The following is a 72,089-nucleotide window of genomic DNA, read 5'->3' on the forward strand; positions in this document are numbered from 1 at the left end:
TGATTTCAGCCATGGTGTCGTTGTCTGAATTTATGGCAGTTACAAAGTCCTCAACTACCTCAAAGTTAAAGCTGTCCATGGTGACGTTTTGTCTAAAACGTTGTCGTTCAATGTCCTTTTTTGATGACAGCATATACTTGGTCTTGCCCTCATTGACCACTTAACCCATCTTCTCCGCTTTAATAGCAATGCTCCATCGTCATTCTGCACAAACGGATAAGTTTGACAGGGATGCCAAAACTAGACATTGCTCTATAGAGCTCTTCCCTATAAATGCTGTCATATGCGGCTTTAAAATCGATAAAGAGAAGTACCTGAGCTTTTGTGTATATTTGGTCAATGGTGGACTTTCCTGGTCTGAAGCCACTCTCATAAGGACCTATCAGGTTGTTGACGAAAAGCTTTAGACGTTCACATAATACGGCGGAAAGGATTTTATTGCATGATCAGGAGTATGATGCTCCTGTAGTTGGCGCAAGTAAGAGGAGGATGTTCAAGTGGTATACATGCGACACAATCATATACAAGAGGACACAATCGTCGACAAGTTTTTCTAAAAACTTACTTCTGTCTATCAGCTTCTATCGTCTGATATCGAGTCCCTAATACCTTAACTGGAGATTGTTTTCTAACCACAGTGGAAAGTTGGTGGGCAGCACTAAGCCACCTTTCCTTATCCGGATGGCAGTGTATGGAATCAACGGTGCCGTCTACAGTTCGAGAAAGGTTAAACTACTTAGTATAAACACCTTTTAGGGCTTCTACGACATGTTCGGAGCCAAGGCCTATTAAGAGCGGTTTGCCGGCTCCCCGTCCTATTAGTTATACTAAGAATTTGGCCCTTCAAGTTGGGGACTGTGCCGTCGGGGTGACTTCTTGACTACGTAAAAATATCCTGGTTGCGAGGCACCAACAAGCTTTGGAAACTATTTAACGTGCACAAAATATTGACATACTGGCACGAATGGGAAGCCTTTTCATACATTATTTTAAAAGAGAAAATCTTTGATATTGGTAGAATTTTGCCAAAAATTACTTTTATAAAATTTATTACAAAAGGAACTTTTTAGTACTTTTACGAAAAAGACCTCTTGCTATATTATTCCCATACAACACGCGATTAATTCGGGTAACTTCGATGGCACGTTGACCCTCAGAAATTAATTAATTTAGTTACAAAAATATACAACACGCATGTTTTTTTTTCTGTAAAAATTTTGACAAAATTTTTGCGAGAAATGTTCTCATCAAATCTGTCAATTAAGATTTTTGATTGTCAAAAAACTCTCTTCATGCCCCCTCAGCATACCACACACAAAGCTTATAGCATTAGTATACTCTTATTTACAAGTCGAGTATAGTATTAAAAATTATTACTTTCCACTTCCTTTTATTATTCAGATTTGCATGTGGGCCCGGTCCATATAATAATACGCTTGTTAATTATGTATTTCCGATTCGTTCTTCAATTCCATCCACTTAAAGATTCCGTAGAACTTCTTATATGGGATCATCATTTTTGTATATATCACAGAAAAAACTACTTCATGATACATTGCAATGAAGGAATCAAGAATTTTCTACATTTTATACATGATATATATCTTGATGTCGTCCGTCGTCGTTGTCGTTGTCATCGTCGTCGTCGGTAGTCTCGGAACAACTATGACCACCATCCACACCGCATCAAACTGAGTCTCCAGCTTCAGCTACTGCTTCAGCCTGAGCCCCTTTTTCATATAATTAATTCTTTGACATTGTTGGCATTTGACAGCAAAATGAAAGTGTACATCATCCTATACATTCCTATAACTACTACCAACATATATGACCCTAGAATACGTTAACCCCGGAGCACGCATCCCTCCCCCATCAATGGATGTCGCTGATATAACTGCAATTGTTGTTTTTGTTCCCGCACATACACAAGAACCTTCGTTGATTGATTTCAATTTGAATTTAATTCGGTTAAGAGCTCACTCGGACTTCTACTCTTATGAACTGTACACGATATGTAGGTACATTTATGGGCTTTGAAGACTTTTTTTCTTTTTTTTTGTAGTTCGTTTGGAATTCGAAAACGTTCATAGCATACAAATATACACTTTGGACATATTATATTTTCAAGTTATTGCTCAACAATGCATTAATATAATTAAATTATAAAGTGGACATAACTGAACGAATTAAGTTATAAACACTTCGAAAGTACTTCTACGAAAGATTTCGAATACAATTTATTTCTTGTATTTGAAGTTGTGAATAGTTATGTTTGTATGTATACATAATGTGATTCTTTTAACTCTGTTCTTTCAATACTTACATAAGTAAGTTGCTAGAAAAGCGAATAATACAAGATTTAATTTGAATTGATGGAGCAGTTTTTGAGAATCCAATTTAAAATTTCACACTTAAAGAAGTAAGGCGTGGTGACTGCCATTATTAATTAAATTATACTTTTCCTAAGGTTTATATTGCCTTAGTTCGCATCCGTTTTCGAAATAAATCTATCACGTCAGGTTGAGAGCACCAATCTCATAATTTTGTTAGCCTTTTTGAAGCTATATAAATTCGTGGAATAGTTTGTTTTTCAATAAAATTCATAATAAATTTATGAATCTAGAGGCCATAGAAATTGCTTGTCCACTTATACACATAAGAGGAAAGAGGAAACCACAATGGTTGCGCCTCAGAGCTTGACTCGCTCAGGAAAGAATGCAGGAAACTTTTCAACCGGGCCAAAGCCGAAAGACTAGCCTCTCACTGGGACTCTTACAAAGAATCCCTTAGAATCTACAAGAAGGCACTAAGGAAATCCAAGCGATCTTCTTGGCGATCCTTCTATGGCACGATAGAAGAAACTTCTGAAGCCTCTTGGTTACGGTCTTTCAACTAATCCAGCTATGCCAAGCTGCTTGAAAAATACAGACGGCTCCTGGACAAATTCAAGTCATGAATCGCTGATCTTGTTATATACGTTCAAGTTCAAATACAACATATCCACAAGGTCTGATCACAAAGGATAAGCTACCATTAACTCTCAACAGCTTCAAACCATTTAAATTGCAACAATCCTTGAGGCAATTTTTACCAGCTGTCTTTACCTGGTCCATGTTCCTCGGCATGGAGAGAAGTTAAAGTTGTTTTTATACCCAAAGCAGGTAAATGCTCCCAAGTCAATCCTAAAGATCTACGACCTATAAATCTATCATCATTCCTTCTTAAGATCTTGGAAAGATTGATTGATATCCATTTAAGGGCACGTATCGATACAAGACTTCTGTCTTCGTCTCAACATGCTTACTGTAAAGGTTAATCGCTGGAAACAGCGTTACACACTTTAGTACGCACCATCGAATATTTCCTCCATAATAAAGAGTTCACTATGGTTGCTTTCCTTGACATCGAAGGTGCTTTAAACAACGTGGACACATCTGCAATCACATCTGCACTAACATCTCTAAATGTTAGTTAGGAATTCGCTTCGGGAGTTAATTCATTTAATGCTTACTAGCAGAAGAATAATTAACTGAAAACTGGGCAACTCTTCTAGTAGACGATTCGTTATTAGAGGGACACCGCAAGGTGGTGTTCTATCCCCTTTACTCTGGAACCTAGTGGTGAAAGAAATCTTAACTAGTCTGGATGAGGAAGGTTTCAGAGTGAAAGCCTATGCGGACGACCTTGCTATAGCAGTTGCAGGAAAGCATCTTAATATCCTAAAAGAACTCTTATGAAATGCCTTGGATAGACTAATACTTTGGGCTGATCGGTGTGGACTGTTTGTTAACCCACACAAAACCGATCTGGTCTTATTTTCGAGGAGATACAAAATTCCATTTGTCAATCCTCCCTTTATCAAAGGAATCCAATTAAAATTCTTAGACGAGACTAAATACTTGGGTCTTGTCTTAGACAAAAATCTAAATTGGAAACGCAACGTACAGGAAAGAGTCAAAAAAGTTATTGTAGCTCTCTTTGCTTGCAAAAAAGCTATTGGTAATAAATGGGGTTTACAACCCAGAATCAAGCAATGGCTATACACATCGTAAATCAGACCGATTTTAACGTACGGTGTGGCAGTATGGTGGACTGCTTTAGAGAAAGGTATAAACAGGGATAAGTTAAATAAAGTCCAACGTTTAGCCTGCCTATGTATAAGCGCATCGCTTCGCACGACCCCGTCTGCGGCACTGGACACCTTGCTTCACCTTACACCTCTTGACATATTTAGCAAACAAATAGCAAATTTCTGGACTCTGTCTCTACAAACTCTTTAACAGTCCATAACTGTCGATCATCTCTAATGGAGATGGCGCAACAGTTTAATATTCACCTTTGCTGGGTGCCGGGCCATAGAGGCATTCCAGGTAACTGTAAGGCAGATGATCTCGCCACGAACTGTACAGTACAGTCCATGCTACCACGTTTGGCAAGTACTGGAATACCAATCGCTACTTGTAACTGCTGCTAATGCAAGACGCTGTGAGGAGGGCAGGCACCAGGTGGAACAACATCACCACGTGTCAAGTCACAAAAAACATCTGGCCAATACTGGATATAAAACGTTCAAGGTGCTTGCTCTCTCTAAGCAGATCGCATATAAGCTCGATAATAGGTGTCATAACCGGACACTGTGTAATATAGAAGCACCCCACGAGACTAGGCATATTCTCAAATGACTTTTGCAGAAGCTATATGGACGAGGAAGAGGAAGAAACGGTTCTTCATCTTCTCTGCACATGCCCTGCTCTAGTTCGAAAACGCAAGAATTGCCTTGAAGAATTCTTCTTTAACGATCTAATTGATTTTAATCATATCGGTACAATCAGCCTCTCACGTTTCGTAAGGGACTCAAACTGGTTCCATTGACCTTAGGAGGAAGCCTCAAGATTCATGTGGTATCACAAAGGGCTATTAAACTGGCCTAAGTATTTCCGTTTCCACTATAACCTAACTTAACCTAACCTTGAGGCCCTATCTTCAATATTTTCATTAAATAATATCGATACCTTAGTAATCTATTGTTGAAAAATTTCTTATTAGTTTTAAGTCTTCACTTACCTTGGAGCTCTAGGGAGCACTTAAGAAAAAAGTTTTTGTAATGCTTTTTTGATGTTCAAATGGTAGACATGTGCATTCAAGAGGACAATAGCGTCCACAGGTTTTCTCAAAAACCATCTCTTTCTATCAACTCCTTTTCTCACCTCACATCGGTAAACATTGGGTGGGTAGTACTTTAACTAGAGATTGGGTTCGAAGCCAAGAGGAAAATTGTTAGGGTTAGTAAACGAAAGAGTAGATAGGTGTTTCCACTAAAGCACCTCTCCTTATCCAGATGGCAGCGGAGAAATTCCTGAGATGGAATCAAAGGTGGCGTCTACAATTCCAGTGAGGTTGATATACTTAGTGAACAGCTTATAGGGCTTCTACGACATTTTTGGAGCGCAGGCCTGGAAGGAGCGGTTATACGGGCTCTTGATCTTGGAGCTTAATCTAGGACCTAGTCCTTCAGCTTTAAGGTAGTGCATCAGGGTGATTTACTGACTGCATAGGGAAACCTTAGTTGCGTAGCACCAACTAGCTTCGGATACCGACTTATTTACTGTTGATAACACAGGCAAACAAATTAAGGACAACGAACTTCGCACATGAAGGTCGAATGTAAGGTCCTTTAATAGTCCATGTGCAGCCAAAGATTTAGCGGTGGCTCTAAAATGCTATAAATCAGACATCAACGCTATACTAAAAAAATACGATGAGATAGGCCGGAAAAACAGAGGAAAAACTGTGATATTTGCCATGGTTACTGCTACCGAGAAAACCAACAACGCTTATTTGGATGCGGATTTGTTATTAGTGCCAGACTGAGGTAACAAGTCTTAACCTACAGATGCATTAACGAACCCCTTATGACCATCCTCATTAAGGCTAACTTTAGCAAAATTAGCCTAAAATGCGTGCACGTCCCCACAGAAGAGAAAGATGACAACGCCAATTAAATGTTCTTAGAGCTCTCGGACAAAATATATGAGCAGTATTCCAGCTGCGATATTAAAATTGTCCTGGGCGAATTTAATGCCAAGCTAGGAAGGGAAGACATTTTTGGTGGAATAATCGGGAAAAATAGATTGCACGACAGCACTTCCGACAACCGATTCAGGCTCATAGATTTTACTGATTGGTGAAACGTCATGGTCGCCAATACGCGTTTTCCAAACCTCATCATAGACAAAGGATCTTGAAGTTCTTCTGATCAATCTACCGTCAACCAGATTGATTATATTGGCATCAACGCTGGAAACTAGTCCAACATCAAAGCAAACCTTTTTGGCCAAGGTATCACTTTGAGTTTTCAGACCAGTAGCAACATTGCCAACTTCTCAGGAGTAAAAAAAGAGAGCATAAGAAGCGCGCAGTCGAAGATATTGAGAGGTTAAAAAAAAAATGATGTTCGAAATTAACTGGTGCATCAACGTCGATTCGAAGACTGCAAGGACGAAAGTGGAAACATTATAGTGGAACCGCAGTCAATGCTGAGACGATATGGAAGGAGCACATCTGCAAACTGTATAACGACGACGACGAACCGAATTCCGCTGTCAGTCAGGATGACCTATTTAACATAGACCACGTAAGCCAACAATCCCAAAACTAATAAGGACCTATCAGGTTGATGACGATGGGCTTTAGACGTTCACATATTACGGCAGAGAAGATTTTATAGGCGATGTTAAGTAGACTTATTCCTCTATAGTTGGTGCCGTTAAGAGGGTCTCCTCTTTTCAGGATCGGGCAAACAATACTGAGGTTCCATTCATCGGGCATGCTTTCTTCCGACCATATCTTACAGATAAGTTTGTGCATGCTCCTAACCAACTTATCTCCAGCTGCTTTAAAGAGCTCGGCATTCAAGCCATCTGCTCCAGCGGCTTTATTAGACTTCAGCTTAGATATGGCAATCTTTACTTCGTCTAAGTCGGGAGGACGGGATTGTTGGCTTTCTTCGTCTATGTTGAATGGATCATCCTACCTGACAGCGGAATTCAGTTCGTCGTCGCCGTTATACAGTCTGCAGAAGTGGTCCTTCCATATCCCAAGCATTGACTACGGTTCCACTATGATCTTTTCATTTCGTCCTTGCAGCCTTCGGTTCTTGGTTTATGTACCTGTGAAATTCGTTTTACCTGTTCATAAAACTTTTGAACTTCAATCCTGCTTTTAAACCTCTCAACATCTTCGACCACTCTCATACTCTCTCTTTTTCCTTCTGAGAAGTCGGTGTTCCTCTCGCCTCTTCTGCTCATAGAGCTCATGAGCAGTTCTCGTCCTTTTATGCAGTGGCACTTTGCAAGCCTGTTGTTTGGCTGCATTTGCCTGCCGACATTCCTCATCAAACCAGGGGTTCATTGTTGGTGGCTGTTTGAAACCCAGCACATCAGAGACGACTTCTCTGATTTCATCTTAGCAATGTTGCCACTGGTTTTCGATGCATTGTGTTGGCGGCAGAGAACTTCGAGAGAGGTTACTTGTAACTCGGTCGGAAAAGGATTTGGCGATCTCTTGCGATTGTAGCCGTTCGACGTTGTATCTTCTCCCAGCACCTCCCTGTTTTGCCTTGGGTCTGGAAATCCGAAGTGCTACCTTAGCTACAACGAGGTAGTGGTCCGAGTCGATATTAGCTCCTCGGAAAGTTCGTACATCCATAATGCTGGAAGCGTGTCTGGCGTCGATCGCAATATGGTCAATCTGGTTGACGTTAGATTGATCTGGAGAAGTCCAAGTTCCTTTGTGGATGTTGAGGTGTGGAAAACGCGTGCTGGCTACCATGACGTTTCGCCCCGCAGCAAAATCTAAGAGCCTGAATCCATTGTCGGAAGTGTTGTCGTGCAGGCTGTTCTTCCCGATTATTCCTAGCTTGGCATTAAAATCGCCCAGGACTATTATATATCGTTGCTAGGGCACTGCTCATATGTTTTGTCTAAGAGCTCGAAGAACATATCTTTGGTGTTGTCGTCTTTCTCTTCTGTGGGGCGTACGCGCATATCATCAGGTCATGCGGCGCTCATTGATGCACCTATAGCTCAAGACTTCTTGCCTAAGTCTGGCTCCGATGACGAAGCCGCATCCAAATAAGCGCTGTTGGGTTTCGTGGTAGCAGTCACCATACTAAATATGGCAGTTTTTCATCCTCTTTTTGCCCGGCCTATCCCATCGTATTTCCTGGATGGCGGTGATATCTGCTTTATAGAGGTCTAGGGCCTCCGCTGATTCTTCGGCCGCACGTGGTCTGTTAAGGGACCTAACATTCCACGTGCATATCTTAAGTTCGTTGTCCTTAATTCGTTTGCGATGGTTATCAACAGTAAATCCGTCGGTATCCGAGGCTTGTTGGTGCTTCGCAACTATGAAAGCTTTTACGTGGCCAGGAAGTCACCCCTACGCACAACCTCCAACCTGGAGGGCCAGATCCTAAGTATAACTCCAAGGATTGGGAGCTGGATAAAACCACTCCTTATAGGCCTGGGCTCTGAATAAGTCGAAGAAGCCCTATAAGATGTTCACTAAGTATTTTAACCTTATTGGAACTGTAGATGCCACCGTTGATTCCATCTCTGGAATTCCTCTGCTGGCGTCTGGATAAGGAGAGGTGCCTTAGTGGAAACACCTCTCCCCACCTCTCTCGTTTGCTGTCCGCAACAACTTTTCACTGGGGTTGGAACCCAATCTCCAGTTAGGGTACTAGGCACCCGATGTTCACCACGGGGAGGTGAGAGTAGGAGTGGATTGAGATCTTATTATATTGTAATAATAATAGACATGTAGTCTTTTAAACGACTGGTCTTAGTTATTCATCGAAAAGCTTCATTCTTTATTTTAAACATTTTGTTCTGCTGTAAAGCCTGCAATATAGTTTTAACCTTCAACCTTTCATTGAGAAAATATTTGGTCAAAAATGACCTATTCAAGATCTCAAGAGTCACTTAAGTTTTAAAATAAAATACAAACAAATTTAATGAATAGTGAAATGAAATGTTGATGTACGTAGATTCTAAAACTGCTATTATCCTTGATGCTTTAATGCTAACTTCTCTTATTTTATTCTATGGTTACATTCCTTTTTAATGCCATCTTATCCACAAACATTAAATAAAATGTTATAAGGAGCAATGCCAAAAAGATGCTTCTCTTTATACAAGAAACAAGATCAAAACCATCATTTAGCAAAGGCAATTTGGCACACAAGTCTTATGAAATAGATATGACATTCAAATATTCAAATTCAAAATTATTATTCCTTTATTCGTTCCTTTGTTCCTTTCGCTCAAGCAGGTCCTTGTGTGTTGATTTTACCTTGAACTTTTAACCAAGCATGATAACACCGTGAAATGAAGTATTCAAGACATGATTGCTATATTATAAGACATAAGTTTTATTTAATCATTTTAGTCCTTTATCTTGCCAAAAAAGACGAAATATTCTACGTATGTAGATAAAGCCAAGAAGTATCTAACAGAACAAACACGAATACGAACATTAACACGAACACGTACCGTACAATGCTGCTCTATACTCGTATATCCTTTTGTCTATGAAGTGTCAACGTCTCGCCTGTGATTCATTTTGTGACGACTTTTAAGAATTAAGTCATTGAGATTATAAAGCTCCAGATGGAACATAATGATATGCATAGCATATGCTAAGGATGAATGTGGGTATATCGTCGTCGTTGTTTTTCACTGATGGAGAATGGTGGCGCGGTTTGAAAAGTTTCACATGGAATTTTAAGTCCTTTTTGCTTTGCATATGAATATCTATAAATTGGGTGTGGATGGGGATGTGGAAGTGGTTGTGTGACGGCTGGCGGGTGTTTGGAGGGAGTAGGGAGTGTTTTTTTTTGGTTCCCATAAAGAAAAAGGATACTTTAAAATTTCTCGCACACTTAACACGCCTGATAAAAGTACATCACAGCAACAGCAGCAGCCAGTAGCAGCCAGCGCACCAACTCCTCCAATACCAGCCCTTTCAAAAATGACTTTATAATGACATTAAAGCACACAAAATGGGACATTTTCATATTTTGTTGATGTTGGGACTTGACTTTGGCTTGGGATGGCAATGGCGCATATGGTTTGACAGATTGAAATGCATGACTTTTGGCTAAAAAAGTTTTGAATAAATGTTGTTTTTTGAGAGTGTAGGCAGGAAATAATGGTTTTTCAAAAACTTTTGACTGGATACGAAAAAAGAGATGTTTTTACGAAAAGTATGTACATAGGTTAGATATGTGTGTTGTGTTAGGTAATATGATATTGACATATGGTTTCGTGACCTTTTGTTCCATCCACCGAGTATGTGATCATTTGATTACTAATAAATACTGCTGTCAGTATTAATCTGTGGAAAACAAAATTTGTTTATTTTATTCCTCCGCTAAACAGGTTGGTGTATTGTATAGGATTTTTAAAGTCTAATAATTATTCAAGCTTTTTCATCATACAAATTTCGCTTATACTTACCCTCATGTACATAAGTTTTTATGTTTTTGGAAGAGAGAAAATAATATTTTTGATAAAATGCAAAAGTCAAGATTAAAAGTTTGTTCTTGTATCGCACAAGTTTTTCCCTTAATAGTTTACAAGTTAAGTTTTTCGTAAGAGTTTTTCGGTGTTATTATGTGTGCAGTGTGCACTTTGCAGTGCCTGTACACACTAAAGGGATTCAAACTTACCTAAGATATTTTCAACACTCTTTGGAATTGGGGTGCGCGAAAAAATAATTTAGAAAAATCGATAGAGGTGCCTTAATTTTGGAACGTGTTTTAAATTTGACAATAGTGTAGTTGGGTGAGGTTACTTTTCACTTGTGAGCGGCAACTGATGCGCGGTAGTCCTCTACTGCGCTGTTAGTCGTTGGTCCTCTAGCCTTCTGGATAAGTCTACGCATAGCTCGTCGTTAAATCTTCTCCTCAACCCCACCCCTATGCATATACGGGACGTAGATCACGCGAAGAACTTTTCTCTCGAAACAACCTATCCGATTTTAACATAGTCCATGCTACTGCTCCATATAGTAGGACGGGGATAATGAGGGTCTTATATAGCGACGCTGTGGTCCCTCAAGAGGAGGCTTTGCTACTCAATTGCTTTCTTAGCCTAAAGAAACAGCGGTTAGCAAGTGTTATTATTCGATTGATCTCAGCGCTGTTATTGTTTTCTGCATTCATAGCGGAGCCTATAGTTAGACGAATTCCTTAACTACCTCAAAGTTACGTCTGCCGACGGTGACGTTTCGACCGAAGCGTCTATGGAGCAGGGCGATTTCTGAATTGTCATCCTGCACAAACTCACGAGTTTGGCAGAGATGTCAAAACTATGCGTGCCTCTTAACAGCTCATTCTTGTAGATGCTATCAAATGCGGCTTTGAAATCGATGAAAAGATGGTGGGTGTCGATTTTGTTCTTGGGTTTTTTCGATGAATCTGCCGTAAAGTGAATATTTGATCAACTGTGGATGGTCAAAAACCACGCTGATAAGGAGCTAGCAGGTTGTTAACGATGGGCTTTATATGTTCACATATTCCGGCAGATAAGATTTTGTATGTGATGTTAAGTAAACTGATGCCTCTATGGTTGGTTCAATTAAGAGGGTCCTGTTTTTTTTCAGAACATATAAAAGTTATGTCTTGATTAAGTGAGATGACAATAATTTATAACAAATATCAGTAATTAAAAAACGACATTTAAAGTTAATAAATTTTAGTTTTAGCAATTGTTAGCTTGACAGCAATTCTTATTTTGACAATCTTATTGCACATGTTATCAGCTTAATATTTTGAAGTGTGATCCATCATCTTGACGTTTAGCAGACTCACAGGGTGATTAATTAAATTAAAGAAAGTCCATTTTCTTTACATCCCCCCTTCCGGAGGACAAATTATCTGCCAGATTTAAATTTTTTTTACATCCTTTCTATTCATTGAAGAAGCTGGAATCAACTTTGACATATGGAAAAGATTGGATACTGATTTCCTATGGCCAGTGCTTATTCTGTGAATGGAGTTTGACATCTTTTCGATAATTTTACATGGTCCGATTTTTAATTCTTTAAGCTTTTTTCTATTCAATTTGTTACCATTTTCAAAAAATACCATGTCACTTATATTGAAGTCAAAGAGTATTCGGTTTTTATCATTAATCCGTTTGTTGTAATTGTGAGACTTTATAGTATTCTCTAGGGCTAACTTTTTGTCTCGTTTCCAATCCTGCTCGGAGTTTGTTTTCCTTAGTTCATTTGGCAATATTGTAAAATCTGAACCATCCATCAGGTACGAAGGTGCAAATCCATTCACAGAATGTTCAGTTTCATTGTATTTTTGTGTGCACATCTGTACTGCTGTTGTCCAAGTTAACTTTTTCGTATCTTTTTCGTTGATTTTGCTTTAACCTTTCATTCAATCCATTAGAGAAAGGACCATGTACAGCTGTGACAAAAATGTGTATATTGTGACCGTGCAAAAAACTTTTTGAATTTCTTAGAATTTATCCCTCGATATTGATCTGTCAAGACTAGACCGATTGCGTTTTTTTTGTTGTATGTTTCCAACGAGCTTAATGAAATCGTTTGTTCTTTGCGTTTTCGATGTCAGAATGTAAGCTTTTCTCGTAAAATTGTCGGTTAACAGGTGAAGGTATTTTTTTGTTATTCTAGATCCTTCAAAGTCCCCTATTGTGTCTATGGGCACAATTAAGATTCTAGATTGTTTTTTTTTTTGTTTTGTATGTGTTCATTATTTTCTTCGTCTTTTAATATGTCTTCCAATTTGATTAGATTTACTACTTTTACTTGTTCATTTTCGTTTTCATCGGGTTCTAAAATTGGATTTCTTCTTAAAGAGTCAGCTTCCATATTTATGGTAAAAATTTATTTTTAATAGGAACTGTCTAAGATTTTTCTGAGGGAATTTAATTTTGTGGATTATTCTGGCAGGCCCATTGCAATCAGGTTCATCATTGTTTACTTCTAGTAATAGTCTTTCTTTTTTTTGTTGCATACTTAAGCATTAAACCAACTTGAAATTTAAATGCAAAGGCATATTTGACTTGACACCACCCTTTATTCCAATATGTTTCACAAAGAGCTTTTTTTCCAAAGATGCCAAGTTGAGCTAACAGTGCCATACCAGTGCAGACATTGCTTTTCAAGTTAGTGTTTTAAAGGTTCCATCTTCTTCTCATCTTGTAAAATCTCAAACCTTTCACGTTTCTTCTAGAATTCCTCAATCCACGGGTCAGCACTAGAAGTTTTATTAGAGAACTTTTCCATCAAGGATTTTTCAGCTAGTTTTAGGGTTAACCAACAAACTCGTTTTTTTAGAGTCCTGCTACATTATTATGTCAAGCGGACTGATTAAAATAACTTAAATGTGAATTTTTATCCGGATCCCCATCCTTGGAGTTATACTTAGGATCTGGCCCTCCAGGTTGTAGGTTTTGCGTCGGGGTGACTTCCTGGCCTGACAACCAACGCAAACGAATAAAGGACAACGAACTTGGGATATGCACGTAGAATGTTAGGTCCCTTAACAGACCACGTGCGGCCGAAGAATTAGCGGAGGCCCTAGAACGATATAAAGCAGATATCACCGCCAGCCAGGAAATACGATGGGATGGGCCGGGCAAAAAGAGGATGAAAAACTGCGATATTTACTATGGTGACTGCCACCACGAAAACCAACAGCGCTTATTTGGATGCGGATTCGTCATCGGAACCAGACTTAGGCAAAAAGTCTTGAGCTATAGGTGCATCAATGAGCGCCTCATGACCATACGCATCAAGGCTAAATTCGGCAACATTAGCCTGATACGCTCGCACGCCCCCACAGAAGAGAAAGACGACAACACCAAAGATATGTTCTTCAAGCTCTTAGACAAAACATATGAGCAGTGCCCTAGCTACGATATTAAAATAGTCCTGGGCGATTTTAATGCCAAGCTAGGAAGGGAAGACATCTTTGGTGGAATAATCGGGAAGAACAGCCTGCTTGACAAAACTTCCGACAATGGATTCGGGCTCATAGATTTTGCTGCGGGGCGAAACGTCATGGTAGCCAGCACGCGTTTTCCACACCTCAACATCCACAAAGGAACTTGGACTTCTCCAGATCAATCTACCTTTAACCAGATTGACCATATTGCGATCGACGCCAGACACGCTTCCAGCATCATGGATGTCCGAACTTCCCGAGGGGCTAACATCGAATCGGACCACTACCTCGTTGTAGCCCTGATAGCACTTCGGATTTCCAGACCCAAGGCAAAAAAAGAAGGTGCTGGGAGAAGAAACAATTTCGAACGGCTACAATCGCCAGAGATCACCAAATCGTTTTCCGACCAAGTTACAAGTAACCTCTCTCGAATTTCTCTGCCGCCAACACAATGTATCGAAAACCAGTGGCAACATGGCCAAGATGCAATCAGAGAAACCGCCTCTGATGTGCTGGGTTTCAAAGAACCACCAACAAGGAACCCCTGGTTTGATGTGGAATGTCGGCAGGCAAATGCAGCCAAACAACAGGCACGCAAAGCGGCGCTGCATAAAGTACGAGAGCTGCTCCTGAGCTCTATGAGCAGAAGAGGCGAGAGGAACGCCGACTTCTCAGAAGGAAAAGAGAGGGCATGAGAAGCGTGCGGTCGAGGATGTTGAGAGGTATAAAAGCAGGAATGAGGTTCGAAAGTTTTATTAACAGGTGAAACGAAATACACAGGTACATAAACCTAGAACCGAAGGCTGCAAAGACGAAAGTGGAAACATCATAGTGGAACCGAAGACAATGCTGAGGATATGAAAGGACCACTTCTGCAGACTGTTTAACGGCGTCGACGAACTAAATTCCGCTGTCAGGCAGGATGATCTATTCAACATAGACGACTAAAGCCAACAATCCCGTCCTCCCGACTTAGACGAAGTAAAGATTGCCATATCTAAGCTGAAGTCTAATAAAGCCGCTGGAGCAGATGGCTTGAATGATGAGCTGTTTTAAGCAGCTGAAGATAAGTTGGTTAGAAGGATGCACCAACTTATCTGCAAGATATGGTCGGAAGAAAGCATTCCCGATGGATGGATTGTATTGTTTGCCCGATCCTGAAAAAGGAAGACCCTCTAAACTGCACCAACTATAGAGGAATCAGTCTACATAACATCGCCTACAAAATCTTCTTTGCCGTAATGTGTGAACGTAAAGCCCATCGTCAACAGCCTGATAGGTTATTATTAGTGTCGTTATAGACCTGGAAAGTCCTCAGTCGATCAAATATTCACATTACGGCAAATCCTGTACAAAACCCAAGACTACCTAATTGACACACACCATATTTTCATTGATTTCAAGGCCGCATATGACAGCATCTACAGGGACGAGCTGAATAGAGCAATTTCTAGTTTTGGCATCCCTGCCAAACTCGTCCGTTTGTGCTGGATGGCCATGGAGATATCACTCTGCTCCATAAATGTTGAAAATAACTTAACAGAACCCTTCGATGTCAAAAAAGGTTTTAGACAAGGTGATGCGCTGTCATGTGATTTTTTTAACATCGTGCTTGAGAGAATAGTGCAGAGCTCACACGTCAACACTAGAGGCATTATCTTTCAAAAGTCTGTCCAATTACTGGCATATGCTGATGACATTGATAAAATCGGAAGAAATCAGCGTGATGTCAATGGGGCTTTTGTGAGTATTGAGGCAGAGGCGGCAAAAATGGGTTTAACGGTTAGTGAGGGCAAAACAAAGTACATGCTGTCTTCAAGAAAGGACATACAACACCGGCGTCTTGGTCAAAACTTTACCATTGACAGACGTAATTTTGAGGTAGTCAAGGACTTTGTCTACCTAGGCTCCGCTGTAAACGCAGAAAACAACACCAGCGCTGAGATCAAACGCAGAATAACTCTTGCTAAACTCTGTTTCTTTGGACTAAGAAAGCAATTGAGTGGTAAAGTCCTCTCTCGAGGGACCAAAGTGTTACTTGTTAAGACCCTTATCATCCCCGTCCTGCTATATGGTGCAGAAGCATGGACCATGACAAAAGCGGATGAAAGCACTTTGAGTCGCTTCGAGAGAAAAGTTCTTCGTGTGATCTACGGTCCCGTATGCATCGAAGGGGAGTGGAGGAGAAGATGGAACGACGAACTGTACGGGCTGTACAGCGACGTAGACTTGGCCAGAAGAGTAAAAGTCGAACGACTAAGATGGCTGGGTCACGTAGAGCGCATGGAAACCAATGCTCCGGCCCGGAAAGTCTTCGAATCCACACCCACAGGACAGCGTAGTAGAAGAAGACCGCGGATCAGGTGGCGGGCACAAGTTGAAGGTGACCTCACCCAACTTGGATCGCGAAACTGGAGACATCTAGGTAGGGACCGAGCTAGATGGAGAAGTTTGTTGGGTGAGGCCCTAGTTCACACAGGACTGTAGCGCCACCTTAAGTAAGAAAGTAAGTAAATGTGAATTTTATATTTATAACAATATTTTGTGTGAGATATATAATTTGAAGTCAATATCTCTCTTTGTTCTTTTAATCCTAGAGTCGAAAAATATTTCTTTGCCAGTTTATACCTTTTATTTAGATTATATTGACCTTCAAACGTCGAGAATGTCAAAATTTACATTGCGATAAATCGAACCCATTACCATAACTTCCTATGAGAATTATATAAAAACAAACTATTTTCAAAATAAGTTTGCACAAATTAAAAGCTTTGCTAAGGGACAGCCTAATCATTTTTAAATTTCAAACCAAATTAATCATTTGACAGCTAGTGTTGCAAACTTAAAGTTATATACCTTCTAGAAACCCCTTTTTGCTTTGAGTTATTTTTTGTTCTATTACATTCTCAATAAATTTGAATTATTGTCTTCATAACACCGATTATTTAGTTTGCAAACTCTATCCGAAGATAAAATCAAATTTGATCGAAATGAGTTAAAAAAAATAGAACCGTTGTGACCCACACTTTCCTTTAAGGAACTTCAACAAGTAAGTTGTCAAGAATTAATTTATTTACCAGATAAAATGTGTTGTTTTATTTTTGTTAATACTATTGAATTTTTTTGAATTGATTTTCTTTTTTCCAACCATATTTTGCTGTTTTTAAATGAAATACGTTTTTTTTTTAGTTAAGTATGTTTTAAAGTTCTTATTTTAAATGTTAAAAAAAACGTTTGGTTTCTTTCTGTATATTTTAAAGTTACTATCTAAAAGCAATCACTTTGAAATCTATATCCCAAACGTAAAAACATATTAACAAAATCAATCAAAGACCTCTCTAAAATCTAGACTCTGTGGAAATCGAAGTTGAAGAGAATTGTCAACATTTTCAAACCGACACATCGGACCAATTAATATAAGTTTATATTAGATTATAGAAACGGAACATCTCAAGTAAATATCGTCCAATTACCTATGTAAAATATGACCTTTTCCTTTCAAAAACAATTTACACACTTCTATAGTTATATTTTATTTCTAATCAATTATTATCAGATAACCATCATCACACTCATAGAAACGGTACAATAATCAAATCATAGCATCGCCTACCAAATTGTGCGGGACCACAGAAAGTCAAAGTGACAAACCCACCAAGAAAAAAGAAAAAATGTCCAAATCAATAATTCTTCATTTACAAAACGCGATCGTAAGGGTCATTCATAAAAATTATATTATCATTCATGTCGCCCATAAGTAGCCATCATAATAAGAACAATAAATAAGACTCATTGCCTTCCCTGATTGTCGTGTCGCATCATTCACTTCACTTCAAATCCCGCAATGACGTACGATCCGGTCAGCTGTGTGTCCCTTGTTGACTGCCTGCCTTTAAAGATAAGGGTCTATATTTTGCACTGCAAGATCAAACCTCATTCCGAACAATGTCAAAAAGGTCGTTACTCTAGCGTAGATTTATATTTCAAAAATTACATTATTGTTCATTGTAAGTTGTTGCATTTGTAGATATAGAAAAATTAAATAAAATGAGATTTTTTAAATCCCGTGCGATGACCACCATCTATTTATTTATTTAACGAGAAAGAAAGAAACAATAAAGTGACAAGATGTCCACAACGACACTGATAACGGTGCATGTACGACAACACACTGCATGGTACACAATTAAGAAGCTGAGTGTGTTTTGCAAAGCCATATAGCCGTATAGCCGTAGCCGCAGCAGCCGCAAGCCGACCCGAAAGAGAGAGGGCACCGTTTTTATAGCGGTTCATTATAGTGTAATTTTTTCGAAAGTTGTTAATTAAGAAACAGATCTACAGGCTACAGGCTACACCCAAACGATCAGAGGTATATAACACACACTCACACACACAGAAGTGCTCCAGTGGGTTGTTCATTCAAATTTCTGGAGAGGGGATGATATCGTCATTCAGCGAGGTTCACACACGAGATTGATGTGATTGTATTCGTACTTAATGCCCAGAAGTCAGCAGCAAACAGTAAAAATGGGGGATGTACGGTACGGTACAAGTATGTAGTGTATCAATTTTAAGAAAATAAAATGACATGGAAGTGAGGATCCGTTCTAACGGTCAGTTCTAGAAGTAATGTCGTTCAGTTAACTCTAAGCAGTCATCAAGTTACGAGTAGTGTATCATCTCCAAAATAGACTAAAAACTGAAAAGAAAAATCCACACAAATTTCCTTGGAAAAACTGCACTTGTTATAAAAGTTCAAGTTTTTACATCATCATTATGTAAAACGATATCGAATCCAAAAATATATTGAATTAAAATCAATTTTTAAAAAATTATTCACGCAAGTAAATTCACAATCAATCGCATTCGAAAATAGCCCGACACAAAAATATACAACATGGGTTAAGACCTATAAGTGCGATAATGTTATCAATTTTTTCATATATTTCATTTTTTTTTTCGTAATAGTGTGTTGACGCCAGTTTCTTCAAAACCAAGTCTGACAAGAAAATAAAATCTCAGCTTATCAAACGATACATTATTTATGTGGAGAAATGCTGCTGATATAAAACGTGGTTGTTCTAAGTGTGACTGAAGTTTTTGAATGTCGAATAAACATGATCTTTTTTTTATTTTTTAAATATCGGTGAATGAAAAGTGAGAGACACAAGGTTGTTAGAAAATGTTGTTATCAAATTGCAAAATAAAAAACTTTTTACTAAATTTGGTTCAAAAAATTAAGTGTCGAAATGTTGGTGATAGTGACAAGGGACAAGGATAAAAGTCTAAGTGGTAAGTTAAGTTTCAAATGATTTGATGAATTAACAATTATCTTAAATTCAGTAACGTGATACAAATAGTCATTATTAGCGTTATTTTATGACTCAATTTTGTTATAAGTCTTTCCCTGTTCCTACAGAATTTGACTGAATTGCATTTGATTAAAGATACGCATAAGCAACATTAATCTAACAGACTAATAAATGTTAGCATGAAAAACCCATAAGTGTAAATTTTTCTATGTCTGATTTAGTGTACAACTTTTAAACTATAAATAACCTATGATTCTAATCAATTTGACATTTGATCTGAAAAATGAAAAAGAGGTAATTTTTGCTCTTTTTTAATGTGCTGGACCAAAAAAAACAGTGACCACATTTTCCCAAGAAATTAAGTGTCAATAATACAGGCTGGACAAAATAAGACTTGCTTATTTCTCGAAGCAGGCCCATATAGTTTGCCTTACAGTGTCTATAGTCATTTGAATTTGTTGGGCCCGCAAATTTTGATTTTGCTTTCTATAATGGCAACAAAAAGTTGTCGATCATTGTTCTGTAAGATATTCCGGTAATCTTTTCCGATAATAATTCTAGAAGAAAACGGCCCGTTAATATTTTCGGCCACTTCACTATACTAAAAAGTATATAAGGATTTTCAATACGGGCGGGTAGATGTTATGCGTAGATGTCGTGATGTTTGTTGTGTGGCGAAGCCGACGGCTGTGCTGCTGGAACCACATGTCGTATAGGTCCATATGGTTCAATTTGGACCATAAGAAATTAGTTACCATCGTTATGTAGCGCTCGTTGTTTACGGTGAGAGCTTCAATAACGTCGTTTTCAAAAAAGTACGGGCCAATTACGCCGCCGCGCCGCTGGCCCGAACTCCACACCAAAAGGTAACTTTTACAGACTACGGCTGTAAGCCCAAGTCAAAGATCCCGACGCAAAATCTGCGAAAGGCCGAGTTCTTCTGCACGATGCAGCGAGGAATAGACTGCCTCGGGTTCTGCTGTACTCTTCCACGGCGATATTCTCGGCCGATCTCGGCCTCATAATATTTGTTATCGAAAAGCTGGAATCACATAAGATTTTCAAACTGTAAGGGCAAAACTTGTGTATAGAGCGTAGAATTGTCATGCTAAATGGAACCTCTAGTTGATTTCACAGGTTCCGCCTGTTGTGGGGAATTTACAAAATTATCAAGAGAAATTCTTGTCATGATTAGTTCCCGAATTTGCTGTTTGGAATCGGAATAAGAACTGTAGGTCAGTTCAATCGCACTAGGCTCTAGTTCTCTACGGGCTGTTGCGCCACCTAGTTTGTTTTTTATATATTTTTTTAAATATTTTAATTCATTTACTTACTTACTTACTTACTTAAGGTGGCGCTACAGTCCTGTGTGAACTAGGGCCTCACCCAACAAACTTCTCCATCTACCTCGGTCCCTAGCTATATGTCTCTAGTTTCGCACTCCAAGTTGTGTGAGGTCACCTTCTACTTGTGCGTGCCGCCTGATCCGCGGTATTCCTCTACTGCGCTGTCCTGTGGGTGTGGATTCGAAGACTTCCGGGCCGGGGCATTGGTTTGCATTCGCTCTACGTTACCCAGCCATCTTAGTCGTTGTACTTTTACCCTTCTGCCTAAGTCTACGTCGCTGTACAGCCCGTACAGCCCGTACAGCTAATAGTTCTATCTTCTTCTCCACTCCCCTTCGATTCATACGGGACCGTAGATCACACGAAGAACTTTTCTCTCGAAGCGACCCAAGGTGCTTTCATCCGCTTTTGTCATAGTCCATGCTTCTGCACCATATAGCAGGACGGGGATGATAAGGGTCTTATATAGCAACACTTTGGTCCCTCGAGAGAGAACTTTACCACTCAATTGCTTTCTTAGTCCAAAGAAACAGCGGTTAGCAAGAGTTATTCTGCGTTTGATCTCGGCGCTGGTGTTGTTTTCTGCATTTACAGCGGAGCCTAGGTACACGAAGTCCTTGACTACCTTAAAGTTACGTCTGTCAATGGTGCCGTTTTGACCAAGACGTCGTCGTCCTTTCTTGACGACAGCATGTACTTTGTTTTGCCCTCATTAACCGTTGAACCCTTTTTTGTCGACTCTGCCTGAATACTCACAAAAGCCTCATTGACATCACGCTGTGTTTTTCCGATTATGTCAATGTTATCAGCATATGCTAGTAATTGGACAGACTTTTGAAAGATAGTGCCTCTAGTGTTGACGTGTTAGCTCTGCACTATTCTTTAAAGTACAATATTAGAAAATTGCATGACAGCGCATTACCTTGTCTTAAACGTTTTTTGACATCGAAAGGTTCTGTAAAGTTGCTTCCAACCTTTATGGAGCAGAGTGCGATATCTCCATGGCCATCCAGCACAAACGGACGAGTTTGGCAGGGATGCGAAAACTAGAAATGGCTCAATGCAGCTCGTCCCTGTAGATGCTGTCATATGCGGCCTTGAAATCGAGGAAAAGATGCTGGATGTCGATTTGGTGTTCTTGGGTTTAAAGTAGAACACATCTTAAATTAACCAGCTTCATTTAGACACCAAACAGACAAAAATTTCAATGAAATCACATCTTAACCGTATTGGACGTATGCTTTTGGTCGTTGTCATGCTGAAATATCCATTTCAGAGACAACTGATTCTCAGCAGCATTATATTTTGCAAAATGTCACGGTACATAAACCGACTATTTTACCATATTCATCGGACTCAGTCGCTACCCTGAAAAACATCCCCACACCATGTATTTAGTGACTCTTTGGCTGTGTGTTTGCAGACCCACAACGAAAACCATCGGAACCCTTGAAATTGAATTTGGACTTGTCCGAAAAGAGTACGTTCCTAAATTTTCTAGTGGTCATACTAGTCATGTGGTCATGATTAAATTTTAATCTCGTCAGCTTGTTTTTAGTGGAAATAAAAGGCTTTTTTACAGCTTTTGACAGATTTTAGCCCACCATCAGCAGCTCGTCTCCAAATTTTTCTCGCTCTAACTTCTAAGTTGAGATGGGTTCGTATTTCACTTTTTTTATAATAAGCGCACACTGAGCACTAGGAAAGGGAGAGAAGCGTGAGCACTAGGAAAGGGGTAGAAAGGAGATGTCGGTGCACATTGGTTTTGAGTTCCTGAATATTGCAGAGTGTGGCAAGGCATTCCACATTCGCATTGTACGGCTAATAAACGAATCTCTAACTTGACAGTTCGACCGAAGATGTGCTCGAGGGTATATTGATGAACATTCCTAGGAGCACGAGTAATACGCTTGAACTGTTTAAGGGAGGAATGCAACTGGCTATTTCTGTAGAGCATAAATCATTAAAATAACGGTAATAAAGGGTGAGACAAGAAACATTTCGACGATGTTCAAGTGACGTAAATGATTTTATGATAATAATATCACCAATCAATCTAAATGCTCTACGTTCAATACTATCCAAGAGGCTTAAGAAAGTTGCAGGAGCACCAGCCCAGATATGGGAGTTATACTCAAGCTTTGGACGTATATAAGTCATGTAAATAACAGCCAGATCAGAGGGGGAAAAAAACTTCTTGCATCGCCTTAGAAAACCCAAGAATCTTGCGCCATTTTTGATGACATCGCGTATATGAACGTTCCACAAATGGTGGTTGGTGATACACATACCAAGAATATCGAGATGTTCAGTTTCCTCGATGCAAGTGCCACTTATTCGCTTTAACGATACAAGACAGCATTGCGTTTTCGAAGCATTAAATTCCACGCGGTTTCTGATTCCCCATTGTACAATGCTTTTTAGGTTAGAATTTAATAAGCTTGTCATATTTTGTCGTTAAAGTTCCACATGCGAAGAAGAGGGGTGTGAATCTGAAAACGAATATGAAAAGCTAAGAGTACTATCGTCAGCGAAACAATGTATTGGATTAGATGTTGTAGACAGGAGATCATTAATAAAAATGAGAAAGAGCGTTGGAGATAAAACAGAGCCCTGTGGCATACCAGCATTTATTTTGTTGTTTTCAGACTTGAATCCATCCTAAACAACTTGTATTGCACGATTCAAAAGGTAATTACTAATCCGTATGAAGGATTGATTCATGAAAACCCAAAGCACGCATTTTCGATAAGAGAGCCTGATGGCAAACCCTATCAAATGCTTTTGAAATATCAAGTGCAATAATCTAACTTTCTCCAAAACTATGTTCCACTGTTCGGTGAGATGAACCATGACATCACCAGTGGACCTTTTGCTACGAAAGCCATAATGTCGGTCATTAAGAAGCTTCCGTTCTTCAAGATATTTTTTGAGCTGATAATTAATCAGCGTTTCCATGACCTTGGAAAGAAAGTTAGGTAAGAACACTGATTACCTTGCCCGTAAACTAAACAACACCTAATATTTAAATTCAACTACACTCGTTTACCAATAACTTTAATATGAGCAATGGATTTTACAGTTAACGGACTAACTTCCATCTACTAATAAGAATAAGGCAGATAGCAATACAAAATTGCTTTTCTTTTGACCAACAAAGAATTGGGTTAACTGTCCTACTGTCCTGTCATATTTTAATGGACCGTTTTAAAAACTATATTCTCTTGCGGTTTAAAAAGTTAACATGATTTGTTTTAATAATTAATTTTTGAATGACATAAAACCAAAACACTGTGCACGTATTACTGGCCCCTAAATTTAGCTGTTAGATTTTGATTGTTTGAAAAAAAAATAGGTTTCTTTATTAATACAAATCGCCTCGTAAAATTTGTAATAAAACATAATTTAAACTAATAGCCTTAGCAATTTCAATTCATAAAATTTTATGTACATATTCTGTTTATGCACAGCTGGATATCATATACCTTAAGTTTTTCAACATTTTCAGCTAGCAGCAGCGGTGGCGGTCTTGAAGTGTTTTTCAATTTAGGTTTATTTATTTTCTTTTATTTGCACATAATTATATTTCCAAAAACCTAATTTCTATTACAAACTGAATAGAAATTCGTTAAGAAAATAATATAAAATAATATACATAATTTGGATATAAAATTTGGTATAATATCCAACAAAATGATATCATTTTCCCTAATGGAACCTCGTATACATTTGTATCTATTGGAAAATGTCTTTTAAGGACATTACAAGTTCTATTTTCTAGGAAATCAATACGCTAACAGGCAAAAGACTGAAAAGAAAAAAAAAACAGTAAAAGGAATAAGGTTCGTCCAACTTTCCATTTTTGTTTTATTTTTATTTGTTTCTTTAAGACGTCGTTGTCGTCGTTTCAGAACTTGAATACAATTAAAATATCATTGATTTTCTTGGAACTTTTAATTGACTTAACCACCTCTCCTTTAGGTGTACCTTTTTTATGTAAACCTTGAAAACAAAATAAAACTTTTTATAACTGTATCTATATACTTTTACATATAACTAAATTTTTTTTTTTACAGTTAGTTTTCATGATGAAATTCACTATAAGAATCCTATTATTATTTATGAATGTTCCTTACGACTTATTGCTATAGCTTATAGTATAGGTAATATTGATATACCTTTCTACATCAAGGTAGGTGGTACTTCTCTTTACACCGCAGTTCGAAAAAAAAACCCTTAAGGCAAAGAAAATGAAAGTGAAAGTGTCACTTATCAGGATATGTTATTTCCACGATATCCCAGGTAATGGAGACCAATTTATACACGTCCCACGTCAATTTTATTACCCTGCCATCCCATCATCATCAAACATCAACATCAACATCAAAACCAGCCTAAGAACCAACGACCCACATGCCATCATCAAAATCTTCCTTGAATATATTACACTCGTCTTTGAAAAGAATTCAAGAGGCCTCCAAACCGCATATATACATAGTACCTTCCATGTTATAGTATGTAGGTACGTAAAAAAAGGAGGTAATGACTTCATCGACATAATATCTAAAGAAACCCTCGTGCGGCCACCTTTCAACCATCACCCATCACCATCCCTTGCACGAGCTCAAACTCAAAACTGAAACTCAAAGGCAAAAATCCAATCCGACGGCAATTTGTAATTTACAATTGTCGCCTAGAGCTCTCAATTTCTTCCGAATACAAAGGTATGTAGGTAGGGTAGGTACTTGTTTGCAATTTTTGTTCCATAAGTACGTGGCAAAAAGAAAATTGAACTCACATCAGAAATTATCAACCCTTACTGCAACCCACTGTTGTTGGGTTATCGGATCGATTCGAGGGTGTTTTTAGGGGGCTGGGAATTTGCGGAGCGGATTATGATGGCAGGGGTTGAGTCTTAGTTGATTGGGATGATTGATGTTGAGTTTTTTTTTTTATTTTTTTTGAAGAGGTCTCTTCGATTATATTTTACTTTATTTTTAGAATCTCATTACAAAGCAAATTGACACGAACCCAAATAAATAAATGAAGGTATAAGAACGTTCATAGGTAAACACACACGTTTTTTAAAAATATGATGGCCTTGAGGTTTATTTTTTTGAGTATTATTATTTGCTTGTGTCACCACAGGTTACATGATGGTGTGTGCCCCTTTAAGAAAAGGGGTTACCAATGCTATAAGGTTTGGTTATTCATTCATTCATTCAAATGAGAGGCATCTTCAGTCTTCACTTTCGTGCAAATATTTAAGAATCACCACTTTCTAGCTGAAGCATTTGAATGAATGGCTTGGGTTTGAGAAAAAAGGAGTCTTGGATGAAAGCAAATATTATATATGTTCAAGCCATTTAATCCTGAATCCTGTGTGTTTGATAAGCAAACAAAGTTAATCATACGTCTATCTTGACGTGAAGACATACATGCGCCTAAATGAGTGTTTCTAAGTATGAATTTGAAGTGGAGCTTGTATGTTGTTAGGCTGTTGACACTTATTAGCCAGTGATGTCACTTTATCAAAATAATTGTGGATCTAAGACATTTTACCATATTTACTTTGGAAGCTAAGCTATATGGTCTATAGATAAATAAACTCTTTCTGAAGAAAACCTGAGATTTGTATACTCAAGTCAATCTGTAACTAAGACCAATTGTAGGTTGAGCGGTTGGTAATACGAAGAACTATAATTATTATTTGTATTAAAGACATATGGTTACATAGAAAATAGAATTGGTTAAAACGTTAAACAGTCTTTCTAAAAGTGTCTTTTCTCTTTTATTTGAATACAACAAGAGATAGTAGCAATTAAAAATTTTATAAAATATATTTATATTTTCTCTACAATCACGCAATTTCCAACTTTTCAGAACTTTAGTGTATAAGTAAGATGGCATGATTTTTTTTCGAACGAACAACTTAAATGTGAGCACCGCATGACTTACAACACTCGTTTTTGTTTTTCTTAATTCATTTCAGTTTGAACTTTTGCCAACGTTCTTTTCCAATTTCAAAACATGACTTTGTTATCTTTTTTAGTGAAGTCTGTAATTCCTTCTTCTTTTGGGTTTCTATCACTCTGATCGATTCTTGAGTCTAGAGAATAACCAGAAGCTTCATGGTGATAAATCCGACGAATCCAACTTTGGTGTCCAGGCCACTAATTTCGAAGATTGTCGGCAGTTTATCTTAGATCTTACTTACTTAAGGTGGCACTATAGTCCGGGTAGGACCAACATCTGTGTCTAGCCAGCTCTGTCCCTCGCTATCTGTCTCCAGTTTCGTACTTCAAGTTGGTTGAGGTCTTCACCCACCTGCGTACGCCACTTGAGACGCGGTCTTCCTCTACTGCGCCGTCCCTCGGGATTGGATTCGAAGACCTTCCGGGCTGGAGCGTTGATGTTTATTCGCTCTACATGATCTAGCCATCTAAGTCGTTATACTTTAATTCTGTTAACTAGGTCAGTTTCGCTGTACAGCCCGTACAGTTCGTCGTTATATCTTTTCCTCCATTCTCCGTCTATGCATACGGAACCGAAAGTCCAAAGATATTTTCTCTCGAAGCATCCTTAGACGCTTTGACAGGGTCCAGACCTCAGCGCCATAAATGAGAACCAGGATGATGAGTGTCTTATAGATGATGATTTTAGATGCTCGAGGGATGACTTTCTTTCTCAATTGCTTTCGAAGTCCAAAGAAGCAGCGATTTGCAAGAGTTTTTCTTCGTTTGATTTCAGCGCTGGTGTCGTTGTCTCTGTTAATAGCGGTGCCTAGGTAGACAAAGTCCTTAACTACCTCAAAGTTATAGCTGTCCATGGTGACGTTTTGTCCAAGACGTCGTCGTTCAGTGTCCTTTTTTGATGAGAGCATATACTTGGTCTTTTCCTCATTGACCACTAAACCCATCTTCTTCGCTTCCGTCACAAAACTCAAAAATGCTCCAGTGACATCACGCTTTGATCTTCCAATTATGTCAATATCATCTGCGTATCCGAGTAATTGGATGGACCTTTGGAAGATTGTGCCTCTAGTGTTGACAGTTGAGTTTTGCACAATTCTTTCCAGAACGATGTTTAAGAAGTCGCAAGACAGTGCATCGCCTTGTCTAAAACCTTTTTTGACATCAAACGCATCGGTAAGATCTTTTCCGACCTTGATAGAGCAGCGTGCATTCTCCATCGTCATTTTGCACAAACGAATAAGTTTGACAGGGATGCCAAAACTAGACATTGCTCTGTAGAGCTCTTCCCTATAGATGCTACCATACGCGGCTTTAAAATTAATAAAGAGATGGTGGGTATCGATTTTTTCCAAGTTCTGCCGTAGTGTGAATATTTGGTCGATAGTGGACTTTCCTGGTCTGAAGGCACACTGATAATTACCAATCAGGTTGTTGACGAATGGCTTCAGACGTTCACATAATACGGCAGAGAAGAGACTGATGCCTTTGTATAGTTGGTGCAGTTTAGAGGGTCTCCTTTCTTATGTATGGGGCATACTATGCTGAGATTCCACTCATCGGGCTTTCTTACGACCATATTTTACAGATGAGTTGCTGCATGCTCCCTATCAAGTCATCGCCTGCTGCTTTGAATAGTTTGGCAGCGATGCCGTCAGCTCCAGCAGCTTTGTTTGACTTAAGTTTAGATATAGCTATCTTCACTTCGTCAAGGTCGGGTAGCCAGAATTGTTGATCTGCGTCGCCGACGTTGAGTGGTTCTATCTCCCTTACAGCGGAATTCGGTTCGTCATCGCCGTTATATAATTTGGAGAAGTGATCTTTCCATATTCTCAGCATCGACTGTGGTTCTACTACGATGTTCCCTTGATCGTCTTTACAGGCTTCGGTTCGTGGCTGGTACCCTTGGGAGGTTTTTTTACCTTTTGGTAAAATTAACGAACCTCATTCCTGTTATGACATCCCTCTATCTCCTCGATTGCGCGCTTCTCATGCTCTCTTTTTTCCATCTAAGAAGCCGGTGTTACTCTCTCCTCTTCTGCTCGTAGAGCTCGCGAGCAGCTTTATAGTCCTTGCGCTTGCCGGCATTCGTCGTCAAACCAGGGGTTTCGCTGTGGTGGCCGTGTGAAACCTAGACTTCAGAGGCGGCATCTCTGATGGCTGCAAGGCAATATTGCCACTGGTTTTCAATGGGTATAAGTGACTTGATCGGAAAAAGGCTTAATGTTTGGCTTTTAGTGCCTCAAATGTAGTTCAACAAAAAAAAATTCTAGAAACGTTAAATTCCATGATATAGGTCGCCAATTGACTGGCCCCAAACGTCAAATAAACTATTAACCGAATTAGCCTCTCAATCCATTGTCTATTTTTACTCGTGCTGTGCACCGCATGCCATGCAAGTCAATTCCTTCTATTTTCCGCAAAAAAAAGATGTTATATGTATCATCGCAGATCTCCATTTAGAGCAACTATGCGATTCGTATCATCTTTGACAAATACAGCCCAATGATTCCACCAGCCCATGATTCAATAGCTCTTGCAATTCTTCTGGTTGCCCTTTTTTCCAAATACCGCAGTTTTGCTTATTCACGTTTCCACTCAACTAGGAATGTGCTTGCTGAACACAATTTTTTTGTATATAAAAGTGGATCGTGGGCAAACTTTTCAAGATCCCATTCAACAAAAATTCTTTGCTGTACTAAGTCAGTAACACTTCGACTTCCTCTCAAAATGTCCTACGTATTTCTGGGAACTGCTCAAAATCGATAATTCAGGGTAATGACTAACCCTATCCATGGAACCACGATATTTTTATCTATTTAAGCATTTTTTGAGTTTAATGGCGAAGAATGTAAGTTTGGTGCAAAATTTGGTCACAAGAAATTTAATGTCTGCCTCAGTGCGTTGATTAAATTGACCATAAAAAGAAAGAAGTGTGTGATAAACTTTCTAAGTATAGCACGCATTTTGATACAAAAAAGTCACTAATTTTCAGTCGCTTATTGTTCATAAAACGATGTATGGTTAAATTATAGACGTAACTGTAAAACTTCTAAAAATCAAGCAATAGTTTTTAGCTTTCAAATGTATGTTTACAAGCGATACATCTGAACTTCTAAATAGTGGCAGTTCCAATAAGTTCAATATATATTTTATATATAATAAAGTTATTACTTTCAATCTATTTGATATTTGGCAAAACTTAAATCGTTTATTAACTTCCCATAGGAAGTTATTGTAATGGGTCCGATTTGTCAAATTGAAAATTTTGACATTTCTCGACGTTTGAAGGTCCCTAGAGTCGAAATAAAACATTTTTAGAAAGATGTCTGTGCGTGACGTTTTTTTCGTCGTCCATAGCTCAAGAACCAGAAGAGATATCGATTCTGAAATTATAGCTTCTAACTAATTTTTACTTATAAGAAATATTGTTTTCAACATTAAGACAAATTTTGAGAAAAATCGAATTGACAGTTTTTTTTTACAAAAAATAAAATCCTAAAAAAAATGTATAAAAGTAGGTAAAAATTGATTTTCGACTCAAATATCTTTTCAAAAATTAAAAATATCGGCTTCAAACTCTTTTCTTTCACAGAAAATATTGTTTTCGATATTCAGTCATTTTTATATAAAAATCCAACAGTCCATTTTTTCATAAAAAATAAAATCTACAAAAAATTTGGTAAACATTTGTCAAATTTGGTAAAAATTGATACGAGTACAAATAGACAAACTTTTAAGCAAGACAATTTGACAGACAGGATTCGAAGTTATCAGTGTGGGTCGCATCCCAGCCTCTTTGTTAGCTAATATTTCAACATCAAATGTAGTTTGCATACTACATCAATCTATTGGTCTTCCATTTTGAACCCAAACAAGTACAAACCGACCCCTAATTTTACTATTTTATTTAAATAACGAAAATGCGAATTCCTGCAAATGTAAACATTTTTTTTTTTTTTTTAATTATCTCTAATTCAATGCAAATAATTTAATTTACAATTTACCAATTTGGTCAATTTAATGCGAAACTACATTCATACATTTCTGTAACCCCCTTTAAAGTGAGAAATAAAAAAAACTACAATCCTATTGCAAAACATTAAATCTCAACCACCCACATGATTAGTTTAAATCAAAGTAAATTAGAATAGTGCACATTCACTCTTCTTTTAAAGCAATGTTTGTTAATTTAAACTTTCAACCTAAAATGTCATTAATCAAGTCCAGTTTGTATACATCATCATCATTCACATCGTCAACAACAATAATAATATCATCTACCATAGCACTCAACCTACCCCCCAACCCCGACCCACCTAACAACAGCCCATTCACAATCTACTATCGTCAACCGCCTTAATTATAGAATAAATTAATAGTTTGCACATGCGGCTAAAGCCAGGCCAAGTAAGACCATACGACCGACCGACCGGGCCGAGCCGAGCTGGGCTGATGGAAGTGATGATGGTCAGTCCTTTACAACTTCAATATAAGTATAGGAAAAAAGTCTATTTTCGCAAATTTGCCGGCACTTAAGAGCATGAAAAATGTATTTAAATTTGTATTTATTTCTTTTCAAAAGTTCCTCTTCCCTCATCCCTCTCCAACCCCCACAAATCACGCAATCAACGATCGCATTATTCATATAGAGAGTGCACTCACTCAAATAATATGTCATTCAAAAAAGAAATAACTAAATATACTCTGACTATATAAAAGCAATCGCCGCTTTATTAAATTAGAGGCTTTTTATATTATTTGTATCTATCCATCCACTAAATGGCAAAAGAAGATACTTTCAACGACTCGGTTTATTGCGGTCAAATGAACTGACTGTCGCAGCGAGAAGTACAAATTTAATATAAATTAATTTGACCCCATGGACCTACGGCCGAATAACTTTTACTCTGACCTCAGTCTCACTTCTGTATAAGTATAATGTACCTACTTCCACCCCCTCGCAGTAAATTGAACAAAAAAATGCCTCCTCATTCATCATTCTTGTATAAATTGTCACTTCTGTCATCAGAGTTGCCATATGGATGCATTGTGTATTATTTTCGAGGAAATCTTCTAATTTTGTATCCAAATTTTATTTCATTAAAAACAAAAATTACGAACTTTAATCAAACTTTTGTTGAAATTGTAAATAAAGATGTGATGCAATTTTGATGTGTTTGATATTTAAAGTGACTTTGAACATTTTTAAATATTTTATCTGGTAGCTCTATGCGAATGAGACATTTCATAAAGTGACTATATCAGTCGATAGAGATGACACAAGCTGAACGACTTGAGAATCACAATAGAACACTAAAACGGATATGAGTAAAAGGACTGACATGAGTAATTTATTATTATAAATAAACAGTGACGTTATATTTGTATCAATTACAATATAAATTAAAACATTTTAGTCATACATTTCAAAAATGAAATGATTTTGATGAACATTTGTCTTTAGATTAGCTGCAAAATTTGTTTATTAACTGTAATCTTATAAAACAGCAAGTATATGCCTTATTTTAAGCCATCCAGGTATAAAATGATCTTTAAAGTGTTAAATTCATTTAATTCCTCGAACTTCCATCTATTCACAAATGAAATAGTCCATTTTGATACTGTGATCATTGCAACGCTTGTTTAGGAATAAATGGGTGGGCGCCACGCCTTCTGAATGGAAAATATTTAGTTTTGAATTTATGTCTCTGAAAACTGAATGAGTTGGTACATGAAACTCTATTGTTGTACAGAATTTCATCATTACTTTTCAATCAAAAGTGTTTTATCATAGTAATATTATAAAAAGTGGGTTAAGGTCACGCCCTTTTAAGGTCACGCCCTTTGAATAACGAATATAAAGTTTTAAGTTTTTGGACAGCTCAAGTTCCTTACTAAAATTCTTAAACCTTATATTCATTTAAGAACATTAAACGCCCTTCAATAATCAAAAGTCTTTTGTTTAGGATAGATAGATAGATAGATGGATAGCTAAATAGATAGATAGATAGATAGATAAATAGATAGATAGATAGATAGATAGATAGATAGATAGATAGATAGATAGATAGATAGATAGATAGATAGATAGATAGATAGATAGATAGATAGATAGATAGATAGATAGATAGATAGATAGATAGATAGATAGATAGATAGATAGATAGATAGATAGATAGATAGATAGATAGATAGATAGATAGATAGATAGATAGATAGATAGATAGATAGATAGATAGATAGATAGATAGATAGATAGATAGATAGATAGATAGATAGATAGATAGATAGATAGATAGATAGATAGATAGATAGATAGATAGATAGATAGATAGATAGATAGATAGATAGATAGATAGATAGATAGATAGATAGATAGATAGATAGATAGATAGATAGATAGATAGATAGATAGATAGATAGATAGATAGATAGATAGATAGATAGATAGATAGATAGATAGATAGATAGATAGATAGATAGATAGATAGATAGATAGATAGATAGATAGATAGATAGATAGATAGATAGATAGATAGATAGATAGATAGATAGATAGATAGATAGATAGATAGATAGATAGATAGATAGATAGATAGATAGATAGATAGATAGATAGATAGATAGATAGACAGATTGATATTTGTATTCAATAAATGTAAGGTTCTTGTTACATAAATTTTTTGGTTTAAGGAATAAATAATAAGGCTTGAAAAAAATGTCGTTGTGAGTGACAATGTTATTTTATTTTATACTCAATTAAAAACAAAATTGGGTGGCGCAACAGTCCGTTGGAACCAAGGGCCCAGTGACATACAACTTTCAACTACTCCTGTAAGCGAGTACTGTTGTTCAAGGACGGAGAGGACCTACAGCTCTTAAGCCAAATCCGAACTGCCAATTTGAGAAAGCACTTTTCATGACAAGAATTACTCTTGGAGAATTTTTCTATTTCTCACAAGAGGCAGTACCCGTGAGATGGCAGGGATCGAACCCAAGACCAGACTAACCATCATGCCAAGGGTACTACATATTCAATTTAAAATCATTTTATAATCATACAATTTTTTATTTTTTCACGTAAGTGTTACTTATTGACTTGAAGAAAAGGTAGAAATGGCAATCTGAAGGCAATCTAGCCTGAGATCCAATTAGCGCTGTCTCAGATAGCTCATCAAGTTCGTGAAAGAATGCTTTTCCAAAGTATTTCATTCTAGTGTTTGCCAAAGCAGGACATTTGCACACGAAATGGATTATCGTTTCACTTTCTCTTTGGTCACTACAACTACGGCAAAAGGTGTTGTAGGAGATACTCAACTTCTCCGCATGAACTCCTATAGCCCAATGTCCGGTACAAACCGCAACAATCCTGGCTATGTCTTGCCTTGACCTGCATAGAAGATTGTTTGTACGGGTTTTGTTATATGTGGGTCATACCTTTCTAGATATAATGCAGTTGGGTGAGTTGCTCCACCTTCGGTTTGATTCAGTTTGGTAGATAGAAAAGATTTTACCCTTCATAGCGCCAAGAGGAATGTTAACCATTTCCGCAAGTGAGCTATGAAGGTCCGATCCTTGTCTGGGTAGCACGTCAGCCCGTTCATTTCCCACGATACCACTATGGCCCGGAACTCAGATCAGGGTGACACCGAGGTTAATATTCAGGCTCGCAAGCTCATCGCGTCATTGCTGTACCAATTTCGATGAGGATATGGCCGAGTTAATGGCTTTGACAGCTGCCTGACTGTCTGTAATGATAGCCGCATTTCGGTTTTGGTTTGGGCTTTGTTTAAATATCTTACATGCCCCCCTTATTGCCAGCAGTTCAGCCTGAAAAACGCTACCAAAGTCAGGAAGCCTAAAGGATTTAGATACATTTAGAGACTCAGAAAAGATCCCAGAACCAACTCCCTACTCCATCTTTGAGCCGACAGTAAAGATGGTTGTGTCGGAACCTGTTGACACGATGTCATCCTCCCAATCTTCTCTGGATGGGAAAATAATCTTTAAACCCTTATTAAGGCTCAAAGTAGGAGTGCAGTAGTCAGTGTCTTCCGAGGTAATATCTGAGGGATTCAATTTCGTTATGTTGCTGTGACCATAAGGTTTTGACAAATAGCTGTTTGATTCCTTAAGCCTAATAGCGCTGCAGAACACTATGTATTTAATAAAAAGGTCAATTGGTAGAAGATCCAAAATAACGTTTAGGGCGTCCGTTGGGCAAGTACGCATGGTCCCTATGGTGCCCACGCAAGCTGTTCTCTGAACCTTCTTTAGCTTATCAATATTATGGGCTTTGCTAAGAGCAGGCCACCACACAATCGAACCTTATGTTAAGATTGGACGTACTACGGCTGTGTTCGTCCATAAATCATCTTCGACTGAAGTCCCCACTTTTTGCCGAAAGTTTGCTGCAGGCGTAGAAGGCAACACAGGCCTTCTTAACCCGTACTTCAATATTTAGTTTCCAGTTTGGTTTAGGGTCGAGTAAAACTCAAAAATATTTTGCACTGGAAGACAATGATAGGATTTGACCGTTGAGTCGAGGTAGTTTGAAGGGCGGTACTTTAGTTTTGGTGGTAAAGAGCAACAGTTCAGTTTTACTTTGTTTAACTCCTGGTCCACAACTTGTGGCCCAGTTGCTAACTGTCTTCAAAGCTAACTAAATGATTTCACTAATCACAGAGGTGTACTTTCCTGACACCAATAGCACCAAATCATCCGCATAGGCTACCGCCTTCACTCCACATCTCTTTAATTTAACGAAAATTGTATCCATGACCAGAAGCCATAGAAGACGCGAAAGGACACCACCCTGGGGTGTTCCCTACTCACGTGTTTTGTTTCGATTGTATTGCATAGGGTGATGGCTCGAATCTTCCTACCACTAAGCATGGATATCATCCATTCTCGAATGAAGTCTTCTACACCGAACTTAATGAGCGATTCTTTAATGGATTCTAGGAAAGTGGTAAGAGTAAATTCTTTATAATGTATAGTTTGTTCTACAAAAAAAAAGTATTTTTAAAAAATACTAGAAACATAAACAAAAATACATTTAATTATAGCAGCAATGGACAACCGAGAGATTTTTAAAGTTCTCAGCTAGCAATCTTCTACGGTTGTCTTTTGAAGGACTTTAAAGAAGCTAAATGAAATCTCAACTTAAGCTGAAACGAGTGAAGCCAATCTAAAACTTTCAACATTACTTACTTAAATTTTTCCTGGAAGTTTGGAATCCACGTCGCCATTTATTACAGAATTTATCAGCTCAATCGTTTTAAGTCATGTGTTTCCATTGAAAACAGCAGTGAACTTCTTCAAGACTTCCTCTGCAAGGGGCCCTTTTGCTTTTCTTTAATTATCTTAAATGTCTTTCAAAACAGGCAGCACTTCGCACTATTGATGTTAATTGATGAGCATTTTTGAAGCTTAAATTATAAGTAGGTGCAGACTCTCAAATAACATACATGTTTTTTGTAGGTCTTTGAAAATATGTTTTTTCGGATCGACTAAAAACCCAAAATCGACTTTATTGTCTACAGCTTCGTTTGCAGTTTGGTTTCCTTAGCAAATGCAACACAGCTTGCATCATCTTCGAGAACGCTGATGACTTTTTTGATCCGACCAAAATAGTCCGCGTTTTTTTTAGTTTGCTGCTGCCTATAGCCAAGTAAACTAGTTAAAGAGTTTATTTTTTACTCAGTTTGAAACAAACTTACAGGTTAAGGTGACACTGGCAGTGGCAATTTAGGTTCCATATCCTTAAAAATAGCGATCCGACATGGCCTCTTCAGAAATAATTTTTTTAAGTTCGAAACGAAGGCTTCAATTTTTGAGTAGTGACTGCGTATACTTTAACAAACTCTGTTTACACCTTGAGCGACGCAAGTTACAAGAACCATTTTCGAGTAAGACCCTTCTAGAGTTTTGCTACTCTTCTTCATATAAGGTGCAAGTCTGTTACGAACAACAGAACCTTTTCTCTTTAACTCTCTTTTTTAACAAAATTTAATAAAAAAAGAAAAAAAGGAAACAATGTCAAAGAAAGACACAAAAATGCAAAATAAATTACATATGTTTGCAATCACCAGGGTTTGAAACATGTTTGTCGAAAGTCGATTTGATCTTCCGTTTAAACAAAAAAATGTCAAAGGTAGTAAAATCCTATCGCTGCTGATAAGGAATGATTTTGATTACTTACTTTTTCATCGCACTCAAAATGTAGCTGTTAATTTTAACTGCCTACCACGTATTTAAAATGTGTTTCGCATACCAGCCTCTTTGTTATTTTTTGATTCTATATAATTATTTAATTTAACGTCCCTGTCTTATTTTATATGCCAACTCTGAGTTATATTGTTATAAATCTTTTTTTTCTTGAGAGCAAACTTATCATTAATATAAATGTAACAACTGCTTTATTTATCTGTTGTTGCGGGATTAGTTGCACAATCTTTTTTTTCTGAACAGACAGCCAGGAAATAAATTGTATCTGAGCTGATGACAGTCTTGACATCTCACTGTAATGGACATCACACTCACATCATCCGCGATTGACCACCATAAACAGAAACGAAACGAGAATAAGATACTTAATCATAATAACTGCAAATATACGCATTTTTCAATATAGGCTTAAGCTAAAGTCAGTCGAGCCCCAGTTAGCGTCACAGGGCAGGGCAAGGCATGGCAAGTCAGGCCAGCTTTTATTAAATGAACTTCTTAGTTTAATCTAGAGTATATATGAGAAGTGGTGTAAGTTTCTGAGAGGTTTTAAGTAGAATTGATAGCTTAGTGCGGTTTTCATTTATACTTCTTAATAAAAAGATAGATCACTAAAGTACTTTTTTATCATCATACAAATTATAATAAAAATAATAAAGAAAGTTTATTATCTTCATCGTTCTAGAATCAGAAGAACTACAAGAGGAATAAGAGTGCTCTTATTTATTTTTATAAATTTTAATCCATTAAAAGCTAAAAATACTGCTACCTACATAATTTATACTTGGATAGAAACTTTTATAATATTCTCTTATTCTTTGTTCGTATTGTAGAAGTTCTTGTCATCATGTTCGTGTCATGTCAGAGTCAGAGTCACAATCACACAGTAACAGTTATAACAGAGTAGGTACGTCCTCTGTCCATCCATCCGTCTGTCCGTCAGTCCGTCAGTCCCTTTCGTTCGTTCTTTGGCTCGTTTCATTTGCACAACGACGACGACGATGACGAAGAAGTGTTCCAATGCTGATGAATAATGACGACAGCTATAAGATGACCATTGAAAAAGGAGATTATTATTTACGGTGACAGATGAACTAGAATTTGAGCTTAAAGAAAATTTAACAGGAAATGTGCAGAATTCTACTTTTCTCCTTAATGCATTTGTGAGGATTTGAAGTAATTTAAAGCGAATGTATGTATGAGTTCAAATATTCTTTAAAAACTTTAAGTTTTCCTAATGAAATTCAGTAACATTTTTAAGACTGAAAATATTAACATTTTATTTACAGATCTTTTGATAATTTTGTCCAACAATTGGTGCATTGATAAACAGGGATTGCAAAGCAATTTTCAAACAGAGATTTAATATTTAAAAAAAGGATTATTCTTTATTAGACAAAAATTATTTTATTTTATTGTTAAAAGTAGAATATGGCATTAAGAAAGAAGTGGCATCTATTACTTTTTTTTTTAACTTACTATGACCAACTTAAGTTTGCAGCTGTATGTTTTCGATGACTTAAAGAATTCTATTTAAAAGATTTTGAATATCACAAGCATAAAATATACATTCCACGTGTCACTAGAAAAAGATGTAATGAACTCTTAAACCAGAAGAGGATACTGTCGGACCCACACTGATAAAATTTCGCATTTGTTCGAGATTGTAAATATTTCATAACATCTTTAAGGAAATCTCTCTAGGAATGCCAAGTTTTTGTTTAAGCTACAAAAAAGTTCGAAGTCAATAATTTTGTTTGGTAAATAGATTTTTTTGGTACATAACCAATTTAATGGATTTTTATTAACTTTCCCATAGGAAGTTATTGTAATCGGTCCGATTTGACAAAATGAAAATGTTGACATCTATCGATGTTTCAAGTTCACTAGAGTCGAAATAAAAGATTTTAAGAAAGATTTCTGTGCGTGCTAGTGTACGTACGTTCTTACGTTCGCACGTTAATGACGTTTTTTTCGTCGTCCACAGCTTATAATAAAAATTTCTGAATATCGAAAACAATACTTTCTGTGAAATAAAATAAGTTTGAAGCCAATATTTTTAATTTTTGAAAAGCTATTTGAGTCGAAAGTAAATTTTTAACAACTTTTAGTATTGTTTTTTTTTTTTTGAATTTTATTTTTTTTTGTAAAAAAACTGTTAATTCGATGTTTTTCAAAATTTTATCGAATGTTCAAAACAATATTTCTATAAGATAAATTAGTTTGATGCCAATATTTCAAATTTTTGAAAAGATATTTGAGTCGAAAACCAATTTTTTAAAGTTTTTATTTTTTGTAAAAAAACTGTCAATTCGATTTTTTCAAAATTTGTCCTAATGTTGAAAACAATATTTCTTATAAGTAAAAGTTAGTAAAAAGCTATTCTCTACAATTTTTGAAAAGATATTTGAGTCGAAAATCATTTTTACCAACTTTTGTTAAATTTTTTTCGGTTTATAATTTTTTGTACAAAAACTGTCAGTTCGATTTTTCTCAACATTTTTCAGAATTTTAAAAATAACATTTCTTATAAGATAAAATTAGTTTAAAGCCAATATCTCAAATTTTTGAAAAGATTTTTGAGTCGAAAAACAATTTTTACCAACTTTTATTAATTTTTTATTTTTTGTAAAAAAAATTGTCAATTCGATTTTTCTCAACATTTTATCAGATGTCAAAAACAATATTCTTCGTTGCACAAAATTGTTTTGGAGACGAAATCATATTTTAGTCGTAAAATTTTGGAGGTGACAAATTTTTTTTTCGGTTTTTTTTTGATTTAAAAAAAATATCCATTAAAAGGATTTTTTTCAAAAAATATACTTCTTTGATATCACGTTACAATATATTATAAAAGATTTAATTCAAGCCTCTAGCGTTTTTGGTTCGTAAGATATTTAGGGTAAACCACAATTTTCACCTTTTTTTCAAACTTACTTACTTACTTACTTAAGATGGCGCTACAGTCCGGGGCGGACCTGGGCCTCAACCAACATGCGTCTCCAGCCAGCTCAGCCCCTAGCTAGCTGTCTCCAGTTTCGCACGCCTAGTTCTTTGAGGTCCTGTCCCACCTGGGTGAGCCACCTGAGTCGATGTCTTCCTCTACTGTGCGCGCAGCCGGCCGCCGCGCCGTCAATCGGGATTGGATTCGAAGATTTTCCGGGCTGGATCGTTGATGTCCATCCGCTCTACATGACCTAGCCATCTAAGCCGTTGGACTTTGATTCTGCTAACTAGGTCAGTGTCGCTGTACAGCCCGTACAGTTCGTCGTTATATCTTCTCCTCCATTCTCCATCTATTCGTATGGGACCATAAATTACCCGAAGAATTTTTCTCTCGAAGCATTATAAGACGCTCTCATCTTTCTTTGACAGGGTCCAGGCCTCAGCGCCATAAATGAGAACCACGATGATGAGTGTCTTATAGATGGCGATTTAAGATGCTCGAGAAAGGACTTTACTTCTCAATTGCCTTCTGAGTCCAAAGAAGTTACATCAAAGTTATAGCTGTCCATGGTGCCTTTTTGTCCAAGACATCGTTGTTTCTTTGGAAAATTGTGCCTCTAGTGTTGACGGTTGAGTTTTGCACAATTCTTTCCAGAAAGATGTTAAAGAAGTCACATGACAGTACATCGTCATGTCTGAAACCTTTTTTGACATCAAATGAATGGGTAAGATCTTTTCCGACCTTGATAGAGCAGCGTGCATTCTCCATCGTCATTCTGCAGAAACCGATAAGTTTGACAGGGATGCCAAAACTAGACATTGCTTGGTAGAGCTTTTCCCTATAGATGCTGTCATACGCGGCTTTAAAATCAATAAAGAGATGGTGGGTATCGATTTGAAGCTCCTGGGTTTTTTCCAAGATCTGCCGTAGTGTGAAAATTTGGTCGATAGTGGACTTTCCTGGTCTGAAGGCACACTGATAAGGACCAATCAGGTTGTTGACGAATGGCTTCAGACTCTATAGTTGGCGCAGTTTAGAGCGTCTCCTTTCTTATGTATCGGGCGCACTATGCTGAGATTCCACTCATCGGGCATGCGTTCTTCTGACCATATTTTGCAGATGAGTTGGTGCATGCTCCGTACCAAGTCATCGCCTGCTGGTTTGAATAGTTCGGCAGCGATGCCGTCAGCTCCAGCAGTTTTGTTTGACTTAAGTTTAGATAAAGCTATCTTCACTTCGTCAAGGTCGGGTTCGGAAAAATTATGAGTAAAATCGAATAAACATTTTATTTTACAAAAACTAAAAACCCAAACAAAATTAATAAAAGTTGGTAAAAATTGAATTTGGACTCAAACAACTTTTCATAAATTAAAAACTATTAACATTAAATTGTCCGTGGGTAAAACAGGGATTTGTGATGTCAAGTCCTGCAACCTTCAGTGTCTGTCCTTGTGACTTATTGATAGACATAGCAAAACAAAGCTTAATAGGAAAGTGTACTCGTTTAAATTCTAACGAGTATTCGTTTGTAATATCAAGTATCATTGCATAATTTCGGTGCATTTAATTTCTCAGTTTTCAAGTCCAGTTTATGAGGAGGAAGTCCTGATGTATTCAATCAATTCAAAACTTTAATAAGAATATCAATAGCATTTTCTTGATCAGTCAGATTATCAATAGAAAGATAAATTTATTGATGGGCCTGATAGAATTTTATTATTTATGCTTGTAACAGAATCGTTTTTTGGTGCCAAAATCACTCTTTCGCGTAACCAATCATCCGTATTCTCTGAAATTTGGTCGACTTGCGGGTAAACATTAGCTATTATTTATTCATCTTGTCCAGTCACGCTAGTTGCAAATGTTGTACTTCACCATCATTATTTTAAATATTTCCATCCAAATGTATGCGCATATTTGTGGTAAATCTTAAAAGTTTGACAGAAGCTTACAGTCCACAGCCCCATGCAAGTCGCTGGTCGTTGGTTAATTTGTGTTAATTTTCTTGAAAGAAAATTGAAAGTTGGTTGGCATCAACGTTGTTTCCGAAAGATTGTCCTTAATAAATTGTCTGTCACGTTCTTCAATCCGCAATCCGTGTAGATTTCATACCAAAGTCCAACCAATATTTATGCCTCATTTAAAATTTTTGGCGATTGCTAATTCCCAGTTGTTCAAATTATGCCTGACTGATAATTTGATAAATGTGACGCAGAGTGGAAAAGAGCTGCATATGTTAAGGTATCGTCCCAATATTTGTAACTTCCTGATCGCTGAGTGCCTGGCAAGCTCTTTGAAAAGTAGGATACTCAACGCTATTAACAATTGTTAAATTTTTTAATGATGTTGGTTCTTGAACGTGATGCAAAAGCATACGCAAGTAAAAACATTCTGCGTTGCTTGTGTGAACGGTGTACACTCGGCCGAGAAGATTTTATTTTATAATGACAGGATACTGAGCAACAGCTTCTCCTTGCTTCCTTCTACTAAATTTATTGTTGATAAATTTATAGTAAATTTGGACTTCATATTCTGTGTAGATAACAAATTATTGACTAACATTATCGGACTTTATTTACGCCTAAAAACTGCTGCGTGATATCCTTTGTCATTTAAAAAAAAAAAAACTGCATATCAACTGGATAAGAAGTATCGAAGCCAAATCGTTAGAACAATTTCCTCTTTTGCCTGATTTCAGTTTTATAAACACAATATAGATTGATTTGATGTTTAATTTCTCACACATTTTTTTATCATTTTTTTTTTTTCAGATTCACACAAATTTGAAGGTCTATAAACGTGTTTCAGAAAACTATTGATACAAAATGAATTGCTCAATATTTAATCGTGGTGTTATGAAGAAAGTGTGGAACCAGCTAAGCGCCTTCAGGTAAACATTTTATCAATTTTGATTTAACTTGCAGCCTACGTTTTATGTTTGTCCAAAAAAAATATAGTTTCTCTGGAACATAAAACGGTAAACGATTCAACAACTCAAGTGAATTTATTCTCTTAATAGCAATACCTTTTACAAAAAGTGTACATAGAATTTCGTTACTGCCTTACATAGATTTCAGATCAATTAATGCACACCTTGATTTAGAAGAAGGTAAATCTTCTGGCCAATTTAAATTTCTCAATGCATATCTTGTGAATTTTCTTCATATGTTTATGATCCTACCAGAAGAATTTTTGTTAAAGGGTTTTTCAATAAGGTTGGCTAGATGGTCATAATGTCAATCGTGACGTTAGCTGTGTGGCACGTAGCTACATCCTGCTGGAACCTCATGTAATCTAGGTCCATATGGTCGATATGGGCCAAAAGAAATTAGTTATCATCGTTATGTAGTGCTCGCTGTTGACAGTGATCGCCTCACTAACGTCGTTTTCAAAAAAGTACGGACTAATTACGTCGCGTCGTCCCATAGAGGCCAAATTTAGGGTCTTCTTAAAAGCGATTCGTAGTCTTTGGACTTTTACCCTTCTGGAAAAGTCTACGTCGCTATACAGCCCGTAAAGCTCATCGTTCCATCTTTTCCTCCACTCTCCTTCGATGCATACGGGACCGTAGATCACACGAAGAACTTTTCTCTCGAAGCGACCCCAAGTTGCTTACATCCGCATTTGTCGTAGTCCATGCTGCTGCACCGTATAGCAGGACGGGGATGATAAGGGTCTTATATATCAACACTTTGGTCCCTAGAGAGAGGACTTTACCACGCAATTGCTTTCTTAGTCCAAAGAAACAGCGGTTAGCAAGAGTTATTCTGCGTTTGATCTCAGCGGTGGTGTTGTTTTCTGCATTTACAGCGGAGCCTAGGTAGACGAAGTCCTTGATTAGACATGGCTCTATACAGCTCGTCCCTGTAGAATGTAGATGTTGTTATATGCGGCCTTAAAAACGATGAAAAGATGGTGGGTGTCGATTTGGTGTTCTTGGGTTTTTTCCAGGATCTGCCGTAATGTGAATATTTGATCAACTGTGGACTTTCCTGTTCTAAGGATTGATAAGGACCTATCAGGTTGTTGACGATTGGATTTAAACGTTCACACATTACGGCACAGAACATTTTATAGGCGATTCCTCTATAGTTAGTGCAGTTTAGAGGGTCTCCTTTTTTCAGGATCGGGCAACCAATACTGAGGTTAAATTCATCGGGCATGCTTTCTTCCGACCATATCTTACAGATAAGTTGGTGCATGCTCCTAATCAACTTATGTCCAGCTGCTTTATTATACTTCAACTTAGATATGGCAATCTTTACTTCGTCTAGGTCAGGAGGACGGGATTGTTGGCTTTCGTCGTCTATGTTGAATGGATCATCCTGCCTGACAGCGGCAGGATGATCATCGTCGACGCCGTTATACAGTCTGCAGAAGTGGTCCTTCCATATCCTCAGCATTAAATGCGGTTACACTATGATGTTTCCACTTTCGTCCTTGCAACCTTCGGTTCTTGGTTTATGTACCTGTGAATTTCGTTTCACCTGTTCATGAAACTTTCGAACTTCATTCCTACTTTTAAACATCTCAACATCTTCAACTGCATCTTTCTCATGATCTCTCTTTTTCCTTCTGAGAAGTCGGTTTTCCTCTCGCCTCTTCTGCTCATAGAGCTCATGCGTAGCTCCCGTCCTTTATGTTTGGCTGCATTTGCCTGCCGACATTCCTCATCAAATCAGGGGTTCCTTGTTGGTGGCTGTTTGAAACCCAGCTCATCAGAAGCGGCTTTTCTGATTGCATCTTGGCAATGTTGCCACTGGTTTTCGATACCTTGTGTTGGCGGCAGAGAACTTCGAGAGAGGCTACTTGTAACTCGGTTGGAAAAGAACTTGGAGATATTAGGCTTTCGACGTTTTACCTTCTCCCAGCACCTCCTTGTTTTGCCTTGGGTCTGGAAATCTGAAGTGCTACCTTAGCTACAACGAGGTAGTGGTCCGAGTCGATGTTAGCTCCTCGGAAAGTTCGTACATCCAGTTCCTTTGTGGATGTTGAGATGTGGAAAACGCGTACTGGCTACCATGACGTTTCGCCCCGCAGCAAAATCTATGATCCTGAATCCATTGTCGGAAGTGTTGTCGTGCAGGCTGTTCTTCCCGATTATTCCACCAAAGATGTCTTCCCTTCCTTGCTTGGCATTAAAATTGCCCAGGACTATTTTAATATCGTAGCTAGGGCACTGCTCATATGTTTTGTCTACGAGCTCGGAGAACATATCTTTGGTGTTGTCGTCTTTCTCTTCTGTGGGGGCATGCGCGCATATCAGGCTAATGTTGCCGAATTCAGCCTTGATGCGTATGGTCATGAGGCGCTCATTGATGCACCTATAGCTCAAGACTTCTTGCCTAAGTCTGGCTCAGCATCCAAATAAGCGCTGTTGGTTTTCGTGGTAGCAGTCACCATAGTAAATATCGCAGTTTTTCATCCTCTTTTTGCCCGGCCCATCCCATCGTATTTCCTGGATGGCGGTGATATCTGCTTTATATCGTTCTAGGGCCTCCGCTAATTCTTCGGCCGCACGTGGTCTGTTAAGGGACCTAACATTAAACGTGCATATCCGAAGTTCGTTGTCCTCTATTCATTTGCGTTGGTTGTCAACAGTAAATCCGTCCATATCCGAGGCTTGTTGGTGCTTCGCAACTATGAAAGCTTTTACGTGGCCAGGAAGTCACCCCGACGGCACAACCCCCAACCTGGAGAGCCAGATCCTAAGTATAACTCTAAGGATATGGAGCCGGATAAAACCGCTCCTTATAGACCTGGGCTCCGAATAAGTCGAAGAAGCCCTTTAAGGTGTTCACTAAGTAGATCAACCTTACTGGAACTGTAGACGCCACCTTTGTTTCCATCTCGGGAGATGTGCCAAGTTGAAAGAAAGAGAATAGACTGCTTCGGGTTCTGTTGTACACTTTCACGGACCGGATTTGGAATAAACAACTGAATAATCAAAATATTTGAAAGATGTCATCAAAATAAAATGTCTGCCACGGTGTGCCAAAATCACAGGACCTCATTTCCTTCTGATAATTTCCAGTAATCCTTAGACTCTGGATCTCTTCGAGTAATGGAAAGAAAGAAACAATTTTTGTGTTCAGTATTAGATTATGATTGATTGATATATTGGTGCAAAAGTAGTCTAAGGTAATCAAAGGCTAAAATGGGAAAATTGAACTTTCCCAATTTTAAGTTCTTATTAAATTCTTGGTTCAAGTTTTCCTATTATAAGATTAATGTTCTCCGACTTGAACTTAACTAACCAACAAATTAACAAAAAACAACGTAAATATTAATTTCATGACTGATTAGAAACTACAAAGGTTTTCTTTGATCAATGTGACCATACTAGCATAGCTATGTATGTTCCACATATGAGCATTATCCGCATCTTTTCACTTAACCCAGCCATAGATACAATTCCAAGAATAGTAAAAAGATCTCACAATGAAATTCTCTTTATCGTCAACGCACGAGTTGTCAATTGTCACCTCCTGGCATTGATATTCATTCAAGCAGAGAAGGACGAGAAAAAAGAAATGTCAACACACAAAGGGACAAAGCCAAAATAAAAAAAAAAAACAACAATAACACAAACCAAAAACAAATAAAGAAAATAAAATAAAAATACAAAAAATACAAGAAAATTGTATCTATGACATTTTAATATCGCAGAAAACTTTTTACTTTTTTCTCTTTCTATTTCTATCTTAAAGCTACTCTCTCTCTCATTCCTAAGTTCAACGTCAAAAGATGTTATGATGGTTTGTGGCTGACACAAACAAGAACAATAGTAACGGTGTGAGTTGTAATGGAAAAAGTAAAATCCTCGAAGTGCTAAGGAATTGCTTCTCGAAAATAGGAAGAAAAAACACAAACAAAGAAAAGTAAAGATTTCTTATGATGGCCTTCCGTTAATTTTTTTTTTGTCGTTTGTTTGTATTTGTAGTTGTTGGCGGTCCTGGAAATCTTTCATCGAAATGAAGAACTTTATCAGAAAAATGTAAAGGTACGGGAGTACAAAGGGAATTTTTGTTGGTTTCTTTGGTGATTTTATTTTTCCTTGAAATAAGAGAAATTGCTGTGCTTTCACCTGAAACCAATGTGATTTTATTTTATTTTGTTTTGGGTTCATACACACTCGTTTATTGATTATATTGCATTTGATGTTGTTGTATTGATTTAATAAGCTAAAATTACATACGCATCGTATGTATGATGTATAGACATTTTACGGGAAGCTGAAAATGTCAAACTTATTGTTCTTTATCCCCTTGATAGAACATATGAACCACTTTGTAATTCCGATACTTTTAAAAGAAACTGTCTTTTAATAAGTCTTGAGGTGTTAAATCGCATAATCCAGCCAAACAACAAGAAGATTATTGGTGCTTGTAGTAAAATGTACAACAACCTTAGTGTCTTAGCTTCGTCGCGTCATTTTGAAATAACTTGTCGTTACGGTATTTTTCAATTTGCCATTTTCTCATTATGACACCTTAAATAGGGCTTAAAAGCCAAAAATCAAGTAGTCAAATTTTATTAAAAAAATGTTATGATTGAAATTGACGATTGCATCCGTTAATCCTGAGTACTGTATCTATAAGCCCTCAAGATCATGGTCTTTTGAACAAAAACATTTAAAAAAGTAAGAATAAGGGGAGTTAAGCTCATACAATTCTGATTTTAACAGCTTTGCCCCTGGGGAATTAAAAACCGTGTATATTTCAATGCTTCGAAAACTCATTGCTATCTTCTGTGGCAAAGGCGTTACGCTCCTCCAATATCATTTTCCATTGGTAGTACTTGCATCGAGAAGACTGAACAGCTTTTAGTTCTAGGTATGTGCATCACAAACCACCTCTTGTGGAGTGATCACATATTTGACAAGAACATAAATGCTGCTAAGTGTTTAGGTTTTGTCTTGCACCGTGCATGAAGTTTTTTTACTCCACTTATCTGGTTATAATTTACAAGGCTTATATTCGTCTGAAACTAGTGGATAATAACTTACTTAAGTCTTTTGGGCAGAAATGAAAAAAGAGTTTCAAAAATGGTAGGAGATCGTTCTCTTAAAGAGGCATTTGCTTGAACACATCTGCAAGATCCCATGTCTTTAAATTTTTTATGGATAATTTTGTAAACAATGCAAATTAAATTATTCCCTTAAACAATTCAACCGCACAAGGATCGAAAAAAGTCATCTTATTGACTATTTTGGTAGTCAAATTGACTATTTGATAGTCAATTTTCACCCCATAAGGGCGATAGTCAATAGAACAATTTTCAGTTATCAGTTTTGGAATCCGAAATTTTTTTACAATTTGGTAGTCAATATGACAACTTACGGTAGTCAGTAGTACTATTACGGTAGTCAATATGACAATTTTTGCTGTAAGCCGTTATCTAGTTCGACTACCTCATAGTCAAATCCAGAAGTCAATTTTTTAAAATAAGGTTGTCATATTGACTGTTTTGGCAGTCAATGCAGCAAATTTTACGTTGACTATCGGCGATTGTGTGTAATGTCCGTACTTCTAAGAAATCTCATCAGTTTACCCTTGAGCCCTATTTCACACTTACTGTTAAGAACAGGGATTCTTTTTAGCCAAACTGCACGACTGTGCAGCTAGCATTACAGCTAGCTAGCAGTCTTGTGGAAGTCTCTTTTTCTAAGATCAGTTGGAAAAAAGATATTTGTAATGCTCAAAAATTATTTTAAATGCTCGTTTCGCCCCTAATACATGAAGTAGAAGATCAAATTTTTTCAAGTACCCGTGGACGTGGAGTAATGTCTTGCCAGGGGTCTAGGGTTCAATCGTTTTCTAGGCCACAGTGTTGTTCCTCTACGTGTCGACTTTAATTGTCTACATTTTAACGTAGACAATCGGTCAACAATGTCGATAATTTAGACAATGTGTCGACAATGTAGACAATGTGTCGACAATGTGTCGACAATGTGTCGACAATGTAGACAATCACTCAAATGTCACAAATAAAATCATTTCGAAAAATTCTGCCTAAACGGATAGACACGTGGACGTGGTTTGGTTGCCGTTGCCGTGATTAATTAAATATAAGTTACAAATTAATTTATAAGAAGTGAATTATTAATAAGAAGCAAATATATCTGGTCGACCCAAAAATAAAGCCTTCCAAGAGCTTGTGTTTCTTTGGGGAAATGGCCTAGTAGGCCATCAAAAGGTTTTTTTTACCATTGGTGCCTATTGTGATTAATTTACAAATCCTCCAAGAGTAATTCTGGTCATGAGAAGTGTTTTCTAATTAAGTTGTTCGGATTCCGCATAAAATTAAAATTTTAAAAGCACCTTTCCGGTAATCAAGTTTATTTAAAAAAATAGTTAAGCTTAATTTTCTACAATTGAAATTACTTCCTGAAAACTATTCAATCTAGACTTCAATTCGAGTGAAAGTGAAACGTAGATCCTAGCTTATAGCCTATTTCTGAATAAATGAGGTTTTCGTCTAGTACAACAAGTGAAATACTATCGAAAGACATCTTGAAATAATGTTGAGTAAATAAAACTTGAGTAGTACCCGTGGAATGATGGTAAGTGTGTTCGACTGTCGGGCCAAAGATCTTGGGTTCAATCGCCGCCTTTGCCATCTAAAGTCGTTTTGACGGGAACTGCCTCTTGCGAGGAATTGACGAATTCTCCAAGATTAATTCAAGTTATAAAAAGTGATTTCTCAAATTAGCCCTTCGGATTCGGCTTAAAACGTTCGGATTCAGCTTAAACTCCATCCCTGACAACAGTATTCGCACAGAGGAATGGTTGAGAGTTATAAGTGACAAGGCCCTAGTTCTCAACGGACTGTTGCGCCACCCAATTTATTTATTTATTTTAAATAATTCAATTTTTACTATAAAAGAAAAGACTCGTATAATAGTATCTTACTTAAAAGGGTGTTTAAAGGGACAGAAAAAGATTCTATCGTCAGAAGCAACCTTCCAAAAGTTGGTTAAGATGTTTTATTATTAAAAAAAGTCACACAAGTATTAAAGGTTAAAGGATGTTTAATAGTAAAATAGACTAACCAGTTTCCTACTGATAATAGCCTAAGATAAATCTTTGCTGAAGCCTTTTTATCAACTTAATTTTGTTTCAAGTCCTATTTCTTAGCTCTTGATTCAATGGAACTAAAAAAAAGGTAATCATGGTTATAAGCAGCAGCGAGAACAACATTTTCATTTAAGTTTCTGGATTTGGAAAGTCTTGAAAGACTCTTAATGAATTCCAACATTTCAAATATTGTTATCTGCTGCTGCTTTGATATTTTGTTTGAACATTGGCTTAAAATTGCGTTTACAGTGAAAATGCAAATTAATCAAATTTTAATGCAGGTATCCTTCATTTAGCTTAGATCCTAGTTTTCTTGTATCAAACTCTTGAAGGTTTTCTTGTATTTTTATAACAAAAACAAGTTCGATATGTCATGTTTTCAAGGGGTGTGGCCAATCTTCAAAATATATTTCAAATTAATAAAATAAGACCTACAGTTAAAGGAAGTCAATGTTGATTTTTGGGAATTACTCATTTACTGGTTAGTGCGTTGGACTGTCATGAGACAGGTCTTGGGTTCGATCCCTGCCTGTGCCACCTAAAGTTTTTATTCACGGGTACTGCCTCTTGCGAGGAATTGACAAATTCTTTTCATGAAAAGTGCTTTCTCAAATCAGCCGTTCGAATTCGGCATATAAACTGTAGGTCCCCTTAATCCCTACAATTACTCGAACACAGGAATGGTTGAGAGTTGAAAGTCACTAGGCCTTGGTTTTCTACGGACTGTTGCGCCTCCTAATTTATTTTGATAAGAGAAAACCTAAAACTGTAGACCAGCTTATAACTACTACACTGTGAGTACTCTAGTTTTTTTTTAAATCATAGGTTATTTCGACACTGACAGATGTTTTTCGTTCAAAACATTTTCTTAAAGGCAGTATTATGCTACCACGGAATATTTATAATCTTGACAAAATTAAAAAACCATTTCCGAAGTGAATTTTGTATTGTCTTGATATTTTGAAGTTTGTGCAAAAAGTTTGTCAGGCTGAAGCTGAACAAAACTTACTGTATCCGTTGTTAAACTCTGACTATTGACGAAAATTTGGATACTCAAACTAAGATTGTAGCACTAAATTCACGAAAAATAAACTCTTCATTGATCTAAGGATCAATATCTTTAAGTTTCACGCATTATCCTGATGGTTGTTCTATACAAAGCAGCTTAAATTTGACAACGACTTTGGGTGGCAAAAAATTGAAATGGAAGGTAAAAGTTAATAAAAAATTTTTTATAAGCTTAGATCCCCTTTAAAACAAGAAGTGTTTTGTTTTACATACTTTCACACATACTTTTTGTCTTAATTCAAAATGTAATAAGATTACAATTAATAACAGCAAGTTGATCGGACCACGCTAAAAATTCAAACCCATCCGGAACACGTTTTGCTATCAACCAAGACACTTTGTAGATTTATTCAATAGCATCCTTTTTCACTTGAACTATACTCAGATGTGTTTAGTGTACTATTTGGACCGAATTCAAGTCATCTCCGGAGATATTGAGACTAAAAAGTAAACCCAAAGAAAAACCCTTTTGTACGTATATCTATAATAACACACCCACATCAAATGACAGTCATTTGACAGCAGCATCACGTTCACGAATCCGAGAAACCACCAATCATCAAGTAGGCAACAATGGACAGTCGAGTGGACAGCAGTTCATAGACAAAATGTCGACAATGTGAAGAGACAGGAAAACTTATCCATCCAATCCCGACAGCACCGTACCGCAGCGACCGGCACCACATCACAGAATCATCATAGATATGCTCCTCCATAGATAGAGATGTCTCGTCTAGTTACCGCATCGCCATCGCCTTCGCCACCACTGGATAACCAAACCATTGTTGTGCATATACCGCTTTCTAGATATATGAATATAGGATTGTCTTTGAATAGAATTTATAGACCCAAATATAAACCACATCAGCCATCTCAGCTCAGCCGACAACAACCGGGGACGCACAGAAACAAATGAATTAATTGAACATGTAAATTACTTAATAGATGTCTAATTTATTAAATTTAAATTGCCTTAATTGACCCCTTGTTGGCTTTGATGTCGTTTATATTGAGTTTGAGTGTGTGTATTCCTCCGTCCGCCACCGCCGCACCGTTGTTGTTTCATTTTTGTGAGATTTTTTTATTGTTCAGACGTCTATAGAAATTCTACTTTATATGCGTTTGTCATCATAGAAGAAAAGACGACGAACAATGACTCGCGAGATGTGGCGTGATATGCGGAAGGAACACAATCATCTCCTGGTCCAGATACTATATGAACCTAATTCAAAAAGATAAAACCTCAATCTTTTGTAATCCACGTCCATAGTATTGCCTGAGTCTCTATCGTTGACTTAGGTCGGCCTCCTGACTCGCAGCGGGCTGCGGCGGTGATGGTATGCCTCCTATCATTACTCGTCGAGAACTCTCTTCAGCTTCGACTTGGACTTCATCCACCCGCACAATACCTTCATAATACACATTAAACATAATTTGTGTGATGAATAATGGGCCTGGACAAGGCACTCACATCTCCGGCTTTTGTCATCCATTTACTGTGCAATGACATTTGCAGACAGTGTGATTTAGGCCCACTTGCAAAAGTTGTGACTTATGAATGTTCAACTCGATGGAATTTTTTTTTTGTTTGGATTTAAATTGTTTTTGTTTAGGGTACGTTTCATTTGTAAGGTGATTCGAAGGAGTATTCTAATCTTGAAACACTGAAATTGTAAACGGTGATGAAGTTCTGCATTTTTGGATAGGTTTGTTGTTAGATTTACTTTGAGAAACTCAAAAGCGGTTCAATGTTCAAAAATTTCGTTAGGCTTAAATTATGAGAAAAGACTATTTGAACATTTCTATGAAAGTTGGGAGTATAATCTTCAGAATTGGAATAGGTGCCAAATGATAGCTTAATAGTAATACAACATTTGTTAGCATGTCAACAAGTCTCTCAACATTTAGAGATATGGCTCCTTAAACACTAATCTTATATTTTTACGTTTTTTTTAAGTGAGTACATAGTTTTAATGAGGTGTACCTTAAAGGTAAAATTTCCAAAAACGCACATTCCTCAAGAGTTGCACGAATTTCATATTCGAATCGATCGATTCAATTATCATATTTCAGCGAAATTATGTATAACAAAAAATAAATAAATAAATATAAACAATAAAAAATGAGGATGGAATGCGACCCACACTGATAACTTCCCATCCCGTCTGTCTATTTGTCTTGCTTAAAAGATTGTTGGTTTAGTATTGGCTTAAAAAAGTTTAAAGTTAAATTATACCTACTAGTTTTAAAATTACCAACAATATTTTTCATATAAAGAAATAGTTTAGTTTGAAAATCTAGTTTTGTTAAATAGATTTTTAGTCGAAAACAATTTGTTACCAAACACTGGATAAACGAAATTAGTTTTACAGATATCAAGAACCGAACATCAATTTTTACCAAATTTTGTGTACTATTTTTTGTAGATTTTGTTTTTTTTTTTATAAAAAAATGGACTGTTGGATTTAAAAAAAAAAAAAAAACTACTGAATGTCGAAAACAATATTTTCTGTGGAATAAAAAGAGTTTAAAGACATATTTTAAATTTTTTAAAGCTTTTTGAGTCGTAAGTAAATTTTTATAAAGTTTTAGTATTATTTTTCCGCAAAATTTTACTGAATGTTGACAACAAAATTTAAAAGGTGAAAGTAGTTTAAAGACAATATTTCAAAGTTTTGATATTTGATTTGAAAATAATTTAAAACTAACTTTTATTAATTTTTTTGTTGGGTTTTATTTTTTGTAAAAAAACTGTCAATTCAATTTTCCTCAATTTTTTTTTCCAAATATTGAAAACAATATATCTTATTAGTAAAAATTAGTTGGAAGCCATAATTTTTAATTTTGAAAAGATATTTAAATCAAAATTCAATTTTTACCAACTTTGAGTCAATTCTATTTATCCCAACATTTTAGTTCGAAAGTGTTATGGACAGGTGAAACGAAATTCACAGGTGCATAAACTAAGAACCGAAGGCTGCAAAGACGAAAGTGAAAACATCATAGTGGAACCGCAGTTTATGCTGATGATATGGAAGGACCACTTCTGCAGACTGTATAACGGCGACGATGAACTGAATTCCGCTGTAATGATGATCCATTCAACATAGACGACGAAACCCAACAATCCCGTTCTCCCGACTTAGACGAAGTAAAGATTGCCATATCTAAGCTGACGTCTAATAAAGCCGCTGGAGCGGATGGCTTGAATGCCGAGATCTTCAAAGGAGCTGGAGATAAGTTGGTTAGGAGCAACACCAATTTATCTGTACGATATGGTCGGAAGAAAGCATGCCCAATGAATGGAACCTTAATATTTTTTATCTGATTCTGGAAAAAGCACACCCTCAAAACTGCACAATCTATAGAGGAATCAGTCTACTTAACATCGCCTATAAAATCTTCTCTGCCGTAATATGTGAACGTCTAAAGCCCATCGTCAACGATCTAATAGGTCCTTATTAGTGTTGTTTTAGACCAGGAAAGTCCACAGTTGATCAAATATTCACATTACGGCAGATCCTGGAAAAAACTCAAGAGCACCAAATCGACACCCACCATCTTTTCATCGATTTCAAGGCCACATATGACTGCATCTACAGGGACAAGCTGTATAGAGCCATGTCTAGTTTTGGCATCCCTGCCAAACTCGTCCGTTTGTATAGGATGACCATGGAGAATTCACGATGCACCGTAAAGGTTGGAAACAACTTAGCAGAACCTTTCGATGTCAAAAAAGGTTTTAGACAAGGTAATGCGCTGGCATGTTATTTTTTTAACATCGTGCTTGAAAGAATAGTGCAGAGCTCACAAATCAACACTAGAGGCAGTTTCTTGCAAAAGTCTGTCCAATTACTAGCATATGCTGATGACATTTATATTATCGGAAGAACTCAGCGTGATGTCATTGGGGCTTTTGTGAGTATTGAGGCAGAGGCGACAAAAAAGGGTTTAACGGTTAATGAGGGCAAAACAAAGAACATGCTGTCGTCAAGAAAGGATATAAAACACCGACGTCTTGGTCAAAACGTCATCATCGACAGACGTAACTTTGAGGTAGTCAAGGACTTCTTCTACCTAGGCTCCGCTGTTAACGCAGAAAACAACACCAGCGCTGAGATCAAACGTAGAATTACTCTTGCTAACCGCTATTTCTTTGGACTAAGAAAGCAATTGAGTGGTAAAGTCCTCTCTCGAGGGATCATAGTGTTGCTATATAAGACCCATTTCATCCCCGTCCTCTATACGGTTCATGGAATATGACAAAAGCAGAAGAAAGCACCTTGGGTCGTTTCGAGAGAAAAGTTCTTTCTGTGATCTACGGTCCCGTATGCATCGAAGGGAAGTGGCGGAGAAGATGGAACGACGAGCTGTACGGGCTGTACAGCGACGTTGACTTAGCCAGAAGGGTAAAAGTATAACGACTAAGATGGCTGGGTCAAATGGAGCGCATGGAAACCAATGCTGCCGCCCGGAAAGTCTTCGAATCCACACCCATTTGACAGTGCAGTAATGAAAGACCGCGGATCAGGTGGCGCGCACGAGTGGAAGGTGACCTTACCCAACTTGGAGCGCGAAACTGGAGACATTTAGCTAAGGACCGAGCTAGATGGAGAAGTTTGTTGGGTGAGGCCCTAGTTCACACAGGGCTGTAGTGCCACCTTAAGTAAGTTAGTCAACATTCACCAAAATTTTGAGAAAAATTGAATTGACAGTTTTCTTACAATAAATTAAAAACCTAAAAAAAAAACAGAAGTTGGTAAACATTTACTTTCGACTCAGTTATCTTTTCAAAATTTTAAAATATTGGTTTCAAACTATTATCTATTATCACTATCATGTTTTCAATATTTAGCACATTTTTTAAAAAAATTAAAGCTAAAAAAAATGTTAAAAATTGGTTTTCGAATAAAAATTTCGTTAACCAAAACAGAATTTGAAATCAAACTCTTTTATCATATGCAAAATATTTTTAGTAATTTTAAATTTTTTATTGAGTAATTTAACTGATATTTTTTTTAAAAAAACATAAAAACCTATAAACCTATTACGCAAGACAAATCGACAGACGGGCTGGGAAGTTATCAGTGTGAGTTGCATCTCAGCCTCGTTTACTTCACCATAGGGTCGATGCACGTCCTACTCAAGTCATATGAAAAGAATGATTAATGTGGAGAAAATTTTTGAGAAATTACTGGGTGGGTCATCCAGTAACTGAAGTATCCTGGATACTATTCCTATAACATCGTCGTGTTGTTGAACATCGTGGTTATGTCTCTTGTCTCATTCCTTTATACTCTTATTTTAACGTTCTTTAGTTTAATGAAATTACCAGTTGTACTTCTCCTTTTAAATAAATCAACCATAAAACTTGCGTCCCTAGCAACACTCATCAGCCAGACTTTGAAGGTACTTTCATTTGACATAGATTATCTAGCCGTACTATAAGAATGTGGAATGCCTTGCCAACCACACTTTGTTTCCTCTTTTTAACCCGCTCTAGCTTTAGAAATTCTTATTTACACCGATAGTGTAGATAGATGACCAATTACTCTAGATTCCGAAGTTTAGAGTCATTTGACCTATTTTATAAGTGGTTGTTTACCTTTATCTATAGGTCTTTTTTGTACACATGTTATTATACACTACATAAGTTCATGATAATTTAGCTAAACTCTAAGCCCGCTATTATTTGTCAAACTTTGATAGTTTTTTTATTAGAAGATATTTTATAATTATTATAGCTTAATATTCACAAGGACCAATTAAAGCAGATTCCTTTTTCAGTATTGATGCCTTTAACATCAAACCTAGAATAATTCGAGCAGATGTAACTATACCTTAGAATCCAGCAATTAGTTTTTCTGACATTTTTTTTTATTCTAGAAAATAGTATGAGTTTAAAGCTGTTATCGCTTATAGGGTGACGCACAATTCACGTTAAACTATCCTCGTCTAACCTAACCTTTTGTAAAAAGACCGACCAAAGGTAGTGTGGATGACGACTGAATCTAGACTTTTCATCAAGTCCTAAGCGGTGAAGTATTATAGAGATAAACTACTGTTCTTATGAACCGTTTATATGGTAATCAATGACCAGACTCAGACATTGTTCTCGGCTATAGGCTAGTGCTCTCGCTGGCTAACTAATACCCAATCGTTGATTTGCTTTTGGCCAAACGCCATCCATCGGAAAAAAAATGCAACAAGAAATAAACATCCATATCCAGCAGATTTGTCGGAACAACGTTGTATCTGTATCTGGTAGGTTTCAAAAACCAGGAAAATGCATAGTGATGGTGAGTGACTATAGGTACTTTCACTGCAGAAGGAGGATAGATGCTTTTTCAGCTTTTTCTGTTTTTTTTTGGGTGAAAACAAAAGCCATATGGTTTCGATGTAGGCTATATTTTATTTTCTAAACTTGCGTCCAGAGCTCTGAATTCGTGTTTTTCCGCCTCATTGTCGGGATTCTATTTTGAAGTTCTTTTTTCTGCGGTACGGATTCAGCTTTTTTGTTTTTTTTTTTTCGATGAAATCAAGTGCAACATCATACAGAAGCAGATTTGGCATTTTTTTGCCTTTGGCTTGATGATCGCATCGTGTGTGTTGATATCTACTCGTATCAATAGAGTGAAGTTGAAGGATTTAACAAGGATTTATATTCTTATTGGGATATTTTGCTTCAAAGTACCCACCTACAGCAGGATTGGTTTGTGTTGTTGTTGCTTCATTGTTCTGAAAGGAATGAAGGAAAGAATGATGTTGTTTTGACAAGTATATTGGACCCTTTTTTGGTTTTGTTAATGGTCCTCAATACAAAAATGTTTATCCGCCTTGTTTTAAGCTGTGCTTCCTTGTGCCATCTTATCCATCATCAACTACTGTGATGGAAAGAATTTTTAGTTGGTCTTTTGGAGTTTTGTTGTGGCCGATAGCAACTAAATGAGAGCAATTAAATTCAGGAAAAATGGTAAAACCTTTTTAAGAATGCAAAAAGTGATTCTGTTAAATCAAAGAGAATTAAAATAAGTGTCGAAAAAGCCATGAAGCTTTGTTGCACATCTTTGAAGTTAAAACTACGAAATAAAAGGTGTACAATAGGGCGTATACTTACTTTTTTTGAATTATTAAAAAGAACCATACAATTGATGAAATCAACTCTAGATTTTTTTTAAGTCCATTTCGTATCAAAATTAATCACAATACTTCTTTTTCATTCCAGAACTTCAAGTTATCCAATATAACTCACCATTTTAAAAGGCAATCTTTCCCCCAAAAATGATGTAGGTAACCATATGCTCTATCGTTCCACCGACAAAAGGAAGAAGGTGTTAAGATATCAAAATGACCCACACCTGTGAGTGAAACAATCCAACAGTAAACTAGCATCAAGTGGGTACTTTTATAACAACACTCCAAACAAAAAAAGAACATTCGTAAGTACAAGTTTTGAATTAAGGCCAATACTAAATAAAAAGCTTTATCTCTCCTCTTGTGGTATTTATCCAAACCACATCTTGAGGGACACCTCAAACTTCTGAAATGTGTTTCATTTTTATTCTGGTTACTTAGCATAAATAAAACATTGAAACAAAAAAAAAAGAAAACTTCAAAGCCAAAACGATGATAAGAAACAAAAGAATCTTAACTAAAAAATAAATGAAAGAGGAACAAAATGCTTTTCTAAGTACTAGTGCCGCAGGAGATAATATTAAAAACTCCTGCTGCCCAAGTGCTTATCAAAGAGTTTTACCGATGACAACAACAACAACAATAACAAAAAACCTGAAAAAAATAAAATCACAAGAAAAAAAAATAATATTTCTTGTCCGTAAATAAAATTTATTTTTTTTTTATTTCATTTTTATGTTTTTGTTTATGTATTTTTATATTTTCATTCGTTTCTGCGTGTTGGAAGTACTACTCTTGTTTTGTGAGGAAAATTTCGATATTGGACGAAAAGCGTGGAATGAAGTGGTTTAAGGTTTCTCCTTTTATATCCTCTTATTTTTCTTTTTGAGGATTAAGGTAAGCTTTTGTTTTCATTGTTTTTGAAGCTTCTGTACTTAACGAGAAAATCTATGTTCTATTTAATTTAGCAGAGGGTGTGAGAGGGATTGAGATGCTTTAAATCTGTGGAATTTTGTTTTGCAAGTTTAACTGAATAATGACAACCGCAGCAATATAATGGAATGTTGATGAAATGAAAAAATACAAGTTAAAATCTTATTTACAACAAGAAAAAGTCGTAAACGAAATGAAGGTTTTATGAATAAAACTATTTACTCAACCTATAGTAGTTTCATCAGTCATTCAATTTTATAATGAAGCTTGAAAACTTTAAAAACTGAACGAAATAACGAAGGAAGGAATACAATTATTAAAAATAAATGTAAATTTAATTTTAAGTTTCCAATATTTAACAAAAACATACAAAATTAATATGGCTAACAAATTGGAAATTCATAATAAATTTAATAAATACAAAATTAAAGTTTCCTATAATTTTTAAGTTTTACGTATTTAGGCATTTTTATATATTGTTGAAATTAGTCAAAATATGTAAGTAAAGTATACATTTTATTTTTGTGTTTAATTTATATAAATGTATCTAATCTTTATCAAAAATATAACTACTCGTTTTGAAATAAATATAAGGTGGCTAGTTGTTATCTAGATAAAGCCTTTTTGCACTTAAACTGTATAAATAATTCGACAAAAAGCTAACCGATTGAAGGTATAATTGCCTTCAGCTTTTAGAACTTCCTACCATAAAGCTAGAATTTAATTAATACAATAATTGACTCCATTACATTTACTTTTAAGTTTGTATGAAACAAAAATTTGTAGAAAAATCCATTTTGAGAAATTGCATTAGTAAGAGATTGGTAATTTAATTTAATTTAATTCTATTTTTGTTACATAGATTTTAAGTCGAAAACAAATTTTTACCAATTTATGTAGCATTTCTTAAATTTTAACAAATTGGAGGAATTAAATTAATTTTAGAGGTATCAAGAACCGAAAATCAGCTTTTACCAAATTTGTGTACTATTTTTTGTAGATTTTATTTTTATTTGTGAAAAAATCGTCTGTTGGATTTTTATAAAAAAAAAAAACTATTGAATATCAGTTCTCATTGTGACGTTGTTTCATGCACACATATCGACAGCTTTTCTTTTTCACATTGTTTTCTATCAAGTCAATAGTATCAGTATTATTAAAATTATCTGAATTTTAAATAACTATGTCGTGCAGAATTTGTCGTAAAAAGACCATTGGGTCAGAACTCAAAGTAGAGTGCGGTGCAGAAAGTTTTATCATGCTAGATGCGCTAAATTAACAGCAATGATCTTGATTTTTATAAAAAGTCAAATAAAACCTGGAGGTGTTCTTCTTGCTGCATTCAACGGCAAACCTCTAGATCATCTTACAACGACAAAACTTCAACCACCACCACAGCCTCTATTATCAGCCCCGCTTCCACTGCTATCAACACCGCCACAGTCTCTAACGCTTCAACCGCCACCACCACTACCGCTCTCACCACAGCCACCACCTCCATCACCGCCACCCCCGCCTCCACCAGCACCATCACATCGTTGGCAAAAGCTAATTCCACTGTAACTTTGGATATGGTTTAGGCCGAAATTGTTTAGCTTAAGGAAGGTCATAAGAAACAAATCGATGTGCTTATCGCAAAAAATATTGAATGTGAAACTAAAATTCTACATCTCGATGAAAAGGTGAATAATTTGGAGCAACAGCTGTTAATGAATAGTATAGAGATATTAAACGTTACCCCGAACAACACTGCAATATCGAACGTTGACACAGCTCTCAAAATATTCAGCCATGGTTTAAATGTGAATATTAACGAAGCTGACATAGATCAATGTTTTATGAAGAAAATTAAAACAAAACAATCAAAGAATATTAACAACAACAATTCACTACTTACTAACTTTAGGTGGCGCTACAGTCCGGGGTGGACCTGGGCCTCAACCAAAATGCGTCTCCAGCCAGCTCGATCCCTAGCTAGATGTCTCCAGTTTCACACGCCAAGTTGGTTGAGGTCCTTTTCCACCTGAGTGCGCCACCTGAGTCGCGGTCTTCCTCTACTGCGCCGTCCCTCGGAATTGGATTCGAAGACCTTCCGGGCTGGAGCGTTGATGTCCATCCGCTCTACATGACCTAGCCATCTATGCTGTTGGAGTTTAATTCTGCTAACCAGGTCAGTTTCGCTGTACAGCCCGTACAGTTCGTCGTTATATCTTCTCCTCCATTCTCCATCGATGCGTAGGGGACCAAAAATCACCCGAAGAATTTTTCTCTCGAAGCATCCTAAGACGCTCTCATCTTTCTTTGACAGGGTCCAGGCCTTAACGCCATAAATGAGAACCGGGATGATGAGTGTCTTATAGATGGTGATATTACATGCTCGAGAAAGGACTTTACTTCTCAATTGCCTTCAAAGTCCAAAGAAGCAGCGATTTGCAAGAGTTTTTCTTCGTTTGATTTCAGCGCTGGTGTCGTTATCTGTGTTAATAGCGGTGCCTATGAAGACAAAGTCCTTAACTACCTCAAAGTTATAACTATCCATGGTGACGTTTTGTCCAAGACGTCGTCGTTCAGTGTCCTTTTTTGATGACAGCATATACTTGGTCTTGCCCTCATTGACCACTAAACCCATCTTCTTCGCTTCCGTCGCAATGCTCAAAAAACGCTCCACTGACATCACGCTTTTTATCTTCCAATTATGTCAATATCATCTGCGTATCCGAGAAATTGGATGGACCTTTGGAAGATTGTGCCTCTAGTGGTGACGGTTGAGTTTTGCACAATTCTTTCCAGAACGATGTTAAAGAAGTCGCATGACAGTGCATCGCCTTGTCTAAAACCTTTTTGACATCAAATGCATCGGTAAGATCTTTTCCGACCTTGATAGAGCAGCGTGCATTCTTCATCGTCATTCTGCACAAACGGATAAGTTTGACAGGGATGCTAAAACTAGACATTGCTCGGTAGAGCTCTTCCCTATAGATGCTGTCATACTCGGCTTTAAAATCGATAAAGAGATGGTGGGTATCGCTTTGAAGCTCCTGCGTTTTTTCCAAGATCTGCCGTAGTGTGAATATTTGGTCATCGCCGTTATATAATTTGGAGAAGTGATCTTTCCATATTCTCAGCATCGACTGCGGTTCTACTACGATGTTCCCCTGATCGTCTTTACAGGCTTAGGTTCGTGGCTGGTACCATTGGGAGGTTTTTTTTTAACTTTTAGTAAAATTTACGAACCTCATTCCTGTTGTGACATCCCTCTATCTCCTCGATCGCGCCCTTCTCATGCTCTCTTTTTTTTTCATCTAAGAAGCCGGTGTTACTCTCTCCTCTTCTGCTCGTAGGGCTTGTGAGCAGCTCTAGTCCTTTTGTGCAGCGCCGTTTTGTATGCCTCTTGTTTCGCTGCGTGCGCTTGCTGGCATTCGTCGTCAAACCAGGCAGGGGTTTCGCTGTGGTGGCCGTGTGAAACCTAGCATTTCAGAGGCGGCATCTCTGATGGCTGCAAGGCAATGTTGCCACTGGTTTTCAATGCTTAATGCAGGAAGCATAGGACTCCTTAAGAGGTTATTAGATACTCGATCGGAAAAGGACATGGCAGTCTCTTGCAATTGTAGCCGTCTAACGTCGAATCTTCTCACAGTACTTCCTTGTTTTCGCTTGGATCGGGATATCCTTGGCCGTACCTTGGCCACAACGAGCTAGTGGTCCGAGTCAATGTTGGCCTCTCGGAATTTTCGGATATCCTGGATACTGGAGAAGAGTCGTGCGTCGATCGCAATGTGGTCAATCTGGTTGACGGTTGATTGATTAGGAGATTTCCATGTCCCCTTGTGGATATTGAGATGCGTGAACTGCGTACTAGCTACCAGAACGTCTCGCCCTGCAGCGAAATCGACCAGCCTGAATCCGTTGTCGGAGGTGGTGTCGTGCAGGCTGTATCTCCCGATTATGCCACCAAAGATGTCTTCTCTTCCTAGCTTGGCATAAAATCTACTAAGACAATTTTAATGTCATAGCCAGGGCACTGCTCATATGTCTTGTCCAAGAGCTCGAAGAATATGTCTTTGGTGTCTTCATCTTTCTCCTCTGTGGGGGCATGCGCGCATATTAGGCTTATGTTTGCGAATTTAGCCTTGATGCTGATTGTCGTGATGCGCTCGCTCACACTGTTGAAACCCAAGACTTTTTGCCTGAGCCTAGTTCCAACAACAAATCCACACCCAAATAGACGCTGTCTTTGTTCTCGGTAGCAGTCGCCGTAGTAGATATCGCAGTCTTTTAGTTTGTGTTTGCCCGGTCCATCCCATCGCACTTCTTGGATGGCTGTAATATCTGCCTTGCAGCAGTTTAGGGCTTCCGCTAATTGTTCGGCTGCACGTGGTCTGTTAAGGGACCTAACATTCCACGTACATATCCGAAGTTCGTTGTCCTTATTTCGTTTGCGTGGGTTGTCAACAGTGAATCCGTCCGTATCAGAGGCTTGTTGGTGCTTCGAAACTTAAGGTATTTTTACGTGGCCAGGAAGTCACCCCAACGGCACAACCCCTTACCTGGTGGGCCAGATCCTTAGTATTACTCCAAGGAAGGGGAGCCGGATAAACCGTTTTTACAGGCCTGGGCTCCGAGTATGTCGAAGAGGCGGTATAAGGTGTTCACTAAGTAGTTCAACCTTACTGGAACTGTAGACGCCACCGTTGATTCTATCTCGAGAATTCGTCCGCTGCCACCTGGATAAGGAGAGATGCCTTAGTGGAAACACCTCTCCCCCCCTCTCTCGTTTGCTGCCCCCAACAACTTTCCACTGGGGTTGGAACCCAATCTCCAGTTGAGGTACTAGGCACCCGATGTTATCCCAAAATTAGTATCGTAAAATGCATATTTTAAAAGATAACTCCGTGAATTGCAAACAAACAGCTTTTTTTTTGAAAACTCTAATAATATTTAAAAATGTTGTTCCTTAAAAAAATTAAAGTTTTCCAAGTAAAATAATATACCTTCTATGTACGTCCAAACTCCAACTTAACTCTTATTTGACTTATAGAAAATCAGATATTCTTTTCATGCGATATCCGTGTACAGCAAGGTAGCTATCTAGGGCCACTGTTATTTATCTCAGCTATAAATGATTTAAGGGAATTGTTTGATTGATTGTGATATATCTATGTACGCGGACGATATGACCATTTATAAACCCATCACTTCATCATCTGATGTAAGTATCTTACAGCGCACCTTATACATTTTGTCTCTTATAAGCAAGAGCCCAAGAGCTTCGATCTTCTCCCGTGGTTCTACTTTATTAATGACAATTTAGTGCCTTTAGTTAAATTTACCTGTGTTATTTGTGATAAAGGACAAATTTTTCGCGAAAAAGACACTTTGGTTTATAAAACGCTGGTCAAAAGAGTTCTCTGACCCACATATAACGAAATCTCTTTACATCTCACTTGTTGGACCTATGCTTGAATAAAGCTAACAATTATAATGGATTGAAACCTCAACGTAGGTTTGTACTATTTTCCCCTGCGTAACCTACCGTGGGATCATCAATATTGGTTACCCCATACTCTGATCGACCTTCAAACTCTTGAAAATAGACTTACAACCGGAGGTATAATTTTAATTTTTTGAACTTAGAACATTAACTTCTCTGGCTTAGTACAGTTCGCATACAAATTCCATTTTGATGGTAAATTATAGAAAGCTTAAATTTACCTAGTTTACGCATTTAATATGCATTTTCATTTTTCATAATACTAACTTCTGGTACTTAAAACTTAAATTGAACTTATAACTTTATAAAAAGAAGATAAAGAGATTTTATGCATAACAGGTAAGTCCAAAGAAAAAACCTGCCAACATGTATTTAAAAACTCAAGTAAACCATTTCCATATCCCAAAGGAAAAGGCTATAAGTAAGACTACAACAACAACTAAGTGTGTTCCACTTCCCCAACCACCCTGCTGCCTGCCTCCACCAAGCCAACAGCTCAAATACTTCAACGATACCACAGCTAACTCTCTCACAATCGTTCAAATTTCGAAACTTTTTAATATTTATTTGCCTCCTTATCTATTGTGTTCCCTTGGTTGAATTTTAAATATATTACTAATGGCGTCTAGCCAAAAATGTTCATTCATGTCGAAGCGAATGCATCCGCATCCGTTTCCGCAATCCGCATTCGTGGGGTAGAAAGAAAATAAAAAATTCACAAAAAAAAGGAAAAATGAAGTGCAAAAGAAAAATATACGAATTGTGAAAGTTTCTTTTCTGTAAGTTCGTTTTACAAGGAGCAAATAAAGGATTCTCCATCTCCCTGCTCTCCTATATCTACATAGCTCCTTGCCACAACTCGTTGCAGTTTGCTATCATTTTCGCAATAGAGCAGAGCTGAATACCCAAGCCCCACACATTCGGTGCGGTATAGTCAGCCTTACCATCACTACCGACCTCTTCTATAGAGGTTCTATGTGTAGGTATATAGTGAACACAACGAGCACAAGCATTTAGCATTAAGCAACGCGCCGCAAAGCATTCCCATGGTTACTATGCGCTTTCCTTTTTCACATATGAGCCATGTTCAATTTCATCTAATATCCGTGTACACACATGAGTTGGAATGGAATTTATTTTGTTGTAAAGGCATCAGCAGTTACATATTTGAAAGCAGCCAACGACTTGAGCGGGTTTTGATTGTGTCCTTGTAACTGAGAATAGTCGTATCAGTGCCATACCAAGCGGCAATATAGCATAGCACCAGCACCAAGGAGCAGCAAGTGCTAGCAACTTCCTATCCTTTAGGTATTCAATTTTGAGTTCAATGAAGTGGAGGTGGAACATATCTAGACGGATGGTAATATGATCATAACAACGAATGTGTAGACATTTTTGATAAGAATTTTCGAAGAGATTTATTATAATATTCTTGTTGCGGTGCGGTAAAGATGGTGGTAAATATACCAACCTACACATAATATTATGTATTTTAGTAAGGACTTCTGTCGAACTGAAAATTCCTTAATGAGAAGCAATCAATAAATCTTTCAAAACGAAAACGAAAGTATCTATAAATAGGATCTTTGATACTGTTCGAGCATAATATTTTTTGATTTAATAAGACACACTTATGTGACGTAGGAATAATAATTATATAGGAAGATATTTTTCCACAGAAATGTTTCGCGTTATTTGTATAAAAATACATTTTTATAAATAAATGTGGATTTTAGCTTTAACCAAGACCCTGACTTTCAACATGACCTCATTGGATTGTTTTCAGAACGTTAGGTTTCGAAAATATTTTTAGCCAAAAGAACACCAACACCTATAAACATGTATTCTAAATAACCGAATTCAACCACACAAATCAATTTCAATTTAGGAGAAATAGAAATATAATCCTGGAAAATCAATCAATTACAATAAAAATAGGTGTAAAGTTAAATGGAATTTAGCAAAGTTTGAATTTCAGGAAAATTTGGTCTATTTTTGTATTTTTTCTTAGAATTTATTTAAAATGAGCAATTCAAACGCAGGTGTTGGCTTTTATTATTAAAGTTTTTTTTTGGGTCCTTAAGCTTGTTTTTGCATTCATTTAAAACAATCATTTTTACAAACTGGAATATTTTAAGATGCATTAAAACTAAATGCATTAAGTACATGTTTTTTTCAAATTGGTTATATAGCAAAATTTATTGAAAGATTTGAAATATTTTTTAATAACAACAAGGGTATTTCAATTTATATACTATGATTTATTCACCAATTTATTGTACAGTTTTGATTCTATAATTTTTGGTCGCGTTTCTTGAACTGGCTCTAATTCATCGAAACTTTTTTGATTTGCTTAAAATAAAATAAAATTGTAATTTTACATAAAAATCTATTGGTTTTTATTTTTAAAATTATTTCGGAGTACGCAAAAGCCCACTTCGGGTTTCCTGTACCCTTTTTTTTTGTAATTCATTTTTATTAATTCATTCTTAAACCTATCTTAAAGCTAGACAAAAATACATAAAACTATCCTAATTATCTGTAATTTACAACTAACTTAATGGTCCCATACGGACACTCTAAGTTAAGCTATAACACTAACTACTTCCGCCTTTCGGCCCTAAGATCTAATTTGCTTCAATTTAAATTTTATTTATTTTTGTATTTATTAGAAAATTTTGAAAAAAAAATAATATCAATATCCTTTTTTATTTTTACTTAAAACTACTTAAAATAAGGTCCTTAATATAAAACTTAAAACTAACTTAAACTACCTATTCTACCTTTTAGCTACTTAAAACTAGAACAACCACAGCAGCAAATCTAACTGTCTTATATTTTGTTATTTTCTTGTGTTCTTTTTTTTTTCTTTTTTAACTTATCATAGGAAGTTATTCTAATGGGTCCGATTTGTCAAATTGAAAATTTTGACATTTTTCAAAGTTTCAAGGACCCTAAAGTCGAAATAAAAGATTTTTAGAAAGATGTCTGTGCGTGCGTGTGTACGTACGTTCGTACGTTCGCGACGTTTTTTTCGTTGTCCATAGCTCAAGAACCAGAAGAGATATCGATTTCAAATAAATTTTGTTATACAGATAATAAGGCAGAAAGATGCAGAAAGGGCTCTCAAGAAAACTGCGTGGGTGGTTTTTTAGCATAGCAGTTTGAAAAAAAGGTGAACATTTTGGTTAACCCTCAATATCTTACGAACCAAAAACGCTAGAGACTTGAATTAAATTTTATATAATGTATTGTAACGTGATACCAATTAGGTATATTTTTTGAAAAAAATCAATATAACGGTTTTTTTTATAAATCAATAAAACTGAAAAAAAAAATTTGTCACCACCAAAATTTTACGACTGAAATATGATTTCATCTCTAAAACAATTTTGTGCAACGAAGAATAATGTTTTTGACATCTGATAAAATTTTGAGAAAAATCTAATTGATAGTTTTTTTACAAAAAATAAAAATCTAAAAAAAATGTAGAAGACTTGGTAAAAATTGATTTTCGACTCAAATATCTTTTCAAAACTTTGAGATATTGGCTTTAATTTACTTTTATCTTTAAAAAAATCTTGTTGTCAACATTCAGTTAAAGTTTGAAAAAAATCGATTTGACAGTTTTAAAATAAAAACCGAAAAAAAATTAACAAAAGTTGGTAAAAATTAATTTTCGACTCAAATATCTTTTCAAAACTTTGAGATATTGGCTTTTATTTACTTTTGTCTTTCAAAAAATCTTGTTGTCAATATCCAGTTTAAGTTTGAAAAAAATCGAATTGACATTTTTTTACAAAAAATTAAAAACCGAACAAAAAATTAACAAAAGTTGGTAAAAATTGATTTTCGACTCCAATATCTTTTAAAAAGTTTAAAATAATAGCTTCAAATAAATTTTATCTTATAAGAAATATTGTTTTCAACATTTTTTTTTTTTTTTTTTTTATAATAAACACACACTCAAGGGGATCTTACTACCCTTATTATGCAGATGCACAGTATGAGCACTAGGAAGAGGAGAGAGGGTTTAAAAGGAGATGTCGGTGCACATTGGTTTTGAATTCCTGAATATTGCAATGACTAGGAAAGACAGAGTGTGGTAAGGCATTCCACATTCGCGTAGTACGGCTAAAGAACGAATCTCTGTATTTGACAGTACGACCGAAGTTGGGCTCGAGGGTATACTGATGAGCATTCCTAGAAGCGCGAGTATTACGGTTGAACTGTTTAAGGGGAGGAATGCAGCTGGCTATTTCACTAGAGCATAAGCCGTTAAAATAACGGTAAAAAAGGGTCAGACAAGAGACCTTACGACGATGTTCAAGCGAAGTAAATGAACTTATGATGATATTATCACCTATCAATTTAAATGCTCTACGTTCAATACTATCCAAGAGGCTTAAGTAAGTTGCAGGAGCACCAGCCTAGAGATGGGAGTTATACTCAAGCTTTGGACGTATGTACGTTTTGTAGATAACAGCCAGATCAGAAGGGGTGAAATATTTCTTGCATCGCCTAAGAAAACCCAAACACCTTGCGGCATTTTTGGCGACATCGCGTATGTGATCATTCCATAAGAATGGTAAAATTTTTAAAAAATTCGAATTAAAAGTTTTTTTACAAAAAATAAAACTCTAAAACAAAGCAATACTAAAACTTGGTAAAAATTTACTTTCGGCCCAAATAGCTTTTCATATATTAAAAATATTGGCTTCAAACTTATTTTATTTCACAGAAAATATTGTTTTCAATATCAAATAATTTTTATATAAAAATCTAACAGTCCGTTTTTTCATAAAAAATAAAATCTACAAAAAATAGTACGAAAATTTGGTAAAAATTGTTGCAAGTACATATAGACAAACTTTTAAGCAAGACAAATCGACAGACGGGATGGGAAATTATCAGTGCGGGTCGCATCCCACCCTCTTTTTTTTTTTTTTTATTTATTCCATGTTTTTTTTTTTTATTTATTTCTTTATGGGCTACCATGCCTATTCTATTAAAAACTAAACCCTAAAACTATAAAACAAGTATGTAAGCCGGCCAAGGCTTAAAACTCCATCCCGACTACCCACTATCAAGTGTCGATTGAAGCCACCAAAACTGGTTCTCCTGCTTCACCCTATCAGTTCGGTCCCGTTCGGACACAGCCCGATTGTACAGGAGTCGCCTATCCACGGCTCGTCGTCTGACGTGGTAGATTAACGGAACTGCCAATCTATCCTGTACCAGACCGCATATATCTAAAAAGAGGAATGCCTCTGGTGGAAAGAAGCCGCTCAAGCGTGGCACTTTCAAATTTCGGATAGAACGCCCCGAAAATTAAATTGTTGGTCGAAGACATAGCTCTTGCAATCTGACCTCGAACGAGTTTTATCACGAATTTGTCAATTCTGTTGATTCGAGCCCCGTTGTATAGGACCTCATTGAAATAGTAATGCAGATAAGAAGATTCAGCTGTTCGATATAAGGCGGTACAGCGTCGTAAACACTACCGCTCAAACACACGAAACTTCTCCATCTGGAAAAGAGCAACGATGAACCACACAGGACAAACATAAACGATCATTGGCCGTAAGAGGGCCATGTAGCAAATTACCTTCACTCTGGGGTCAAGGCGACTGCTAAAAAGCAGCCGTTTTGTCAGAGCGAAGGCTCCTCTGGCCTTGGTCAGAGCAGCATTTATATGTCTGTAGAAATATAAATACTTATCTAACCAGATACCGAGGTACTTCACTACACTTTTGCTCGCTAATGGCTGCCCGTGAAGATCAACCATGACCATCTTGCGTCAATTCTTGCACGTATCCCTCGTGGCCCTAGCCAAAGGAGTCCGGAACAGAATTGTCTCCGACTTCTGGACATTTATTTTCAGTTTCCAGTCGTCGCAATATCGCTGAATCTTGTCGAAATCACGCTGCAAGAGAATTCTAATAACCTCAACCTTTCGGGCCGTTCTGTACGCAATTAGATCGTCATCGTACGCAATTGCCTTTGTAAGACTACCTATCAGATCGCTGATGTAAATGCTGAAGAGAATCGGCGAATTCACCGCTCCCTGTTGAAGACCATTTTTAATTGAGAATGTTGTGGTAGAAGTTACATTGCCACTTTTGACAACAAACTTTCTACCGTTAAGTTAATCTTACAGTACAGCGTAAGAACTAATCTCTGTGATTAACAGAGTTGGGCTCGATACTGGAATTATTTCAGCCTTCGGATTGGATGTGAGTTTTATGGATATCTTAACCGATAAGTTAACCGAGGCCCTGTCTGCGTAGTAAATAAAAATAATTCTAGGGGCAAGTATTCAACTTAGAGGTGGTTGATAAGATTTTCACAGTCAAAAGAAAACAAAATATTTAATCTTGTTTTGAAAACAACGTCGATTCTCGGTGGTAAAATCTCTCTTTGGCAATAAATTGGTCGTATATGTATGTTATTTTGTAAATCAGGGTAAGCACTGGTAATAAGTTCAAACTTACAATGTACCAAATTACAAAAATCTTACGCTACTGTTTTGTTTTTCAATTTGTTTATTTGCCACTCAAAACAATTACAATTAGGTACTTAGCTTTTTGGTAAATTACCACGAAGGTACGCAATACTTATTTTTATTATTTAGGTGTTATTTTTAATCATATCTACGATAACATTTTTTGTTTTTTTTATAAAATGAGAACAAACCTTTGAAAATATGTACTATTTTCTTCTTTTACAAAATAAAGCTTAATAATTAAACATAAAATACTTATGAACTAATACTTAAACCTAACTTAAAAATTAAACTTGATGCAGCTCAGGACCCACTCATCAACAGTCCCACTTAACCTAAGTACCAGCTTTAACCCAGTCAGGTAACCAATATTTATCTCTGTGAAGACTTTCAGGACTATTAGTATCTTTTTCTGGTATGCTTATGCAATATTCTTTTGACTGAGGATTGGGATAAAACCATCCAGAAACGAGCCCATTACCCGTATACGATATTTGTCCACGTATGACGGACTACTAACCTCTTAGTAAGTAATGTTGGAAATGAACCACCATTCATAACTAAAACTCGACAATACGTCTTAGACATAACTCTTGTTCAGATAGTATACACCATATGATCTTGGACTGGAAAGTATCCAAAGAACACTCTATTTCTGATCATAGATATATCCAGTTCAATATGAATGTGGTTGATAACCCGAGTCCATTGACTTTTCGACACTATCGGAAAACTGACTGGGCTTCAAACAGGAACTCATTACAGAGTTTACTAGAACCTGGACTATCTAGTCCTTCCTCCAACTCTAATGAACTTGACAACAAAGTCAATGACCTTACCTCAGCTACAACAGATCGCTAGAAATTGCTTGTCCACTTATACACATAAGAGGAAACCACAATGGTGGGCCTCAGAGCTTGACTCGCTCAGGAAAAAATGCAGGAAACTTTTCAACCGGGTCAAAGCTGCAAGACTAGCCTCTCACTGTTACTCCTACATCGAATCCCTAAGAATCTACAAGAAGGCACTAAGGAAATCCAAGCGATCTTCTTGGCGATCCTTCTGTGGCACGATAGAAGAAACTT

General features: G+C 36.9%; 1 long non-coding RNA gene across 2 annotated transcripts; it reads left to right on the top strand.

Annotated features, from left to right (window-relative positions):
• The first annotated feature begins 18,581 nt into the window (after positions 1-18,581).
• LOC129943265 (uncharacterized) lies at positions 18,582-59,386 on the top strand. Of its 2 annotated transcripts, XR_008781196.1 has the most exons (5): positions 18,582-19,279; positions 37,681-38,039; positions 42,566-42,684; positions 58,167-58,972; positions 59,044-59,386. It is a non-coding gene; the product is annotated as an uncharacterized LOC129943265 (long non-coding RNA). The 2 variants fall into 2 exon arrangements; XR_008781195.1 differs by lacking the exon at positions 37,681-38,039.
• The last annotated feature ends 12,703 nt before the right edge of the window (positions 59,387-72,089 follow it).

This window comes from Eupeodes corollae, chromosome 1 (genome assembly GCF_945859685.1).
Source record: "Eupeodes corollae chromosome 1, idEupCoro1.1, whole genome shotgun sequence".
NCBI lineage: Eukaryota > Metazoa > Arthropoda > Insecta > Diptera > Syrphidae > Eupeodes > Eupeodes corollae.